The 71,865-nt window shown below is 47.0% G+C and overlaps 3 protein-coding genes across 10 annotated transcripts in view; 2 read left to right on the top strand and 1 right to left on the bottom strand.

Annotated features, from left to right (window-relative positions):
• LOC116948934 (polypeptide N-acetylgalactosaminyltransferase 3-like) overlaps positions 1-22,387 on the bottom strand; it is a 31,282-nt gene extending 8,895 nt beyond the window's left edge. The window contains exons 1-8 of one of the 7 annotated variants that reach the window (XM_032966250.2): positions 20,677-22,387; positions 18,395-19,156; positions 17,471-18,200; positions 13,575-13,831; positions 11,628-11,800; positions 8,423-8,575; positions 2,432-2,666; positions 464-581 (exon numbers count right to left, since the gene is read on the bottom strand). In XM_032966250.2, coding sequence (XP_032822141.1) covers positions 464-581; positions 2,432-2,666; positions 8,423-8,575; positions 11,628-11,800; positions 13,575-13,831; positions 17,471-17,803 — 1,269 coding nt within the window. In that variant the 5' untranslated portion in view covers positions 17,804-18,200; positions 18,395-19,156; positions 20,677-22,387. Of the gene's footprint in view, positions 1-463; positions 582-2,431; positions 2,667-8,422; positions 8,576-11,627; positions 11,801-13,574; positions 13,832-17,470; positions 19,157-20,676 lie in introns of all 7 variants that reach the window. The other 6 variants (XM_032966259.2, XM_032966241.2, XM_032966267.2 and 3 more) reach the window with 6 other exon arrangements.
• A 4,251-nt stretch (positions 22,388-26,638) lies between these two features.
• LOC116948965 (Golgi reassembly-stacking protein 2-like) lies at positions 26,639-36,122 on the top strand. 2 transcript variants are annotated; one of them, XM_032966299.2, is made up of 10 exons: positions 26,639-26,920; positions 28,028-28,108; positions 28,662-28,865; positions 30,540-30,626; positions 31,099-31,229; positions 31,405-31,519; positions 31,756-31,927; positions 32,239-32,292; positions 32,433-32,522; positions 34,086-36,122. In XM_032966299.2, exons 1-10 carry the CDS (start codon positions 26,858-26,860, stop codon positions 34,466-34,468), a joined length of 1,380 nt encoding a protein of 459 aa, XP_032822190.1. In that variant the 5' UTR covers positions 26,639-26,857; the 3' UTR covers positions 34,469-36,122. The 2 variants fall into 2 exon arrangements, with proteins under 2 accessions (XP_032822190.1, XP_032822196.1); XM_032966305.2 differs by lacking the exon at positions 26,639-26,920 and adding an exon at positions 27,058-27,354.
• Positions 36,123-37,720: 1,598 nt separating this feature from the next.
• Positions 37,721-71,599, top strand: LOC116948932 (uncharacterized). The gene is made up of 8 exons (XM_032966223.2): positions 37,721-39,201; positions 49,624-49,753; positions 61,172-61,382; positions 65,180-65,317; positions 66,330-66,531; positions 67,874-67,968; positions 68,737-69,206; positions 69,484-71,599. Exons 1-8 carry the CDS (start codon positions 38,295-38,297, stop codon positions 69,488-69,490), a joined length of 2,160 nt encoding a protein of 719 aa, XP_032822114.1. The 5' UTR covers positions 37,721-38,294; the 3' UTR covers positions 69,491-71,599.
• The last annotated feature ends 266 nt before the right edge of the window (positions 71,600-71,865 follow it).

Raw genomic sequence — 71,865 nt, 5'->3', positions numbered from 1 at the left:
AACTGGAATGTCCAAGGCGGAAATTGTACTCCCCTAAGCAGAGCCATGAACCGGCAATGTTCGATGCTGCATTTGTCAACATTGGCACGCAGTGCGCGTGAACTGTAGCCTTATTTGTGTCGATGTCTTGTGCACTGGTTTCTGTTTGTTGGTTGCTCCTCATCAATGCAGTAAAGACAGGTTTGAAACACTTTGAAGCCGTCTCCCGGCAGTAGCACAGCAGGGCTGATTCACAGCGGTGATGACAATAATGGAGTGAGTACAGTGAGTGGCCGTGCCAATGGGTAGAATTTTCACGAAGGAAATGTCAGTGCGTTCAGGAGTAATTCAGCAAAAGTACACGTGCAGTGCCAGTTATGTCTCTCATTGTTCAAGTAACTTTGGTGATGGTAAAGAAGAAGAAGTAGAAGAAGAAGAAGCTGAAGCTAAAGCTGAAGAAGAATAAGAGACACAGTGGACTCACCCGGAATGACATTTCAATGTTCTCGCCTCCCCAGATTTCCATCTGATTGTCATAGGTGCCCAGGTATTCAAAATACTCTTTGGAGATTGAAAAGAGACCCCCCGCGAAGGTCGGAGTCCTGGCGACACAGGCACAATTCCGGTGAGCGACAATCACTTTGAGCTGCCCGTGCCATGCTTTTAAACGTTTCCCAAAGTCGCGGTGAAAGCACCGACGCACTAGTCTGTCTGTCTGTCCATAAGTAAACTTTACGGTACAATTGTGTCGCGACCAAATTTCTCCAACCGGCCATTGCATCGCCAACTACCGCAAAAAAACTTTGCGGGATCCTCCATAGAAAGAGTTATGAGACTCCGGGGGTTTCTGGGGGATTTTTTTTTATGATAATAATAAACCCAATTCCAAATCGGCCCAAAAATTCGGAGGGACAAACCACAGTCAGAATGTCGATTCGCAAATATGAAAACGCATTTCACAATGACAGCGGCTGCCATAATACCGGTGAAATACCTGCGAGGAGAAATACACATTGGAAAGAATAAGCCATGCATTCTACAAAATCCATGCGTATGCAGGATTTGCCAAACTTGTTCACAATTAAAAGTGCACACTCGTCGTTTTAAAAAAAAAGCAAAATGTAGCATTAACGCGTGAGAATTATCGAGCCACTGCCCCACGCAGTTTACAGGCTAGGGGGTCAATGAAGTAAATACGTCTTAAAGTACTACATTTATTATCTTGGCACGGGGGGTGGGTGACCTGCCTGACATGTTTTGATTAAATGTGTCTAGTGCCAACTACAATTGACCAATTTCAAGATGACTCACGACCTCCATCCACGGCTGCACAAAATCCATGAAAATGTCAATAACCATGGCCTCCCAGCTCTCTCCACCTTGCACCTACAAGCGGTGACTGGAGGCAATCTGACAATTTCCACTGCTGAGTTCGTAAATCTTAATTACCCAGAGTGCTAACCCGCACAAAACAACAAAAAGGCACGCAATCGCTCGAACAGCTGAGCGGGTTCCATTGTCACTGTTCACCAAAACGCAAGGGCTATTATTCGAATCGAAGTGCCTCCTTACATGATTGTTATTATTACAATCACACCATGTCAGTGATAATTTGGTTGGCACTATGGAGAAGCAAAAATCCACTGCGCGGGCTTGCATATGCTATGCCATTCCGTTCCCATAACCTTTTTACTGTCCGTTTCATTTTGTTCTGACAGCCCGAGAGCGTATCTCCCTTGTACCAAGTCCCTGCTGAAGCTTCCCCGCGGGGGGTGGGGGCTTAGACAACTGCTGGGTGTGGGAGGTCGTGGGAGGGTCCCTGACACTGAGGATTTAATTCTCTCACTGAAATATTCTTTTTCCAGGTCGTTGGTTAACCCAAGGTAGGCGGCGTGTCACGAGCACCCGCAGCCATAGGGAGAGGTACAGTCTTTTCTCCTATAACGCGGTAGTAGTTCCTGAAGAATATTGCATTATAATAAATAATACAGGGTGGAGCACAGTCCGCGATAACACGTGCGATGCATGCGCAGGCTGAACAAAGACTGAGGTGCGTGGGTAGCATCCCAGAACATCCAGCAGCATCCCGCCTTGTGTGATGATGTTACCCCGAGGCAGCCGTACAAATGCTTACTCCTACTCGCGCGACGTAGTTCTGTTCACGCAAACGCGTTATATCCAATTCGCATCCGCATTATATATATTTAACAAAAATCATTCATCGCATTATTTCCAATTAGTGCTATGAAAACACGCGTTACAGGAGAACAGACTGTATACCCGAAGTGGTGTGCTGGCTGCGGAAATATTTTTCATCTCACCGATCTGGACAAAGCCGGTTTAAATAAACTGGGCATTATGGCACAGCCCTACGGTACAGCCCGACACACTCCTGAGCGACGCCCACGCCGCCCCCCCCACCACCCCCCGCCAGCGTTCACGAGGCCCTCACTTGATGGGCTCCGTGGCATCCTTCCGCCGCCGGCGCTCGCTCTCAGGGAGGGCCTCCCAGCCGAACGTGAGCGTCCAGTCGAAGTTGCCGCGGCTGGGCTCGTGGCCGCGCGGGGCCGGGCGCGACACCTCGAACGAGTCCAGGTCGATGGTGACAATCTCGGGGCTGACGACGCGTCGTGGGTCCTCGGCCACACGCGCCAGCAGGGCCTCCAGCCAGCCGGAGAAGCACTCGCCTTGCGCCGACACGGACCGAGGAGAAAACAGGAAGCGCCGAATGGAAACCACAGGGCAAGTGGCGGTGCAAAGCTTTCGAGAACGAAGTCAAAGTATAGCCCCACCCCCCACCGCCCCCCAAGTAGATCAATGGGCCCCGAATTCAATATAAAACATGGGGACACCAAATCTAACTCGGATGCTTATCGTGTGAAAAGAAGCTCATTATTCTAATAATATCACGCACAAAGTGCTTGCCACAAATTAACCACAATACCTTTGCCGATCTTGTCAAGGAGCATAAACCATCACCCGAACTCCGGTCATCCTCGCTTGCGGCTGTTGGCTAACCATCGAACACTGCAAAGCGGTTTCAAGAAGCGCTTTTGCGGCCGTCTGCAATTCTCTTCCTTCCGTTAATAGGAAGCCACAGAGCTATGCACTTTTAGATCTCAAATTGAAAACTCATCCCTTTTTGGAACCGCTTTTTGTGGTTAGTTTGTCGTCCTTCGCCCGCACCTCAGATTAACGCCTTTGGCTACATACGATAGGAAAGACTTTCAACATACAGTACGTACATACATGTCTTAAAAATGCCGTTAGTCTATGAATAAATTATGAACAACCAATACTTACGCACGAGATTTGATGCATGTATCATAATCGTAAGGACCGAAAGTAATCGCTGAAGTGATGCAAAATGGAACGGAGGCTATATTCTAGTAATGACCTCATTACAATCACGGGTGGCTCAAAAACATAACATCATCATATTAGCCGGTTACGTTTCATTATTTCATAAACGGGCCACACCCTGACTCAGTGAAATGAAAACTAGCCAGTGTATTGCTTTGGCTAAAACAAACACGGCTGGGATACATTGATCACATCGGAAGGGAACCATTGGTTCAACTGATTTTCATTTCAGCCAGGCAGTGGCGCATAGCTGCGACCCAATGCTCTGGAGGCCAGTGTTGGCGGATCACGCACATTTGTAAAAAAACTTCCCCCCGATTGCCTGCGTGGTGGCCGGGAGATTACAGCACAGTACGTGCATGCATCTGTGTGGAGCTTTGGGTGTAGTCCTCTCACATGCGTGAGTTTTCTCTGGGCGTTCCCATTAACGAGTTACTTGGCACTCATTAATGGAACCTGGCCAAACATGGCAATGCAGACCGCTCGTGATGGATGGTGTTGCTACTTAGGCTTTTTTTTTAATAAAGGGCATTACTGATGCAATATTTAATGTATGTCATTGCACAAACACTCTGCCTGTTAATTGTATGACTAACCACAATTCCCAGCGCCGTACCAATCAACCCCCCCCACCACCCCATCCTCTGACAATTTCATGAATCCTCACAATTCACCGTCGCACTTCGATGCACAAATGGGTTATTTTTGTTACCCCGTAGGGAATGCAGTCACCTCCAGTGGCTCGAGGGGGAGATGTGAACTCTTTACATACAGCGCACAATTCAAGGCATGTATGATGAGCTTAGGAATTGGCATTGAGGGATTGATGCATCGTTACTGCACACCATAAGCCGCATCCACTGCACAAAACTATGGCAGATGCGGATGATACCTGATGCACAAATGGAAATTACAGACTCTCCAGTGTGCGACTGTGGTCATCCAGAACAGACTACACAACGTTCACGACGCAATGCCCGATCCACAAATATGAAGGAGACATCACAGCGATACTCCTGATGCGGTTATCTGGCTTGACCACCTGAACGTGAGATTGTAGTTCGTGCTCTGCATCTACATCAGCCGGACAAAAGAAGAAGGCTGTCCTAGTACTTCACACCGGGTGCGCTTGCTACTTTGAGGCTTTTCACTGCAGAGAGAGGTGGCTCTGTCGCCATCTAGTGGTATTCGCGAGCATGCACAACGTTTTTGTTCGTACATAAATACCCCCCCCCCGCCCGCCCCCTCCGATTCTCCCAATCATTTAGAAAAAATTAAAGCAATTATGGGAAATTATAACCCTGAAATGCATCAATGCACTCATGACAGGTCAGTACAACTTGCCCGTGGATGCGCGCGTGTACGATACGCGCCGTATCTGATTAAAAAACGGACAAAGGGGTCGTACGAATGAATTCTAATTTTCATTCCAGATAGTTTTTTTTTCTGGGTGAGCATGTGTATCATTTGTTGCACGTGTGTGTGTGTGGTTAAGGTTGACTAGTGGGGATCGGAAGTGTGCCGAGTTCGAAACCATGCCCACGGCCAACACCAGTGACGATTATGTGAACTGGTCCTGGGCCTCCCCTTGGTCGACTCAGCCTCGAATGAGTACCTGGTGAGGTGTGTAAACGTCGCCACTGCGGAGACAAAGGCGGCCAGGCGTGGTGCTGGCTACCCACCGACCTCCTCGTTTGCCGTGCCAGCCTCCGTAGGTGCTCCCTAACCACTCTTGCCCCAACAGCCCATGAAGGCTACCATGGAGGATATTTGTCTTTGTGAAAAAAGCAATAAGTGCACCTGAATTAGTATTGTCTTTGTATAATGCTCCAGATAGCCGGAGGCCCTGAGTTTGATGTCTGGCTGAAGCCACGTGAAGTTCGAAATCTTTACACTCCACATAATTACACACAGATGCTTATAGAGAAATGTTTGACTACTTAGAGTACCATTGTTGTCTAACAATTGAAAAAGTCATGTGCTTGAATGCTGGTCGATAAAGTGAGTATCGCTCCCTGGATATCAACAGTGATCCATAGCACCTGAAAGTGTCTCGTGCCGTAAACAAAATATGCAACTGTCACACTTAAACTCCTTTCAGACATCCTGCGACACACAGCTCGATGTGTTTCTACAAGGTAACAATAGTAGTACCAATTAGCGGCCCTTTGTATATCCACTGCTGGATGAAGGCCTCCCCCCCCCCCCCCCCCCACACCGTGTAGGTCATGGTAATTGAGCATACTTCACCATTTGGGAATTGGTTATTCTGGTGGGAAGGGGACAAGATCATATCGCAGCTCTTTTTCAGAAGCAAACCTGACCACAAATGACAGCTCGACGAAGCGGCTTATCGTGTGGGAATTTATGGCGACAAATAATCTCAACGGATGTTCCGAAATGTGGAGGGGAAAACCGGAGGACCCAGAGAAAAAATAATCCACGTGGCGGTGGCGAGATGTTTATTTACGTCGCATGGTATGGAGGAGGTTGTGGGTTCAATCCCAACCCTGACGCCTGTATATTTAGAGTTTGCATGTTCTCCACGTGGTCGTGCGGATGTTTTCTTTGGGGCCACCGGGTTTTCCCTCCACATTTAGAAACATGCGTTTAGATTATATTTCTGCTATCAAATTCCACGCGATAAGCCACCTCGTTGAGCTATCATTTCTGGGCAAGTCGCTTCTGAAAATAAGCTAATTACTCAGTGGGATTTACCTGGTAAGATAAAACATTATTATTTAGTTGTATTCGTATATTTTTAAGCGATTTGTTTACCTTTCCTATACTATACACTTCTATCGTGTTGTTGTACTATTTGTTGTTGTAACATTCTGACCTGCCCCTTCTGTACATCAGTGAAAAAGAGCTTTATAGCTCATCGGATTCCTCCCTTATAAATAAACATTCTCATTCACATTCAAGATGAGCGCTATTTAGTTTATTTTGCCTCGCATCTGCCTGGCCATGCTGGGTCCCGTACAATGTTTGAATGTGGACGAGGGTGGCCTAATTTCTGCAGTCAATTCGATGCATTTATTGAGTAATGCCGCACGGGTCGCACAGCATTAGCGCGCGCTCCCGCGCGCTGCCTGCCAGACAGGCAATTCGGAGCACGGGGCGCACGTGCATCTCGTGTGCCGGATCCCATTAGAAATCTACAGAGATGATGCACAACTAAATACTGATTTGTGACTCCGGTGTTTTCTCTGTCAGGCGCATTACATACTGTCTTGTGGTTGTTGTTGTTTTTTTTTGTAGTAAAGACAACGACTGGACTTGTACGAGTCTGTAGTTGTGTCGAGGTGGAGCGGTTACACGGTGGAACGGGGCCACGTGACTTTGATCATTGTAAATGGCTAACATGACTGGCTAGGGATCTTGTATTTGGACCCCGAGGCACCGACCCACACGTGGATGAAGTGCAGTCAGACGACCCCCGAGACTGATGAAAAGGCTGATAATTACCATTTTAAATATATGCATTTAAAACACATACTCCCAAAATGCATCGCCCTTTGTGAGAAGGAGCTGTTCAGAGCCCCTGCATCATTGTGCACGCGAAGCACTGAGTTTACATTGTGAAAGTTTACATTTTCTTACTGGCCTCTCGCTCTCCTCCTCCCGTCCAAACCATCACCTTCACTCCTCTCTCTCTCTCACCTCTTTCCTCTGCCGTCAACCTAAGGTGTCACCTTCTTTATTTTTGTCTAGCCGCTGAACAAAGACGGTCACCGCATCGAGCGCTTTCAGATGCGCTACTGCGGCCGTCTGGAACGCTCTTCCTTCCGATATTAGGAAGCCACTGTAGGGATGCACTTAAAATCCGCCCTCTCATTTAAATTTCTCCTGTCAAACCCCTGGTTCATTATTTGATCTTCACCCCTCTGCACTACTGCTATTATCTTCTACTCGGTCTACCTGCCTCTGTGATCGCTTCCCTCCAACAAATTCAAAATGCTTCTACACCACTTATTTTCAATCTCCCCTTTAATGATCACACTTCGCCTCTCCTCCCCCTTCAACTCCATTGGCTTCCCATTTACTACATCCCTGTCTTTTCAAATACCTGATGCTATCCTGCAAATTATCTGAATGGCCTTGCCCCACCTCATCTTACCTCTCTCATCTCATTACGATCTCCTCTTCGTTCCAAATCTTCGGCCTGTCTCTTTTTGTCCCTCCTACTCGCTGTGCCAAATCCCATTTTTTCGGCCCTTCTCCCTCCTTGCACCCCTCCACTGGAATAAACTTCACCTGTACATTAAAGCAGTCCCCCTCCTTAACCGCCTCCCATGCCTCTCTTAAAGCCTCACCTCTTCTCTATTGCCCATTTTCTTCCTTCCAGCCGCCCCTCCACACCTTCCCGTCCCTCTCCTGGCCATTCATGATCCCTAAGTACCCCTCGATTGATCTCGCTCATTCCTCAACCATTGTAGCACGCGCCTGTCACCTACATCATTCCGTGCTGTCATCGCCTTGTAAGGTATATGTCGAGCGCCTTGAGTGAAAGTACTCTATATAAATATACAATTACATTAGAAAGGAGTCAACTTGAGAATGCATGTACGTATGTTGAACTTCTTTCGTACTCTACGTAGCCAACCGTGCTAATTGGAAGTGTGGGGGAAGGACAACGAACAAAAAAAACATTAATCGATTCGAAAGAAATTAGCTTTCAATCTAGATTATTTAAAAGAACACATCTTCAGTGGCTCCCTAATATCAGAAGGAAGAGCGTTCCTGGCAGCGACCATCTTTGTTCGATGGCTAGCTAAAATTCGCTGCTGCGAAGATGACCGCAGTTCGCGGATTGGCTTACGGCCCTTGACGATAACAGCAAGGTGTTTTGGTTCGTCTGCGGCAAGCACTTACAAAAAACATTCCTTCAGCGAACGGATGCCAACGCAGCTCGGCGAGCACTGGACGGACACGGTCGGGAGTTGGCATGACCGGCGCACGAGTAAAACGCGCGCAATGATGCTACGCGCCCTGCCCCGTAACTCCCAACGCCGTTGTTGCGTGGCGCGTCGCGACGTGCGCGGCAGAAACAGCGGCGGTGTCGCGGTTGGCGGCTCACAGTGCGCGTCCAGGAAGGTGAGAACGTCCCCGCGAGCCTCGCGTGAGCCCAGCAGCCGCGCGGCAGTTAAGCCGCGGCGTGGCCGCTGACGCAGCACGCGCACCAGGCCGCCCAGGTGAGACACCTGTTCCTCCAGACGCGCGCCCAGGTGCTCTGCCACACGCAGGCAATGAGCACGGACCCACACACGACAGCAGCAGCATGGTGATTAATCACCGTCGTTCACGTTGGATAACCATCGCCCATATCATTGTCATCATCACAAGATGAAATCAATATCAATGTGTTTCCATCACTGTTTGCGATTTAGCATAAACTAAAACTAAACTGCGTGTTTTTTTGTTTTTAACAGGTAAGGCCCACTGAGCTCTATATAGCTCTTTTTTAAGAAGCGACCTGGCCGCGAATTTTAGTTCAACGAAGTGGCTTGTCATCATGTGGAAATGTATAAATGCCAAATACTCTGAACGCGTGTTGATTCTAAATGTGGAGGGAAAAAACAGATTACCAAGAGAAAAATCCACGCGACCACGGGAGAACATGCAAACTCCAAATATACAAGTGTCAGGGTCGGGATCGAACCAACGACCTCCTGTATATCAGGCGAGGTAGTTAACATCTCGCCACCGTGGCTATCTGCATCATCATTGCAATGACTATGCCAGATCAGTAACATCATAATATAAGCAAATTAATAATCAAGTTGATGTTTTTCTTTAATCAACATCAATCGATTCTCACTCTCACTATAAATGCATCGAATTGTGTCTCTGAAAATGTTTTGCAGGCCTTTCTAAATCCACTGCTGGATAAAGGCCTACTCAAGCCAAGCCTGTTATATGGGTTTTTTTACCATACTTCACCAAGCTCGTCAGTGCGGATTGGTGGAGGGGGTGCCAGGACCGGTTCAAAATGTCACTCGCTGCTGATACTCGGTATGCTGGGTTGAAAGCACAGCACGCTAACTAATGTGCCAACACTCCCGTCAGACGATTTATGACTGTAGTACATGACATGCAAATGATATGGTGTCATTACATTTAGGATAACGGAGTGGACAAAATGTTACGAGACGGATTAAATAAAAAACGAACACGTGTGAAATAAGAGAAATATAACATCTACATGATTCTATAAACGAATCGAAACCCAAACAACAATTCATTGAATGACAGGGCGTGGTGAATCTTTACAATCAGGGATTCATTTAATCCGTGCTTGTCTGGATCAGCGACCCAGAAATAATTTCCACCCTCGGCATACCACATCCAAAATACCTCTCGCTATGGCTGCGTTTACTCTCCACGTGCCACCTCCGAGTTTACCGACGACCCATAATGTATTCAGTGAGTAACTAACTATATGAACTATTTTTATTTTATCAGGAAAGGCCCATTGAGCTACAGTGAGGGAAAAAAGTATTTGATCCCCTGCTGATTTTGTACGTTTGCCAAACTGACAAATAAATTATCAGTCTATAATTTTAATGGTAGGTTTATTTGAACAGTGAGAGACAGAATAACAACAAGAAAATCCAGAAAAACGTATGTCATAAATTGATTTGCATTTTAATGAGGGAAATAAGTATTTGACTCCTCTGCAAAACATGACTTAGTACTTGGTGGCAAAACCCTAGTTGGCAATAACAAAGGTCAGACGTTTCTTGTAGTTGGCCACCAGGTTTGCACACATCTCAGGAGGGATTTTGTCCCACTCCACTTTGCAGATCTTCTCCAAGTCATTAAGGTTTCGAGGCTGACGTTTGGCAACTCGAACCTTCAGCTCCGTCCACAGATTTTCTATGGGATAAGGTCTGGAGACTGACTAAGCCACTACAGGACCTTAATGTGCTTCTTCTTGAGCCACTCCATTGTTGCCTTGGCCATGTGTTTTGGGTCATTGTCATGCTGGAATACCCATCCACAACCCATTTTCAATGCCCTGGCTGAGGGAAGGAGGTTCTCACCCAAGATTTGACGGTACATGGCCCCGTCCATCGTCCCTTTGATGCGATGAAGTTGTCCTGTCCCCTTAGCAGAAAAACACTCCCAAAACATAATGTTTCCACCTCCATGTTTGACGGTGGGGATGGTGTTCTTGGGGTCATAGGCAGCATTCCTACTCCGCCAAACACGGCGAGTTGAGTTGATGCCAAAGAGCTCCATTTTGGTCTCATCTGACCACAACACTTTCACCCAGTTGTCCTCTGAATCATTCAGATGTCATTGGCAAACTTCAGACGGGCATGTATATGTGCTTTCTTGAGCAGGGGGACCTTGCAGGCGCTGCAGGATTTCAGTCCTTCACGGCGTAGTGCGTTACCAATTGTTTTCTTGGTGACTATGGTCCCAGCTGCCTTGAAATCATTGACAAGATCCTCCCGTGTAGTTCGGGGCTGATTCCTCACCGTTCTCATGATCATTGCAACTCCACGAGGTGAGATCTTGCATGGAGCCCCAAGCCGAGGTAGATTGACAGTTCTTTTGTGTTTCTTCCATTTGTGAATAATCACACCAACTGTTGTCACCTTCTCACCAAGCTGCTTGGCAATGGTGTTGTAGCCCATTCCAGCCTTGTGTAGGTCTACAATCTTGACCCTGACATCCTTGGAGAGCTATTTGGTCTTGGCCATGGTGGAGAGTTCGGAATCTGATTGATTGATTGCTTCTGTGGACAGGTGTCTTTTATACAGGTAACAAGCTGAGATTAGGAGCACTCCCTTTAAGAGTGTGCTCCTAATCTCAGCTCGTTACCTGTATAAAAGACACCTGGGAGCCAGAAATCTTTCTGATTGAGAGGGGGTCAAATACTTATTTCCCTCATTAAAATGCAAATCAATTTATACCATTTTTGACTTACGTTTTTCTGAATTTTCTTGTTGTTATTCTGTCTCTCACTGTTCAAATAAACCTACCATTAAAATTCTAGACTGATCATTTCTTTGTCAGTGGGCAAACGCACAAAATCAGCAGGGGATAAAATACTTTTTTTCCCTCACTGTATATAACTCTTTTTCACAAGTGCCCTGGCACACAAATGACAGCCCAATGAAGTGGCTTTACTCGCGTGGACATTTATTTTTCCATATCGGCCAAAATTCCTCTCAACGCACGTCGATTCTAAACGTGGAGGGCACAAAAACCCCGGAAGGGACCCGGAGGAAACGAAGCCGCGGTGGCCACCCGGACGCGCCCGACGCTGCCACCTTCCGTGCTGGCATCGTCCACCAGCAGCAGCTCGACGAGCAGCAGGGCGGGCGCCGTGTGGAGCACGCTGTACACGGTCCGCAGTAGCGTGCTCCACGCCTCGTTGTGGAACACCACGATCACGCTCGTCGTGGGAAGCGGCGGCGACCGCGGGAATCTCTGCTGCACGCACCTGGCCATGGAGGGGGCATATAAGGAGGAGGAGGAGGGTAGAGGACTGTGGATTTTGTGGTACCAACTTTGAGCTTGGACTTTTTAATACTGCGCCAGTGGTGAACTGCCCCCACTCATGGGATATGAGGCATGAGCGCAGGGGTCGGCGACCTGCGGCTCCGAAGCCGCATGCGGCCCATTTAAGGGCGGATCTCGAAATTCCCCCCCAAAATGCCGATCTTGTTATGTTGGTTGCCGACCCCTGATCATGGAATTCCAGTTAACCATGGGCAGGGGTCGGCAACCTGCGGCTCTAGAGCTGCATGCGACTCCTTAAGGACTGCTTTGTGAAGTTGTTTATTAAGGACTCGCCTTCTCGTATTCACCACACAGTGCATTGCGGCTCTTGAAATATGTTTTTTGCTGAGTTCAAAAGAATGACTCTTCTTGTTGTTTTTGTTTTCGACCCCTGGACTCGCGAGAAGAAAACAGCAATCGCCAATGTCCGCTCGAGACAAGTGATGTACAGCAGAGGCTGCATGTAAGCACACTTCTTAGGATCAACGCAAAGTGTGTTTATATCTGAAGAAGTGTGCTTGTATCAGAAGTTGCCCTTTGACACCCCCCACCAGTGTAATGTAAGCACGTGTTGCTCGTGTCAGAGACGTGATTTTATGAGGTGTGCTTATATCCAGCGTCTACTGCATGTGTGCCAAATGCCAGAAATATTTGGCAGATTCCATTGTATCATGTGAGGGCGGTACGTGTGTACGGTGAACTTCTTTCGCACCGTAAGTACCCAACCGTGCTAATCGGAGGTGCGGGGAAGGACAAGAAACTAAACATAGAAAGCAGTTCTAAAGAAATTGGTTTTAAATCTACAATTAAAAGTGCATAGCCACGGTGGCTTCCGAATATCGGAAGGAAGAGCGCTCGAGACGGCTGCAGAAGCGTATCTGAAAGCGCACGATGCAGTAATCGTCTTTGTTCGATGGCTAGCCAAAAACCGCTGCGAGGATGACTGGAGTTCGGGGGTGAGATGTTAACTACCTTGCCTGGTATGCAGGAGATCGTGGGTTCGATCCCGACCCTGAAGCCTGCTGTATATTTGGAGTTTTCATGTGTCTCTCCCCGTGGTCGCGTGAATGTGTCTCTGGGTCCTCCGGTTTTTCCCTCCACATTTAGAATCAATATTCGTTTAGAGTATTTGGCCGCTATACATTTCCACATGATAAGCCACTTCGATGAGCTATCATTTGTGGCCAGGTTTCTTCTGAGAAACAGCTATATATATCTCTCTGTGGGCCTTACCTGGTAAAATAAAACAAAGTTGAGTATAAAACTCGTTTTAGTTTACCGATTTCACCAACCATTTGCAAATCACAAAGGCTTGCTGTTTGTGATAAAAACTCATCAGTTTAACACGTAGGCTGTCACCTGATGAGGCTGGTTGTAATTACTAGTGAATCGTCGTACTCGAAATGTACATGTTGTGAGTTTACTCTCCAACACAAAACCGGTGTGCTGAACTAGTAACTAATTGGCACGTTTTGTTTACATGACAAACCTTACTAATTGCCTGTCAGGTGGTGGTGGTCGGTTTAACGACTCACTTTATATGCACGGTGATCTAACCAAATACAATGGAAAACCACCCAAGAGAGCGACTCAAGTAACTCACGGATGGACAAATGAAACGAAACGTGACTTCGTATTTTAGACAGATAATAAAAAGGCAGAGGAAGGCCTTCGAAGCCCCGCGACGCAACCATAAACCCGCCCTGAAGTCTCACTCGGGCGGACGCGTGTCGGGGCCCAGGTCCCTGTGGAGGGAGATGCGGTCACTGACGAACACGTTGAAGCAGTGCTTGGCAAAGCCTCGCTCCTTCTCGTCCAGCTCGTCGGGCGACAGTGCCCCGAGCCGGACCGCGGCCCCGCGGGCGCCGGGCGCCAGCGGGTCCTGCGAGGGCCTCCCCAGGTGGGGCTTCAGCTCGTCGGGGCCGTAGTGGTCAGAGCGGCTGCAGGGCTGAGAGCTCCTCGCTTCGTTCGCCTGCTCGTCGTACGGAGGCAAGAGAGAGACCAGCGCCGGCGATCACGCCGGCGTGTAAAAGGTCACAAAGCCGTACCCATGTGGAGCAGGGCCTCTCCAGTTGCGGAGCATGTCGGGAAAATCGAAACTAATTAAATAATGCTACGCTCAAAGGTAAATGCAGATCTGCATTTGCTCGCTCGCTTGCAGCCCTTTGTCGGATGAATGCCTCCCAATGTTGTGCAGGTCACGCAGGCTTTTTGACCATACTTCACCACGCTGGTCAGTGTATGTTGGTAAATAGGGACTCCAAAACTGGTACAGATGTATGTGTGTTGAACTTCTTTCACACCGTATGTGGCCAATCGTGCTAATCGAAGGTGCGGAGGAAGGACAACAAACTTGACGCAAAAAGCAGTTCGAAAGAAATGTGTTTTTTTAGTCTACATTTTAAAATGCCTAGCTCTAGTGGTTTCCTAATATCGAAAGGAAGAACGTTCCAGACGGCCGCAGAAGTGCATCGGAAAGACTTCACTGGCCACTGTTGTTAGCCGTGGCCGGGAGTTTAACCCAGGCGGCCGGTTTGGTAGAACAGTCCTAACCACTGCACGACCACTGCACCCCACCGGTTCACGTCAATGCGCAAGCTTTACAACCATCTCACTGTATCATGCCAACGTAGGGTACGCGTTCGTCAGGTTATTTCGTGAACACATTCCTGCGGAGGGAGCTGGTAGGAACGTTGGGTTGCTCGATCAATGGCCAGGGTCAACGGCGGCACCACGTGGTGTATTCCACAAATATTCCCGACTGTGAGGGCGGGCACAAGCCGGCGTGAGTAGGTTAAACGTTGAGATTTATAAGGGCACCACGGGGTGACCAGCCCCTCCCCACCGAGCCCCACTCCTCCCACCCCCCACCCAGCCCCACCCTCCTCACCCAGCCCCACCCTCCCCTCCCAGCCCCTCCCCACCCAGCCCCACCCCTCCCACCCCCCACCCAGCCCCACCCTCCCCACCCAGCCCCTCCCTCCCCACCCAGCCCCTCCCCACCCTCCCCTCTCCACCCAGCCCCACCCCTCCAATTTTTGAATGCACGACGGACGGACACAATCCCCTGTGGGCTGGTGGTGTAACCAGGAGGTTCCTACACAGTAAAAACTAAAAGTATGAAAATACACATGGTCAGAGGTGGGTAAAAAATGTCGTGGTGTACGCGCCATGAATAGAATAGCGCCTTTTTTTTAGGACGAGCTACTTTTTACGCAACCAGGTCTACACAAAGACAAATCCTTGGCGCAATTCGGGAGAAAGGCGATTAAAAAAAAACCTAATAAATGAGAATTAACGACAGCAGAAATTACTGTGTCCTCAAAAAGGGATCTGTAGCCAGGGTGAGGCGGCTGCTGCGGCTGTCGGGACCCACGGTCTGAATAAATTACGCGCAGAGCTGCCGGATCTTGCCGAATAATAATGATTATAGAATTTGCCATTAGTGCGCACGGAGTTGTGGACTTCACTCGGCTCTGCGGGGCAATGGGCAATACTGGGATAGTAGGCGGCACGCAACAACAACGCAGTGAAACCCCGACTTGGGGGTGAGCCACCTCCCGCCTCCACGTCGACCACCTACGTCCAAAGGCAACGTACGTTGAACTTCTTTCGCACCGTACGTAGCCAACCGCGCTAATCGGAGGTGAGCGGGATAGCTCTCACCGTCTTCAAGATGCCCCGCAGACTCGCCCCTCCCCACTGCGTACCTCTCCCCTCCCTCCATTCTCCCCTCGCTCTGCTCCGCGCGCTCCCCCTAATTCACCAACCGAGGTTCTCCAGTGAAAACCCTCAAATCAACCTTCACGCGGTGAGGTTCACTCCTTCTCCTGCTGCTGCCAACGTAATCTGGACCCCCCCCTCCTCCTCCTCCTCCGAAGGTTATCCGTGCTTGTATGTCATTACCACGATTGATTCAGTCGATGCGCAAGCCCTTTTTCTCCTCCTCCTTTATGACTGACTGTCTTATTAAACAAGTGCGTGTGTTTAATGGATCCCTGGAATGCGCATCTCCACTCTGCGCACATCATTTTAAGTAAGATACGGTTGCATATATACACACACGCGACCATCGTCATCAACACGATCTATCCGCTGCAGGATAATGGTCAAGCCACGCCATCGCCAGCCGTCATTGTCACCCGATGCCACGTTCGAATCCACAACTTGCACGCGAACTAATCGCGTCGCTTCCCCTTCTGCCGTGGTCATCTTCTTGGGCGCGTCCCCTCCTTCCCTGTGGCTGTCATTCAGTCACCAGCCTGGTCCATCCTCCATCACCCATTATGGTGGTGCGTCCTGCCGAAACCCATTTACAGTTTTTTTTTTCTTTCAGAATCAGAATCTTTATGTAGTCTGCAGGAGGAATCCGATGAGCTATGAAGCTCTTGTTCATAGATGTCCAGTATGGGCGGCTCAGCGCCCATACTGGACATCTATGAACACCACTATAGCGAACCCCGTTTTAAGTGTTTCCAATACAGTACTGTACATCCAAAGTGTACTGTAATTGTGTATGTTGGGCAACAGATAGCAGTGAAGCTAAATCAACCGGTGTACTGGACTCTATATGTCCCCACGTCTTCAGCGCTCTCTTGGCATTTACCGACCAGCACCAGGAAGCGTGGTGACGAATAGATCAAATAACCCCCACTTGACCCGCGTGGCGTTGCTAGCCAGCATTCAGCAAGATGTTAACTACCTCGCCTGGTATGCAGGAGATTGTAGATTCGATCCCGACCATGACGCCTGTATATTTTACTCTTTCCATGTTTCTCTCCCCGTGGTCGCGTGGATTTTTCTCCGGAACCTCCCGTTTTTACCCCTCTACAATTAGAAAGATGCGTTTAGAGGATTTAGGCTGCTCTAATATTTCCACGTGATAAGCCACTTTCGCATGAGCTATAATTTGTGATGGCCGAGCTGCTTCTGAAAAAGAGCTACAGAGTAGCTCGATGGGCCTTACCTGGTAAAATAAAAAAATTGTAAATAGCACATGCACGGCATAGGCTGGGCGTTAATGAACAACGACCATTGCGGATGGAGACCGTATTGAATTAGCGTAGGCGAGTAGTCGTGGCGCGCACGCCTACACATGTACAATACAGCGACCCCTCTCTATCCGCGTTAGTTACGTTCTTTAAAACGCTCGCGGACGTAGCATTCGCGAATGCAGAAACCTTGTTGCAATGGGGAAAATGGGATTACGTTCCAGAGTACGAGTGAACATGGGGGGGGGGGGGGGGCGGGGTGGGGGGTAAATGTCCAATGACTACAATACATCAATAATTCGTTATAAAGAATAACGTGTTGTTTTATTACCTTTGATGATGATGATTTGACGGCGATAAAAGTGGTGGTGATGGTGAGGAATTCGGGAGGACTCCTCGTGAGATGCAGGTGTTTGATAACAACGCCGCACAGTTCTTTTCAATGTAGCACTCTGGGGAGCGCTCGCCGCAACACTTTCCCTGATTACATTCGCCTTCCTTTTTAATGGACCGCACGGTCGACTCGGTGATCTGGCACGACGCACGCTCGCGAATGCTGGAGTCCAGCGGTTCGCGAATAGGGAATCAGAACGCGAATATGCAGGGAGGGTTGACCGTACCTGCTTCTTGGCGGGGGCCCTAATCTGCAGCCGCAGCACGGCTCCCACGCGCGCTGGAGCCCCGGGATTTTCCTCCGCGTCGTCCGCGGCGCCCTCGAGGTCCCCGTTCCCGGGGGGGTCTCCGGGCTGCACCTGGAGCTCGGGCTCTCCGCCCGGCGGCGTGGGGACGGGAAGGGGCAGGAGGAGGCGCGGCGAGCGGCGCGAGACGTCGGCGCGCAGCACGAGCGCGGCGAGCAGAAGCAGAGCGAGGAGACCGGCGGCGCGCCACGCGGTCGCGGGCCGGGCTCGCCTCGCCTGCACCAGGCGGAGCGCCGTCAGGGCCATGCGGTACATGGCCACAGCGAGAGAGAGTGTCGAGGGGGGGGGGGGGGGGGGGTCCGGCCACGGCGGAGCCAGCAGCCACAGGAGATGGCTAGCGAGGGAGAGATGGTTTGGGGTGGGGAGACGGAGGGAGAGAGTGATGGATAAATGGATGGACGTAAATGACGAGAGGGATTAATGGATAGGTGGACGGAGGCGACGGACAGATGGATGGAAGAATGCAGAGGCGGACAGATAGACAGAGGTGATGAATGGATGTAGAGATGGATGGACGTAGGGACGGATACAGGGAGTGATGAAAGGATCTTCGGCTGGCCTCGGGAGGCAAAGAAAGGCGCTGAGTTGCGCTCTCACTGCGGGTCAGTCGGCGTCCTCATCCCACGGCGTGCACCCCGAAACCCGGAGGAGGCTGTCTCACAGAAATACAGCGTGCGATTAATGAACCAAATCCATCACTTAAACGCGCGTCTTCGGTTCGCAATCCTCGCAATCAGCCTGCAAAGATCCCAGCGCTCGCGCTCAAGCTAAAGGCGCGCACGGAACTCCCGTTGAGTGCACAGATCAGGACAAATCACGCGTCAAAGCGGAACAAGTTGAGCTTACCGATTTGCAACAAAGAACACGAAAGTGTGAGCGTATGTCGAGATTAAAATGCAGGCTTGCGTTAACCAACGACGAATGCGTGCGTTTTGAGTGGGGCGCCTCGTGGTCGTTCCGAGCTGTAAGCTAAAACGACACTGACAACGTATCTTCGAAAATCCGAATTAATCCCAGACCGGGCGAGTGTAAGACTCGGGCGCCTCGCGGCGAAGTTTTATTTCTCCGTGGCCACAAACGAGCGACAATGAAGAGGCGAATGGGCAAAAGTGTAGTCGCGACGGGGCTAATGGGGGAAGGGATTAAGTTACGGAGGTGCGAGACAGAACCCCCCACTGAGCAGGTCCCGCAGAGCGAGGCAGGTGTTGTTAGGAGTTCGTGGTGGGGGGGGAGCGGTCCGTGGAGGGAAAGCGGTTGGGGGTGTTTCGGGGTCGCACGGGAAGAGAGCCGGTGGTGCAGACACCTCGACACACTTGAGAGGAAATAACACATTCTCCCCCTCCCTCTCTACGAGGAGGAAGAAGGAAAAACAACACCCAGGAACAGCTGTGAAAAATCGACTTAATTCAAAATGTCCTTACCGCTCTCAGGTCCGTGAATTCTGGAGATTTGTGCGGACAATTTTGCGCGATTTGCGCACATTCCCGTCCGTCATTCCAGGTCGAACACAGCGCGTGGGCGTCTCTCTCTCTCTTTGCTGTGGCGACCTAGCGATGCCGTCTGTCCCATGTAATGGGGACGAGGGCTTTGCTAACGGCGTGCCAATGTCTATCCCGTGAGTTGAGGGGGTTGGGGGTGGGAGTAAGGAGGAGAGGAGACCACACATTCAGGATCTTCGCGCTCCTAGACGGATGTTGACAAAGCTGATCAAACATCTAACACTGCAGTCAAGCGGCGGGTGACTGATGAGCACATAGCGGCGGTGAGTTTTGTCTTGTTTGTGTGTGTGCGTGTTAATTATTGATATCGTGACTTAAAGCTTTCGTGACTGCAGGAATTAATATTCTTGCGTCTGTCGGTAAAGTGACGTGGATAGGTTCAAATAACCTATCCACGTGACTATCTACGTGACTTTACCGATAGACCCAAGAATATTGATATCGTGTTTGCTGAACACACGCAATTTACGAAGTGCACATAGACAATTGATGCGGAGGCCCAACGGGTGGAGAGTTGGGGAGATGGAGAGGTGGGCGAGATTGTGGTGAGCGCATATGGGGGCGCCCGGGGTCAGTAGGAGGTGATTGATCTACGCCTGGTGTTACCATCGACAACTTAACCAGAAGTGTCCATTCGCGAGAACGCGTTTATAATTGTGCTTTTCATATATTTTTTTATCATGCACACAGGACGCTCAAAGTATTCCAGTGTATCTGCCACCCCGTTAATTCTCGCCACAATCTCTCTCGAGAGCTATGACCAATTCGCGGGTCATTAAATTAACATTTTTATCCTCAGAGATTAGCGCACGGACTTGTATGATGGGGCTGTCGAAATGAAGCGGGGTGGGTTTCTCTCTCACAATATCTCTCCGATGCTTCCTTCTCGTAGGCGACGCTTGCAACCCGTTATATAAAGCCTCATTAAGTTCCTTTATGCCACGTAACTATACATGCGGCGCGCTCATCACCATAACAATGGGACATCAATGATACTCAAATCCGTGTTTTTTTATGTTTAACATCAAAATTAGTGGCGCAGTGGTTAGCGCATTGCTGCCATAAACACGGCTCCCTGACGGTCGATTATCGGCCACGGTTAACATCATTAAGTGCCGAATAAAATCTGAGCCGATCGTCCGCCTCTACCACCTTCACCAAACTGCAATGACCAACATGGTGAAGGAGGGTCAAACAACTGCCATGTCCGACACGGCTAGAGATGCTTTCATTCAGCAATTGATTGACAAAAGGGCTATCATTTGTTATTTTACTATTCTAAAGGAAACGTACATGCTCTGCTCCGATTAGCATGGTTGGCTACGCACGGTGCGAAAGAAGTTGAACGGACACGAAGAGGGGCCATTGCCCGAAACGTCGCCGATTATATAGTTTCCCTTCTTGGGATGTGGTATTGACGAATGAGTGGAGATTGTATTATTGTTATTATTGCGCTGGTGCACGCACCAGCGCCAACGCAGCATCTCAATTTTGTTTAATTCCGAATGAAGAAGACCAATCAGTCCCACGGCGTACCGGCGAAAACGCGTACCGGACAACGTAGCGACCCGGGAGTGCATTTGCATGTTACCACTGCAAAGCGACCGCGTGTGTGCGCGCCTCCGTTACCTGCAAAGGGCGGCGCGGATGACCACCGTCTCGGTGTCTTTAAGCTCCCGCCGCCGCCGCTGCTGCTGCTGCTGCTGGGCTACGCCGAGCATGCGTCTCGCTGACGTGAGAAGGGTGGAGTGCTAGGGGACGCACGGACCGCCGCGCGAGGGCTCCCACCCCCGATCTCGCTTTTCTCTCTTCATGTGAGCGGAGGGCTTTTCTCGCAGTCAGCGTTTTCAGAGTGCAGGCGGAGACCGCTGCACTGTAGTAACAATGCAGCTTTGAGCATTCATCCCTTGTGAAGTTTCCAGGAGGGTGGTCTCCTCCTTCCTCTCCCCCTTCTCGTCCGCCTTACTCCTCGGAGAAGCCACTGCGTTTGCGCAGCACGCTTCGTGAAGAGCGATAGTAACAACGACACGAGTAATGTTGTTTCATTACCAAGTGAGGTAGGCAAGCCTCTCGCCTACGACAAAAAAAATAACAACCCCAAGCGCGCCCGATCTCGCGACACCGCGTGAAGCTAAGCTGGGCTCGTCCTGCTTCGTAGTTTATGTGAATGAGAGACCACCTGTGGGTACCAGGTGTTGTAGACGCGGGTCGTCGAGGTGCCAGAGAATGGCAGTGCAACAACGCAATCCATCCGTGCGGAGCTTTTGATTGTTTATCTCATATTCGTGATGGGGATTTTTTTTCTCTTCCGGGCACTCCGGTTATATGTCGTATGAAGCCAAATACTTTTTTTTTATGGAATTGACCAAAACTTCCCAACGCAGGACCCTCCTTTGAAAAGAGGCTTAATGTCAGTGAAGCTTTTCTGTTTGACTAATTGCCATTAATATGACTATTTTCAAGGGAGCGATTGGTTTCGAACAATGCCAACGGCTACAAATACACTGAAACTATACGACGCACAATTTTGCAGCTGAACATGTTCACACATATCCATAATACAGCAGGATTAAAAAAAAGTGCGATATAGAAGGCCAATGATTCATATAAATCACATTCAGATTGTCCGACCAATGAATTCGACCGAAAGTAGAAGACCGATTGTAAGGAAACAGCCGTTTAGTACAAAGGAAGACGCGATATTGTTCCCGATTCGCGAGACAAAGTGAATGAAGGACCATTATCTGAATTCTACGCAGACACACGCTTGCCATCTTTAATCATTGCACACGCTCTTTTGCCCCGACACGTACCTTTGATGCGACAATCTCTGTCGTAAGAGCACTTTTGAATGCTGATGGCGCTTGTCGTTGCTATGATTGTATATAGACTGTGATATGACGCATCACATTCACTTTCAGCCCTTACACAGATTACAACTACACCCTGCGCATGGTATCTGCACCTGATATAATGAAGCTCCGGAAATAGCAACCAATATCTTAAAGGGGCCCCCCACGGCGAGTCTGGACACTACATAATTAATCACTTTTCATTCAACTTCTTCTCGGTCTTGGAAGCGCCTGGCAGGAACGTCCCACACGAACGCGCACGCATAATCCGAATTTTAAAAGCGCCGGTCACCACCAGGAGACAGAGGAACAGATAGAGATAAGCACAGAGAGACAGAGAGAGAGAGGAGCCAGATGCAATCTCGGTGGGTAAGAGTCGACACTCCGATGGTCGTTGTGCTGTCGAGATTGTGCCGGGGGACGCCGCCGGAGCGAGGAGGCCTCGCCGCTGGCACGACTTGAAGTGACAAGAGCCGTGAGCTCCTCACGCCCACAAAGGGGAATGTTTTCGAGACAAAAGACCCGAAGGTCGCTCCGCAGGGACCGCTTTGTGCGTCGCTATGGGAACTTCGCGAGCGAGGACCGCGAACAAAGCCGGGCATTGAAGGGATTTTTTTTGTGAATAAAGAAAGCGTCAAGATGTGCTGCCTGGCTGCCCGGATGGCTGAGTGGTACACTCCGAGTGACTAGCTGGTTGGTACGCATAGGCTGGCTGGCTGGTATGTATGTATAGGCTGGCTGGTACGCATAGGCTGCTCAATGGTATGTGTAGGCTGGGTGGGTGGTACAGTGAGGGAAAAAAGTATTTGATCCCCTGCTGATTTTGCACGTTTGCCCACTGACAAAGAAATGATCAGTCTATAATTGTAATGGTGGGTTTATTTGAACAGTGAGAGACAATATAACGCATGTCAAAAATGTTATAAATTGATTTGCATTTAAATGAGGGAAATAAGTATTTGACCCCTCTGCAAAACATGACTTAGTACTGCTGGCAAAACCCTTGTTGGCAATCACAGAGGTCAGACGTTTCTTGTAGTTGGCCACCAGGTTTGCACACATCTCAGGAGGGATTTTGTCCCACTCCTCTTTGCAGATCTTCTCCAAGTCATTAAGGTTTCGAGGCTTGAGTTTGGCAACTCGAACCTTCAGCTCTCTCCACAGATTTTCTATGAGATTAAGGTCTGGAGACTGGCTAGGCCACTCCAGGACCTTAATGTGCTTCTTCTTGAGCCACTCCTTTGTTACCTTGGCCGTGTGTGTTGGGTCATTGTCATGCTGGAATACCCATCCACGACCCATTTTCAATGCCCTGGCTGAGGGAAGGAGGTTCTCACCCAAGATTTGACGGTACATGGCCCCGTCCATCGTCCCTTTGATGCGGTGAAGTTGTCCTGTCCCCTTAGCAGAAAAACACCCCCAAAGCATGATGTTTCCACCTCCATGTTTGACGGTGGGGATGGTGTTCTTGGGGTCATAGGCAGCATTCCTCCTCCAAACACGGCAAGTTGAGTTGATGCCAAAGAGCTCCATTTTGGTCTCATCTGACCACAACACTTTCACCCAGTTGTCCTCTGAATCATTCAGATGTTCATTGGCAAACTTCAGACGGGCATGTATATGTGCTTTCTTGAGCAAGGGGACCTTGCGGGCGATGCAGGATTTCAGTCCTTCACAGCATAGTGTGTTACGAATTGTTTTCTTGGTGACTATGGTCCCAGCTGCCTTGATATCATTGACAAGATCCTCCCTTGTAGTTCTGGGCTGATTCCTCACCGTTCTCATGATCATTGCCACTCCACGAGGTGAGATCTTGCATGGAGCCCCAGGCCGAGGGAGATTGACAGTTCTTTTGTGTTTCTTCCATTTGCGAATAATCGCACCAACTCTTGTCACCTTCTCACCAAGCTGCTTGGCAATGGTCTTGTAGCCCATTCCAGCCTTGTGTAGGTTTACAATCTTGTCCCTGACATCCTTGGAGAGCTCTTTGGTCTTGGCCATGGTGGAGAGTTTGGAATCTGATTGATTGATTGATTGCTTCTGTGGACAGATGTCTTTTATACAGGTAACAAGCTGAGATTAGGAGCACTCCCTTTAAGAGTGTGCTCCTAATCTCAGCTCGTTACCTGTATAAAAAACACCTGGGAGCCATACATCTTTCTGATTGAGAGGGGGTCAAATACTTATTTCCCTCATAAAAATGCAAATCAATTTATAACATTTTTGATATGCGTTTTTCCGGATTTTTTTCGTTGTTATTCTGTCTCTGACTGTTCAAATAAACCTACCATTAAAATTATCGACTGATCATTTCTTTGTCAGTGGGCAAACGTACAAAATCAGCAGGGGATCAAAGACGTTTTTTCCCTCACTGTATGTATAGGCCTTCCGTCATCAGTGAGGATTTGTCCCATGCTTGGCACACTGGTGTTGCTGCCTGGTGCATACATATACAATAGTTAATGAATGGCTGGTACACGCAGTATGTATGGTTTCTGGATGGCTGATACAAGTGGTTTAGTGCAATGCGATAACAACTGATAAACATCATCTATATGCTTTGTGAATGCCTTAATGTACTGAGCAATCCGTGAACACATTGACATCGTGCAGTAGCCTATATGGAATTAAGACTATGCTGTGCATATGGTGGTGGAGCGGCGGCACTTGTGTTCAGCGGACAGCGCCAACAACTAGAGACATGAGTTCAATTCCTGGCGACGACTAATAAGAGTGCTGAATAATGTGAAACAGTCACGCCCCAAACCGCCCACCCCCCCGGAACCAATCTGCACTAACCAGCATGGTAAAGTATGGTCAAACAGCCCTATAACTACACATCATGGGGAGGCTTTTACTCAGCAATGGATTGACAAAGGGCTGGACTGTCATGTATGTTTATTAATGTATTCAGTCGATATATCGACAATTTAATCAAGCATTCGTAAAATAAAACAGTGGAATTGATGGATGCTTTATTGGTATATTGGTAATACACAATTAATATATTGAATACCTATTGAATATTCAACTCATAAAATTAATTATTTACTACTACTACTATTTTTATATTATTGGTTCACGTAAATATAAAAATAAAATAATAAAAATCCACGACGTTTCGATCGCCTGAAGAAGACCGCTTGTGTTGCGATCGAAACGTCGTGGGTTTTTGCTTTTGTTTTTTTATTTTAAATTTACGTGACTTTACCGAAAGAACCAAGAATATGAATTCCTGCAGTCACGGAAGTTTTAAGTCTAAATACTACTATTTTATTTAATTTTACCAGGTAAGGACCACTCTAGTTCAGAAGCGACCAGGTCACAAATAAACGCGTGTTGATTCTAAATGTGGAGGGAAAAATCGGAGTTAAAATAATTGTTTATATACGAAACATGAATTCTACAAACACACAAGCCGATCATAAACTTAAAATGTGAGAATTTTATTGCGTTATTTTATTTGATCAATTTAATATTTTATTCTCATTCTACGTGACTTTACCGAAAGAACCAAAGAAGGTTAAAATGTTGGCATTCCATAGCGGATAAATCAATAAACTAATAAATGCCCAATCACTATAGCAACCAGCTTGATCCAGTGGTGACACTTCGTCCGCAACTTGGTTCAAAGGCGTTTCATGTAGCTGCTGCTGCAGAGTTTTGGAACCAACTGGGGTCTTCTCTGGGGATCATCACTCTGCTATCACTGGACTCTTTTAGACAGACATTATTGAGGTCGAAAATAATGTGCGTAATTGTTTTGTACCATCATTTGGTTTATTTTACATTTCTAATATTTTATATCTTGCTTATTAACTGTTGCTGCTTGGCCTAGTCACCCTTGACAAAGAGCTGTATAGCTCAATAGGTAATTAACTCGGATAATAGAGTTCTGACCTCCAGTGGTCAACATCTGTGATAAAGAGCTTCACAGCTCATCGGAATTCCTCCTGAAAAAATAAATATTGATTCTGACGTGCCGCCCATAATCACGCCCCCTTCACCCCAACACCGCCCCTCACCCTTCACTCCAACTCCCTAACCCCTCCCCTTTCCCCCACCCCCCGCCCGTTACCCTTCACTCCAACCCCCTAACCCCTCCCCTTTCCCCCCACCCCCCGCCCCTCACCCTTCACTCCAACCCCGCCCCTTCCCCCACCTCCCGCCCCTCACCCTTCACTCCAACCCCCTAACCCCGCCCCTTTCCCCCCACCCCCGCCCCTCACCCTTCACTCCAACCCCCTAACCCCTCCCCTTTCCCCCCACCCCCCGCCCCTCACCCTTCACTCCAACCCCGCCCCTTCCCCCACCTGCCGCCCCTCACCCTTCACTCCAACCCCCTAACCCCGCCCCTTTCCCCCCACCCCCGCCCCTCACCCTTCACTCCAACCCCCTAACCCCGCCCCTTTCCCCCCACCCCCGCCCCTCACCCTTCACTCCAACCCCGCCCCTCACCCTTCACTCCAACTCCCTAACCCCTCCCCTTCCCCCCACCTCCCGCCCCTCACCCTTCACTCCAACCCCCTAACCCCGCCCCTTTCCCCCCACCCCCCGCCCCTCACCCTTCACTCCAACCCCCTAACCCCGCCCCCTTCCCCACATTCCCGTCCATCAGCATTCACTCCAACCCCCTAACCCCGCCCCTTCCCCCCCACCCCCCGCCCCACTCCCTTCACTCTAACCCCCCCCCTAACCCCACCCCCTTCCCTCCCCACCCCTCTCCTCCCCCTGCTCGGAATTCTCCACCAACTCCCCAACCCTCCCACGTAGCCAGCGCGAATCAGCCCGCGTCGTGTGAGCGCTGGTCCGCGTGGGCGCCGCCTCCTCCGCCGCAAGCCGCCACGTCAGTCGTCGCCGCGCCGCGTCGCCGACGTTCCGAGCCTCCCCGTGCGCCTTCTGCGAGAAGGCCCCGCCGAGAGCGGACTAGAGAGCTGCGCTATCCGCACCGCACCACCATGGGCGGCTCGCAGAGCGTCGCTGTGCCCGGCGGGGGCAGCGAAGGCTACCACGTCCTCAGGGTGAGGGGGACACACGCGCCGCGCGCCTTTTAAGACGCCTTCCCGGATCGCCGAGGACGCCCGCGGAGCCTACCCCAACCACCCCCTCCCCGCCGGGGAAAGCACGCGAGGCACGGCCGCTCCGGGCCAGGCCAGGTCGAGGCTTCGCCGCTAGGCCTCGCATCTGTTTTTTTTATTTTTTGTAGTGATTTTAACGCATTTTAAAATGCTTTGGCGCTCATAGATGGCCAAGTGTATCGATTTAACCTCGATTAAAAGCCGCTTTACTTCGAAACACGCATCAGACGCGCGACGCCGCCTTCGTGATGCCTCCGCCGCCTTGACAGCTGCGTGTTTACTCGAGCAAGCCGCGGCCCTCCTTCAGTGCGTGCAAATGTTTTAAAACTTCGCACAATGCTTGAATGATGGGCCCCCGACTTCATCTCGCCCCATAGGTTTGTTCACCCCAGTGTGTTAAAGGTGTTGTCAGTTTATGAATAAAGGTGTTGTTTTAGTGCTTTAGATCCACCTCGTTCTCTTAGCCGCCGCCACCGCCATGGCAAATGTGACAGGGAGTGGCTTTGCGGTGGACGTAATATAAATGCTTTTACGTTGACGCGAGGCCATAATTCGCGTTAAGGACTCTCCATCTGGTTACGAGAGAGCTCTGTGTTTTGCTGCAATGCCCACGTCTCGCGAAATTTACCCAACTATATATTGACACGCGAAATGTAACATTTGCACAATTATTGATGGTGCGGGTTATGGCAACGATAGTAGTAGTAGTATGGCCAACTTCTTTCACACCGCTCGTAGTCAACCGTGCTAATCGGGGGTGCGGCCAACATACATGATTGATGCATGCTCACCAGGACTTACCGACCCAACCGTGGTCACTACCTACCTAATGCCGATGACTGTCTGATGTAAACAGCGTGGTTGTCCTCTTGAAGTGCTAAACAATAATGAGCTGCGCATGCTTGCATAGCGTGTGCCTCTGGTTGTTTTCCAGAGGAAAACACGCTGTGTGTCGTGTTTAACCACCATTCCATTCAAGATGTATCTGTATGGATTTTGAACTTCGTTCGCACCGTACGTAGCCAACCGTGCCAATCTGTGTGTTTACAGGTACAGGAAAATTCTCCGGGACATCGAGCAGGTCTGGAGCCCTTCTTTGATTTCATTGTATCAATTGGAAACACGAGGCTGGTGAGCTGATATTATTTGAACGAATATCAATGTCACGAGCAACTGAATCAGCGTTTGAACGTTAAAACGTTTTCGTTCACAGTACATGTCAAAACATTATCTGTATTCGCGAATAACATAACGTTGATAGATCAGCTAAGTTTGGAATAACGCCAGAAATTAACGTATCAAAGTGAACCAAGGTTGTTAGGTTCGAAATGTTTTGTTTTGAAAAGGTTTTTTTAATAACTGAGATGTGTACAGTAAGCTTCATTCTATGGGGTACATGGGGAAGTGATGGTTACAGTTAAAACAAAGACAAGTGAAAAAACAAAAGTAGAATTGGGGTTAAGACGTAGAATGTGTGGTCTGTTTTTGTTCTTAAAAGTAGCATTTAACGGGTGAGAAGCAGCTAATAATAAAATGTGCAAATAAAAGGCATTAATGAGTGTAGAATACCATTCCTCCATTTCTTTCTCCCTTTTTCGTAAACAGTTTTATCTGCATCCTCCGTAATCTGCACAGGAATAATGATCTGAACCGCACTCATATTTGCGAATTGATGTGTTGCCAGGACAGGGACAACGAGACACTGAAGGACCTGCTGAAGGCCAACGTGGAGAAGCCGGTACGGATGTCCGTGTTCAGTAGCAAGACGTTGAAGGTGCGAGATGTTTCCATCACTCCCAGCAACCTGTGGGGTGGCCAGGGCTTGCTCGGCGTCAGTATCCGCTTCTGCAGCTTTGAGGGTGCCAACGAGAACGTCTGGCACGTCCTGGTGAGCATGCATTGCCCCCCACACACTTGCATGCGACAGTATGGTCCACATCGCGCACAGAGCAGACATTTGAATCTCTGGATTAGTGGGATTATGTGGACGAAGTATATGAACTACTGGCAGTATTTACGTGGCTTGTGTGTCAAATGGGACACATTGTGAGTAGCTTAGCCACATGTGGCTTTACAGAGTTTAAGCCTCTCAAACATGCGAATAGTGGGAACTTGTGATTTCTCGAATAACATGATATCTATTTAAGAATCGAATCTGTCCTTCAGTTAGTCAGTTCTTGAGCATTTTTTGTCAAACAAAATTGAGTGAAGGCTCAATATTTTGGAAGTAACCATAAATGTATATTGATGGTTATAACTGATGACCTTTGTGTTTGGTAAAATAAAAGGTGATTGACAATGTTCACCATGCTAATCACTTGGGGAAGCCTTCATCCAGCAGTAGATAGATCATGGTTGATGATGAATGAGTGATTTCCTACCTCACAGGCAAAGCAGTCTTGCAAGTCATGTAAAAAGTGACCAGGTATTTGGAGCACCAAACCAATCAGTCTTAGATGAATCATGCATTTTTATCTACTATTTTAGAATTACCTACTGTAATCACCCAGAAATGTCTGTCCGTCCCGCACGTGACGTCACTCCACATGAAGCCCACCCCCCCTCATTAATTTTCATGAGTGGGTGGATTTTTACACTAACACAGAGGAAGGTCGAGCTAAATTAAATAATTAATTACGTTAAATCGCTTCAAATATGACGTTTCTTTACAGAAAGTGATGGTAAAAAAATTAATCTACGCAGCACAGTGCTACATCCGTGCATGACGTCACTGCTAAAGAGCCCCCCCCCCCCTTAATTAATATTCATGCCCGCGCGGAAATTTACACGAACGCACAAGAAGTTCGCGCACTCTACATGCCACACCCCTCCCCTCATTAATAATCATGAGCGGGTGACGTCACTCCACATGCCGCACCCCTCCACAATAACCATGAGGGGATGACGTCACTCCACATGGGCCAACTCCCCCCTCATTAATAATCATGAGATGAACAATTTTTCTATTGAATATTTCAGATTTACTGCAATGTACACCCGTCCTTGGATGGGCAAAAAAGCTTGTAGAAATAGAATCATCCCATTCGTAACATGGGCTCATAGCAGTTTGTCTTTTATTACAACTATAATTAGCCAAGTAGGTCTGTTTGTGTGTAACGTCACTCCACATGCCGCACCCCCCCCTCCCGTCGTTAATATTCATGAGCAGGTGGATTTTTACACTCACGCAGAAAAAGGTCGAGCGGAAATATCTTTTTTTTTGCAAATTCGCTTTAAGTTTGACGTTTCTTTATTGAAAGTGAATCTAATAAATAATTCAACGCAGCAACAAAGTGGATTTGGTGTCTATTTATTTCTTCAGCACTTGAGGCAAAAGGTAAGTCTAATTTATGCTTCTACGTTATGGTAAGATAGACATTTCTCGGTGATTTTCCAGATATTGTATCGAATTCCAATTTAGTTCAACCCCAGCGACCGAAATCAGAAGAGAATAAAGTATCAGAGCCCGTGAATTTGAACAAATTGAAGGTCAGTTATATACAGTGCTACGGTGACATGAAGTGGGGTGTTTTATGACGTAGTTTTGTACCAATGTGTTTAGGACTTGGAGCCACACTCACCAGCTGCTCTGGCAGGACTGCGTCCTTTCTCAGACTACATCATTGGAGCCGATGCCGTGTTAAATGAGGTAATTGTCTTGACCTTTACTGCCACTATCACGCTTTGTTGATTCATCTTAATATTAGTGATAACCTTTGGTGAATATAAAGAGCAAAATAGGAATAAATATAATAACCTGCATTGCTAAAGTACAGGAGCATCACAGTGGCAAGATGTTAACTTCCTATGCAGAAGATCGTTGGTTCGATCCCATCCCTGACATTTGCTGTATATTTGGACTTTGTATGTCTATCCCCGTGGTCGTGTGAATTTTTCACTGGATCCTCCGATTTTTCCCACCACATTTAGAATCAACATGTGTTTAGAGTATTTGGCTGCTGTAAAATTCCACGTGATAAGCCACTTGTTTGAGCTATCATTTGTGGCCAGGTATTTTCTGAAAATGGGTTTCATACCTCAAGTGGGCCTCACCTGGTAAAATAAAAAATATAGTTTTAGTTTACATTGACATGTGGATCCATTATTTTCATCTTTTTCAGTCCGAGGATCTGTACACTATGATCGAATCCCATGAGGGAAAGCCTCTCAAGCTTTACGTGTACAACAGTGACATTGACAGCTGCCGAGAGGTGGTAATCACACCCAATGGGGCCTGGGGTGGTGAGGGCAGGTGAGTTTATGCATTTGAAAGCTATGTTTCAAGTATTGAAATTAAACAATGTATGGAGATAAATTCGAAAGGAGAGAAGTACGAAATGATGCAGAGTGATATATTTTATTTCATTGTTATATTGTAGATCATAGTGCTGTACATTGTGATTATGGTGTTATACTTACCACTACAGTCTAGGTTGTGGGATCGGCTACGGATATCTGCATCGGATTCCTACACGGCCTTTCACCGAGGGCAAGCTCATCAGCCCTTCAACCACAACCAGTGCAAAGGATGGCTTCACTGAGGTGTGGTCAAGCTTCCACACTGTTTTATTTGCACTTAATTTTCCTGAATATTGGTACCAATAAAACCCATTAAATAACGTGTACATAGAGCTGATTAATAACTGGAATATTTTTCTGAATTTTTATTTAATAACCCTGCATCAACAATACATTGAAATGTACTGTAAATGGAGATCATATAAACCAGTGTAATGAAAACAAAGCTTAATGTCCCTTTGCCTGTGGATCTTTTGCAGGTGTCCCTCTCAGCTGCCAACTCACTGCTGAGCTCCCCAACTCCAGTAAACGTTTCTTCTACCCCGACCATGCTTATCACCATGTCCGGTTTGGAGCCAGGAGTGGCCAGCCTGCCGCTCAGCACCACGGCTTCCTCCACGCCCCCGTCTGTCACCAGTGCACTGAATGATGGTAAATAGCAGGCATGCACATTTTAACAGTTTTGTAATATAAAAAAAAAATCTGACGTATCCATGCTTTCTGTTACACAATGGGCCCAATGTTCATGGCGGTTAATGACATTTTATCGCTGATTTCTTGGCTGAAAAGTGGTATCTGCTAAAAGGGGTGTTTTGCCAAAAATGAAAAAGGTGTTTTCCCGTGATAGAAATTTGAACTGGCGATGTGTTGAAAAACCAAAACACGCTTAATATTCATGCAAACAAGTTGGCAGTGAACTTAACCTTTTCTAAAATGATGCTGTCTTGAATGTCATCCTGCAGGTGTACTGACAATGCCAGTCATACCAAGCCATACGAATGCCTCCCTACCTCCTGGTAATTTTTATATATATACACAATTCTGCTAAAAAAAAGTGCGCACCATAACGTAGAATTACCAAAAAATCTCAAAATAAAAATGATATTCGTTGTAGTCATCGACGATATACCGTTAAATGTGTAAATCTTTTTTGCAGGTGTCATGCCTGGCACAATACCAGACTTTCCTTTTACACCATTAAACCTTCCCATCAGCCAGCTTGGAATTGCTGATCCAAATGCAGCAGGTAAGAGGTACACGCTGTTATTCTCCGCTGGAGGATGAGCTGTATACAACATGCAGTCCGGGATCACATTAAAGTATCTTTGCCAATATCAGATTAATACCTGTTAGCTGTCGCCTGATGAAGCTAGTTGTAATTACTGGCGAAACGTCGTTCTCAGATTGTAAATGTTGTGGCTTGGCTCTCCAACACAACGGTTAGTGCTGTACACTTTAACACATCGGCTCTCACGACCAATATTATTCATAGTGAAGGTTTTTGGGTTAGATTGTGTAAGTAACAATGTGTCGAAAGCCTCCACATCCCCGACACGGGCCAATCGGTAAGGAATTTGTCACGTAAACAAAACGCCGGATAGTTACTTCTTCAGCACCACCGGTGTGTTTGAAGAGTGTACCCACAACATTTACAATTGGAGTACGACGTTTCGCTGGTAATTACATCCAGCATCATCGGGCGATTTGCCAGAATAGTGAAGCCATCCACCTGCTTCCGGTCTTAAATAGTGCAGGACGACGTCATAATTGAACCCAATCAAGTGTATAGATCAGAGGGGGGGGGGGTCGTGTAATTATATAATAGATTAGTAATCAGTTAATTAGTATGTGATTCCTCTACTAGGAATTGCAATATGTATTATGTATTACTTAATAACTAAGCCTGTAGCTGCTATCAGAGCGGTTAAAATTATTAGTATTTCTCTGAGTGACAACCCTTACTAATTGGCTGTTGGGTGGTGGCGGGTTTAACCACACATATATTTACGCGATCTAACCAAAAAAAATCTGTATTATGAATATTGGTCGCGAAAGCCTTCGTGTTAAAGTGAGGAGGTAGTCACTGGATTTTCAATTGAGGCGCTGAGCCAGTAACCACCAAGATCTCGTGATTGTATCTATATCGCCACTCATGATTAAACTGGTTTCTGAACTATATCGGGGTTTATGGCCTTAGCCATCAACCAGCATATTCGATTTTTCAGTTAATTTGCCGAAATTTTCAGATTGGGGAATTAAAAAAAACTTATTTTTCCTGCCATGATATTAACATCTTAATAGAAGGATGCATGGGAAAGTGCAGCACCCCCTATTTGTGGATAAGAGATCACTGAAAAGGACCTGAGAAGTGGATCGATTTTGTCATCTTACGACGGGAAATTCTCTATACAGGGTGATGCACTGCTATGAGAGCGTTCTAATGGACATTGCTCATGACATGACAACACAAATAGAATAAAATTGGGATAAAGGCAAACAAATATAAATTCCACAACATTGTATAAAGCTGCGAAGATTATAGTAATTCAGCCAACGTGTGCTTTATTGATTCCAAGACTTCACTATTGAGGTGCCATACAGAATCAAGATTATCAGTATTTCACAAATTCCAAATGAGTGCAGTGGTGTTATATGCAACGTTTGACCTTTGTTTTTAAAATTGTCTCCATCCCATTGCACAATGTTTGTAAGTACTGTATCAAATTATACATCGACAATTTAGGTGTCTAGAATATAAAAAAACAGCATTATATTTCATTGAATAACAATACTGCATTATGCCTTTCAGGCCTCCCTGCCCTGCACTCATATCCGCCAGTGGTGCCCATCTCCTTCCCAGGCGGCCTGCCCGCATCACTCTCTGCAGTAATACCTGCTGCAGTAATACCTGCTGCAGTAATACCTGCATTCCCGACAAGCCTGCCCGATGTGCCGTCAGCAGAGGAAGCCTCGTCAACCTCACTGCCACCCCCACCACTGTACACAGCAGCCCCAGGCCTGTCCTCCACGCCACCGCCAGATTCGGCTAACACGGACATCCTCCTGCCTTATGCGCAGGGCCCGTCATCGCCACCACTTGATGTGGAAGAAACACCCGCAGCTACACTTCCAGCCTCTGAGATGAGCGGAACAGCCGCCGAGAACCAATTACCAACGGAGGATTCGGGGTAATGGCAGGGCATCGTGCTAGGCTTGTTAGTGTGTGTGGTATGCTTTTGGTGTAGAGGGTTGTCGCTGTATACATTATATATTTCTACTGTTTGCTGCATTTGAAGGAACGCTGTGTGTGCAGAGCCGCATCTTTACAGGGGTACGGTGTGAAGATCAATATGTCATTGTGAGAATGAAGTACAAATGTTGCTCTGCTGATACGTTATAATAACTGGCATGTTTTTAATCAAAGATAATGTAGCCTTGCATTAAAATACAATCACTTATTTTGGTAATATTGAAAGCCCAACATGCCTGTCTTTACAAACATACACCGTTTTAACAGTTCTGTCAAGTGTTATTTTATTGCATTCTGAGCGGTGTACTTTTTATCACGCAAACTTTTAACTTGCTGTACATGAGACCGTTGAATATCGCGGCAGTTACGTTCTTGTAAAGTTCCGCGAAAGCCAAAACCGCGATGTTCAATACTTAAGCCTTACCTAAATAATGGGGTTAGGTATACGACAACCAAAAATAGACACCTCACAATTGAAATACTGTACTGTATGCCAAATCGACTAAAAACGAAATCCTTGAAATACACATGTAAACCCTATACAAATATTAAACAAAAAAATACTATAAATACTGAATACTGCACTTACCGATTATCTAAAGCAGGCGTGTGTTCGCAAGTGGGGAGCAGTAGCGCAAAAGTTGGCGCGCTGCGCTCGGAACCCGTCCACCCCAGTTTGATTCCTGCTCACGCCCAACACCGGTGACAGTTATCTTAATCGGTCCTGGGCATCCCATAGGCCGACTCGGCCTCAAATGAGTGCCTGCCTGGTGCGATGTGTAAGCATCGCCACTGGGGAGACGAAGGCGGCCGGGCGTGGCGCTGGCCACACCCCCCCCCCCCCCCCACCCTCTGTGTGTGCCGTGCCGGCCTTCATAGATGCTCACGAATACTGACCCCAACAGTCTGTTAAGGCTATACGGGGGGAGGTGGGGCGGGGGTCTTTGTCCGCGAGATGCTTGCACGGCTAAAGGTTGAGGTGTCACTGACTGCCTTGCGTCCCTCGCCCACCCAGCACCACGATATCAGCCAATGATACAGTACTTAAAAGTACAGTCGACCCGCGAAAGTCCAAAGCTAACCCCCACGATAGCTCAATTGGTATACAAAGAGGTTGCATGCGATAGGTCGAAGCTGCGAACGATATGCCCGCGATATTCAGTGGTCTTCTGTAGTAACATCCATTGAAAGCTAGAGATTGATCTGTAAACTGTGTTAGAATTGGTTAAATTAAATCCCCTCATTGTAAGCAGCCTTAAATACATTACAGTTGCAAAGCTTGTATTGTATATAGATAACTTGAAGATTTTTATAATGGTGTACAGCAATAAATATGCTGCTTTATGATGTGGTATGAAATAAGAATACATTATGAATGTGCTTTGGTGATGCCTATTCCATTGACAGCTCGTTGTACTTCATACATCTAAGGCATCAGATCATCTGCAAAAAAAACACGTAGCCTGCACTACCTGATCAAAACAAGTCGGCAATTGTTTTTCTACTGTGGAGGCAGAAAATTGTTCTTTCGTTCTCGGTTGGGATTGGTTTAATTTGTTGCTGTTGGGGAAAAAAATAAAGCTATTTATATCTTGATTTGTCTCGTCTTATTCCTGCGTTGGTGTTAACGATAGTGACGGAATAGAAGGGTGCAGTGGACCAGGAACGCTAGCGTGGCTGTATACGACGTCTAGCTGAAACTGATACTGCCACAGCTGTTTTGAATGCTGTACATAGCAAATTCACTATTTGATCTGCTGTGGACATTTGAACATCATATACAATGGCAAATGAATATGATTTTTATACACTGCAAAATAAGCAGTCAAAAGCAAAATTGTTACTCTTGCAAGGGCACAATTCATCGCACGTTATACCGATCAATCTGAACTTGGAAATGCTGCCATGGTCAACCAACTGCTTGATGAAGAAGGCCTTCCCAAGCAACTGCCATTTTCTGTGATCCAGCGAAGTAGAAATCCGCCCAGGGCTTGTGCACGAGGTGAACTCACCGTGCCATCGGGGTTAACCCAAGGGACGCGTTCCATTCTTTGGCTACCACTCCGTCACGATTCTCGAGCATCAAGTTGTGCTTTCCAGAATAATTCCAACCTGCTGGCGTCTGCCTCTCATTAAACTGGTTTAATATTCGTACAACCTACTTGTACGTTAATACTTTTGTGCTGTAACGATAAGGGTGACAACGCGCCGATGTGGCGAGACGTTAACTCCTGGTATGCAGGAGGTCATCGGTTTGATCCCGACCCTGATGCCTGTATATTTGGAGTCTGCATGTCTCTCTCCCCGTGGTCTTGTGGATTTTTCTCCGTATCCTCCGGCTTCCCCCCCCCCCCCTCCAAATTTAGAAACATGCCTTTAGAGTTTTTGGCTTCTAAAAATCCCAACAATCATAAGCCATTGTGTTGAGCTTTAATTTGCGGGCAGGTCGCTTCTGAAAAAGAGCGATATAGATCAGTGGGCCTTACCTGGCAAAACAAATGTATAGTTCATGATAAATTGCAAACAATGATGGGAATACATTAATATTGATTTACCTTGGCCTTACCTGGTTAATGTTTTAGTTTAAACGTGCCCAAGTACAAATAACATTTCATCATACCACCACTAGAGGTCACCTTTGGGGGCTATATTGTACCGCTTATTACATTTGTGTCGCCCTCTCTCCTCCCACTGCTAAACGACTCGATATATTGCCTCGTGTTCATTGTAGGGGGTGCCCGAGGGGTGGTTGCCGCCATGCTTCACCACGCTGCTCAGTACGCGTTGGTGAAATGGAGTGGCAAAGGAATCGGTTCAGATATCGCTCGCACGCCGAATAACATAAATCTACACTTGAAATTGTACGTGCAAAAGTGATACAATATTAGAGGGGGAAAAAACCACTTTCGAATGCCCAAAGACAGCTAGGTTATGAAACTGAATCAGCCTCTTAAAGATGAGATGTCTACAAAAGAGGCAAGTTGTGTTAATAATCAAGCCCCATAAACGTAGAAAGTGATTGGCTGCGTACGGTGCGAAAGAAGTTCAACATACAGTACATGCAATTGGGGTCAACTATGCCCCCCAATTTAAAACGCTTTCCAACTCGGGAGTTGAAATAAATAACAACGCAGTAGCTGCGCGTGCCTTCCTGTCTGTCTGCAACAGTTGGTGCACAAAGACTCCCGTAAAGATAATGAATCAATCCAACGTGAACGAAACTTCAGCCTAAACTCGTTTGAAACACGATTCAAACAAGAGGAGTGCCATCAGCCAAACGAATGTTTTGAGAATAGCCGCCGCTGTGGTCTATCACACCAATGTGCGCACGGGCTGGATCGGGCCGGGAGACACCGGCTAACGCCACGTGAATAGCTGAACTCCGATCCACCCACTCCCCTCCCCCTGTCATCCTGTCGGCGCCTGTCTACAGGTGCACTCGCTCGGCCGTCCAGGTATGAGCGCACTTCAAGTATCCTTTTACCGGCGTAAAGCACACAGCTCCGTCCGTCAAAACAATCCGGGGCCGCGTCCACCGCTCACTCGTCCACCGCAACTTGCGAACGTCTCAATGACGGCGAAAGACCTCGGGCACAACACTCGCGATCGACACCCGGCCACGGTTAAGGCGCGGCGCGCAGTCATCATCGTCACCGCCATCTCATCATACCGGGCAGGAAGGGGAATTGGAGGGATGCCCAACACGTACTCAATGGTGACCACGGTGCGCGTGTTTTAGGCTGCAGCCCGAGGCTCGATTGAAGAGCGATGGACATGGGAGCGAGACGGGAGCGCGCCCGCCACGAGGACGCGCGCGCCTCTTGCAGCGGTTCCGACAGCGCGCGCAGCCAGGCGAGCTCCGGCTCCCGGCACCGTAACGTGGAAGGGTCCAGCACAGGCTCTAGCAGACGCGCCAGCGCGGAGGGAGGCTGCAGTACAGGGTGCCGACATCCCCACGGCGCGAAGGGGTTCGGGTTATCTTCTGGATGTCACAACGTGGAAGGCGCTTGCCTGGGGTCGCATCAACACAGCCGGGGAGGGGAGTCTGGCTTTGGCTCTCGCTACCCCAAGGAGGACGGCGGCGTTAGCTGGGGCTCACGGCAGCCGAGCGCGGAGAGCTCCAGCCGACGCTCTCGCCTCTCCTGCGAGGAGGACTCCAAGCTGCGATGCCGACACCGCCACCACAACCACCAGGGCGGCGGCGGTGAACGCGACCGCGGCGCCAGAGGGGAACGAGGCGAATCCATCTCGGGGTCCGGAGGCACGTCTTACAGAAGCGACGATGACGACGAAGACGACGACGAGGAGGAAGATAACGATGTCGGCGGCTGTAGACGCGTCCCGATCGCCTCCTGTGCACCCTGCGACCACACGGACCTGTCCGCAATGAGCAGCAGCAGCAGCCACCACAGCGACTGCTGTTGCTGCCGGTGCTCGAGCGAGTGCAGCACGGAGCGCACTGGCTCCAGCGCCACCCCGTGCTGCTGCTGCTCCTGCTGCGCGTGCGGGGAGCAGCAGGGTCAGCTGCAGGGTCACAGCAGCGACTGCAGCAGCGAGCGCGCGTCGTGGCACACGCAGGGACCGGGGACTCCGACTCGGCAGGAGCGCGGTCACCGGCTGAAGGACGTCGGCGCGGGCGGAGGGGTGGACGGCAAGGACCACAAGGCTAAACGAGGTCTGGTGGTGTTGGTTGGTGGTGGGGCTGTGGTGACACTGTCGATGTGGAAAGCCTTAGGGTGGCATAGACATTGATACATTCGTGGCGAGCCGTCCACCGTGGCCCCCCTCAATGTGGCAATTTTTTGGGAACGAATGATATAGACTTTTTTAAAGTTTTAACTGTAGGAACTGCGCATTATGGATGAACGCATACTTTTCTACGGTTGCAATTAAATGCGTAAAAATGATCAATTAATTTCATTAGTTCATTAATTTCATTCCGAACGGCATCACTCTGTGGAGCGACGCCGTTAGCCCCATCCACTCCGCACGATACGAGGGAATTATCCAGGTCGGTGCCTCCTCTTTGCTGTGAACTACGGTCACCGCTGCTGATGAAACGTCTCGCCGAGTGGTCGTGAGTCGTTTCTATGTACAGTGAGTACGTTCAACATCATAACGCACAGTACGTAGGCAAGCGTGCTAATCGGAGGTAGCCGCTGCCTTTCTGACATAATGGTTTATCCTACACGTTGAACAGCTCTTTGTCAATCCGCTGCTGTATGAAGGCCTCCCGGCTCCATATTGTGCGTAGAGGTTGCCTTGACGATATTTCGCCAAGCTGGTAAGTGCTGGGTGGTGAACATGGGACATCAGTTCAATATTACTCACCACTGATGTTAACTCTGCCCGGGATTATAAATTAGTCTGTTGGGTTCATTGCACAGCGTGCTAACCACTCGGGCACTGTTACAATCCTGCTGAACGTTGTGATCATCGCTAACTATGATATAGTGACTTCTTTTTTCTTCATAACGGAGGAGATGACCCACGCCCGTTAATAATAATAATTATTTGTTTAATAATGAATGGGCCTTCCACAACAATGTTTCTCATGAACATTTGTATACACCAGGTGAACCTTCCAACCGATCCTCTTCCTCTGAGTCTCAGCAGCATGTCCATCGATTGTGCAGCACTGCCCTTCAAGCGCTGTCCAGGCATCGTGCGCATTCCGAGTGATATCCTCTTGTCCCTGGGGTATGCGTAACCCGGTGTGTTTTTCACCTCCAACAAAGTGGACTTGTTTTTCCTTGGTTGTACTCGTAATAATGTTGAACCCGACTATGTGGCCCTGTTTATTAACAATCATTCGATCGTGTCACGGATTTAATTGTTTGCTTGATGACGATGTCATGGACACATCTGTGATGGTTAATTATTTATCCGTTTATCTTTACGCCTTAATTTGTTCCATGCGCCTTGTGGCAAAACGTCCTCTAATGATGGTGAAATTAATAGGCAAGCGAGAGCAGGTTGAAATACTTTTGGAACATTGACCTTGATAATGAAAAAAAACACATACGTGTCTAAAGAGTAAGGTTATCACTTGGTGGTACATTACCTACTATTACATCTGGGTGAGCAACATGGACACTGAACATTTTGGAGAGAAAAAATGCTGAAATATTGTGGAAAGTAGGACAAAGAGGTGCGTGCTAGGAATTACACCGATAGACCGAAAGAGGAACACATAAATAAAGAAGCAATGCGAGGAAGATAATAATGACCTAATACAGTTTAGAGGGCTTGGGTAGGACAAGTCTCTAGAAGGACCGATGGCCGATGTTAGAGACTATTGATGAAGTGGTGTTTTGGGGGTTACATCACGTACATATATAAATGTGTCGTTAAACCCGCCAACACCAAACACAGCCAATTAGTAAGGTTTGTCACGTAAACAGAGCATGCCAATTCGTTACTGGTACAGCACAACCGGCGTACGAGTACAACGTTTCGCCGGTTCGGATAACTTCAGGCTTAGTGCTGCTTTGAAGCGAATCATCAAATAATACATTGTTTAAATGCATGCCTAAGAGGTCACCAAACATACATGGGAATTACCTGTACGCAGACAGTAACAGGTACTGCAGTTTTATTGCACGCAAACGACAGGAGGTACAAGAACAACGTGCGTGCATAATGTACGTTGATTGCCATATGAATAACCCAAGCGGCAATGGATGTTAATTGTAATTTATATGCATTCATTAACCCCCCCCCCCCTCGCACGTGAAGGGCTCACAAGTGACGTCATCACATCTATCTCTCTATTTAAGGAATTAATTTGGAGGATTTCTCCACAAATATGGCTGTCGCCTGATGAAGCTAGTTGTAATTACTGGCGAAACGTCGTTGCTCTCCAACACACCGGTGTGCTGTAATAGTGACAAATTGGCATGTTCTGTTTACGTGACAAAGCTTATTAATTGGCTGTGTCGGGTGGTGGCAGGTTAACGACACATTTATATTTACGCGATCTAACCCACCCCAAAAAAACCTATATTATGGATGATATTGGTCGCGAAAGCTTACGACGTGTTAAACTGATGGAGTCGCAGCTAAAGGGGGTTGTTGCATATCTTGTGATACGTTCATCGTGACGGTGGAGCGATGAGGTCAGCTCAATAGGAAGAGCTGGATAGATTGTTGCATCACGAGAACGTGATGGGATGGCGACAACAGTGGATATATATCATGGATGATGATGATATGTAATTGGGCGGAATGGCTACGCAGTGCTTAGGGCACTGCTGCTTATGAAGGCGGCGCTGAGTTAAATGCCTGGCCAAACAGAGCAGCACGGTGAAGGATGGTCAAACAACCTGCATGGCTGGACGGCGTGTGGAGGCCTTCACAAAGGGCTGCAAATTAATCGATTGTGAACATTTAAGTAGGTCATGCATGTCTTCTTACGAAATAGAACGTTAATAACAATGGGCTCTCACACCTGGTTAAATAGCCGATCAAATATAGCCATGTCCCTTGCCTCGTGGTGTTCATAAGCATTCCGTACTTACCTAATTCCCCCTTAACTCTTAAGCTTCACAAACCTTGTACGAGCATTACAAACACAAGACACTCTCACGCAAACTCTGAGGCAACTTATCCTCCTCCCAATGACGGTGACGATATGGTTTCAGTTTCAGTTTATTTATTTTGGTATAGCCCTGTGAGCCATTCGGCTCTTGAATCGGGTGCAACCACAACAAACAAAAACAACTAAAACACGAACAAGAAAAACATCTTAAAGTGACTATGTGACTGTGCAAACAGAAAATCCATGAAAAAACCAGCAAAATATTCCTGAAAAAAGCACCGTACACCAACGCTGTGTGCAAAAAATCCCAGTGGGATGCAAGTCAAACAACAACAACCACACGAAAACTTAGATTAAGGCCATCAGTCTAATTCCGTACTACAATAAAACAAACATGTCCAAACCAAAAAAACGTTTTCGAAATCACGAAAAAATAAAGCCATAATTGCAACGTAACAGTGATCATAGGGACTGTGACCGAATTTTTACAATAAACTACATAAATAACATGTAACACCAAATCCTAGAGCCATAGCTGGCTGCATGAGTTAATCCACAACAACAGAAGCATCAGTCGGAGTATCAAGTTTTTCAATGCACCTTTAAGATCAGCACGCTAAATCAAAATACAGATAATACTTTGCAGCGTCATCCGGAGCGAAACATTTTATTTTATGTTACGCCACTGAATAGCAGTGGCAGCTTGGGGTGTACAACTCCTCTAGAGCAGTTTTGAGTGAAGATCTCATTGGTACCGATTCAAGTTGCAGTTTACTGGCAATAGCATTCCAGACCCTGGGGGCATCAATAGCAAAGGCCCTTCCTCCAGTTGTACGGCCATAGGGAATGTGAAGCTGGTAAATGAGCGAAGACCTGAGGTCAAATTTGTTTTTTTAAACAGAGAGGAGATCCAGCAGGTAGTCTGCGGATTTTTTTGTAAGTACATCGTGAATAAATACGATCTGGTGCACAAGCTGTCGAACATTAAGAGATGTTAAGTTTGACCCAATGTAGAGATCACAGTGGTGAGTTCTATATGGGCAGTTCAATGTAAATCTTAAGGCCGAGTGATAGATGGAATCAAGCTTCTTCAGTACAGTACTTGGGGCTGATTTATATACACAGTAGTCAAGTAGAGGCAGTATGGTAGCTTTTATCAATTCCATACGGAACATTGGGGGGAAGCATTGCTTGTGTCGATACAGAAAACCAATTTTTACTTTTGTCTTTTTACCAATATAACCAATGTGATTTGAATCCAGGATGACCCCAAGATACTTATAGATCTTGGCTTGCTCTATTTGATAATTATTTAAGGAATGTAATTGGGGAAAAATTACTTCCTGCTTTAGTCCTGGTGACAAGCATAGCACCTTGGTTTTGGAGGTATTCAGGACTAGTTTAAGAGCAACTAGCTGAAGTTGTAGTTTGTTGAAATCACCCTGTAGCTTAACAATCACGTCATCCGGAGAGCGACCAGCAGTAATCAGTATCGTGTCATCTGCAAAAAGATTTACCCTGGAATGATCCAGGTCAGTGCCCAAGTCATTGACATAACGAGAGAACAAAAGGGGGCCGAAGGTGGAACCCTGTGGAATCCCTTTTGTTATCTTCACACTGTTTGACCTCCAATCATCTGTGAATAAAGTTTGGGTGCGAGAAAAGAAGCAATTTTGTAACCATTTTACTACGTTTTCGGAAAAACCGAGGCAACTTAGTTTACTAAGCAGGGTGTTGTGGTCTTCTGTATCAAGAGCTTTGGACAGGTCTTGAAAAAGACATCCTGCTTATTATCAATGCTACTGTAAATGTGATTCAGAGAGTCTAATGCAGCAGATGTGGTGCTGTATTTTTTTTGGAACCCAGATTGTTTTAGATGCAGTAGATTGTTGGTGGACAGGAAACTGTTCATTTGGTAGGTCAATCATTTTTCAAAATTTTTCATCAACGGGGACAAAATTGAGATAGGTCAGTAGTTATTTGGATCATCTTTATGGCCCCCTTTGTGAAGTGGACGGACATAGGAATGTTTCCATTCTAGAGGAACTGATGCTTCTTTGATGGACAGGTTGAAAATATGGGCTATAGGTTTGTATATTAGGTGACCAACAGTTTAGTAGAGCAAAGACGGGAATACTATCTGCTCCGGTAGAGGAGGACCCTTTGAGGTAGGACAGTTGTTTCAGAACATTACTTTCGTGGATTGGCTGGAAACTAAATTCGTTTAATGTTTGGACAGGGGTGTAGGAATTTGCATGAGCAGGGGTGACTCCCAATACATTATCAAAAAGATTACCAGCTTCAGAAAAATGAAGGTTAAAATTGTCAACTATTTTTTGGGGATCTGAAAAATATTCCCCATTTCGGTTAAGCTCAACGGGTAGATTGTCTGTTTTGGATGCCTTTTCGATACATTTGATTGTTTTCCAGAAAATCCTGGCATTTCCATGTGATTCCAGGAGAGTGGAGGAAAAGTAGGCATTTTTTGCATGCCGTATTTTTTTGACGCATCTATTCCTTAAAATCCTGTATTCTAGCCAGTCATTGACCAAATTACTTTTCTGAGCACATGCCCAAGCCTTGTCCCTAGTTTTCATGAGCTTTGTAATCAAAGGATCAGACCATGGTGGGCGGTTGCCTTTAGTTTTAAATCTAACCAACGGAGCATGTTTGTTAAGAATTTGGAGAAACGTGTACCTGAAGGTCTCCCAAGCCGTAGTCAGGTTGGGGATATCACAGACCTTGTCAATATCCGAGTGAAGCACATCATTAGTAAATGCCTAAGTGCTGAAGTGTCTCATAGAGTGCTTCGCAACCAATTTAGGGGGGGCTTTGGGTCTGGCTGATGATCTCACCCCAAAAATGAAGGAGTGATCACTAAGGTTATTACCCAGAACACCAGTCAGTGCGAAATTGTGAGGGGCATTTGTCAATAGGACGTCAAGCAGAGATGACTGTCCCGGATTTTTTAGGTTGGGTCTTGTGGGGACATTCATTGATTGAAACAGATTAATGGTGTCTTAACACCATTCTTCACAGTCACTTCCGATTACACTGCAATCGCATACTTTGTTGTGTTTTGCATTTAGGTACAACATAGCCCTCGGCCCCTTGCGGCGACTTTCAGAAAGCGACGTGCATCAATGCGTGCGCAATTTGTAAGGCCGCGGTGACACAGAGTTATTTCATTGTAAGGTTATAATCCCTTGTTCATCATGGTGTCCTTTTTGCTTTAACGTCTCAACAGCGTTACGGAGATCGCGTGATGTGAAGGTTCTGCCTTTGTAGTGAGGGTTGTAAGTTGATGCTGAGGAGGGGGGAGGAGGCGCCTCGCCCCCCCCCCCCCCCCCCATGTGGAGTGACGTCACCCGCTAATTAATCATTTTAATGGTGGGGGTGTCCATTTGGAAGACGTCACCTCTTCATGATTATTAATGTGGGGGGGATGTTCGATGTGGAGTGACGTCACCTGCTCATGATTATTAATGAGGGGGGGTGCTACATGTGGAGTGACGTCACCCTCTCATGATTATTAATGAGGAGGGGGGTGTTTGGAGGACGTCACCTGTTCATGATTATTAATGAGGGGGGCTGGCCGACGTGGAGTGACGTCACGCGAGGGACACACAGACACTCTTGGCTCATTATATTGTGATATAACAATGGGGTAGAGTTTTGGTAAGATGTGGCCTAGTTAAAAGAGAAAATGCCTTCTGGAAGATAAATATTTTGAGGCAGAAGGACTTGAAGATCCCAACTGAACCGGACTCCGTGACTGCCTTCGGCAGAGGGTGCCACAGTCCGGGTGCCACCGAAGCCACGGCCCAGAGATCACCCATGGACTTGAGTTTTGTCCTGGGGATGCAGAGGAGATCCAAGTCCACCGACCCCAGTGTTCTTGTTGGAAAGTAGGGGCTCAGTAGCAACTCCCGGAGGTGCGAGATCATCCAGGGCCTCGAATGTGAGGAGTTGGAGACCTTGAACTCGATACGGAATTTAACCAGCAACCAGTGAAGTGATGAAAGCAGAGGGGTGATATGTTCTGAACGATGAGATCGGCCCAGATCACTGGCTCGATCTTCTTGGTGTCACAGTGGAAACGATGGCCAAGTTTCTCAACTCCTCCCGTCTCTATTTGCACAGATACATAAATTGGTAGCCCACAATTAGTTAATCGGCAGGTCGCGTGTGGTGGGGTCAAGTGTGGGTACTGCCAACTCTTCCACGAGAGGTCTGGTCAATGTGGAAGAGTAGACCAAACGTACCCTCGAGAGTATCTCACTGGAGCTCCCGATCATTGGAGGCACTTCTATTAGCAGTGGTGTGTGCAATTGCAGGGCTGCACCCTAATCTTTTTTTGCAATCTTACTTCAGTGAGTAGAAATATACAACCAGGTGGAATTTAAAAGACTCCTTTTCAGGGGAGACCTGGCTGGGTCACGAAAACAAGTAGGCCAACACTGAATAAGAAATACACAACACGTGCAATAAACGTCAAGCACACATAATACACAGGTATGGACACTTGCCAGAATAAAAACAAAACGCTGTGAGATTAAACTTGACATAAGAACTTCACACAGAATGCTCAGGAAGCAGTCAGCACCAGGCTAATTTTCCCTGGTGGGGAGACAGGTTTCCACCAATACATTTGTAACGACTCGACGACAGTTATATGAAGAGTCACATTTATTTGAAGACTTCCACAAAAAGGGACCCTAGGCTTCGTGCTTGTCTTCCCGCTTGTATCTTCCTCCCCACGTCCCCACTCCTCGTGCTCTCCCCTGATATCTCCCTGAGCCCCCTTTCTCGAAACTTCCTCTCCTTGTTTTTACCTCTAGCCGATCTCTATCCTTTCTCTTTAACGGATCCTTTTTGTTTTCCCGTTCCACCCTAATTCTCCAAACCCTTTAAAGTCTGCCTCCCGACCAATCACTGTGGAGGCCTCTTTCTTCCAATCGGAGACTTTTGGTTATTTTTAAATAGCCGTTAGGCTGCATATGGCTTGGGATTATTTTTCGGCCATTACACATTTTTGCATGCTTCTCCAAAACCTCGGTAGCCCGAGCCTTCATGAATCCTAGCAGGGTGCGGCGACATACAATTGTAAATCCACAGGCTTATAATGTGGTCGGAAGGCCGGTGAGATCCAATGTACGCGAGACATCCCATGCAGACCGCTGACTTATTTGTAAGGACACGCACGTCCTGTTATGCACTCTTTTCTCTGCGCATTCCGCGCTACTCCTATGGTCAACAAATAATTGGTCAAAATACCGTACACCCAACGGACGTCTTTAAACTTTCTGGGATAGACATCGTTACTGCATTCCAAAATGCAATTATGTCAGTGCACAATCCTTTGTCAAAGCCACTACTGGATGAAGGCCTCCCCACACCGTGTCTGAACATACTTCGCCATCTCGGTCAGTGAAGGTTAATGAAGGGAGTGCCACGGGACGGTTCAGGTATCACTAGCCACTGGTGTTAAGCATGGCAAGGCATCTGAAGTCACCTGGCTCATTGCGCAATGCGCTGATCACGGTACCACTGCCTCCAGCATACTGACTATTATATTCGATAATATATAATTCATCATTAAATATAATATGCGATAATCAGTTCTGTATCTGACACATTTTTTCACAGGCGTGGGAGGAGTTAAACTGACCTCTGGCAAGCTGGTTGGTGTGAATGTGTGTAGTTAGTTCAGAGGAATTGCCTTATAAAGGCATGGCAGTGGCTGAGTTGGAAATGATGCCCATGTGCCCAGATGCGCAATCTACATGTACAATGATAGTTATTTTTTGGTTCTTTCGGTAAAGTCACGTAGAAAGAAAAGAAAATAAATAATAGAATACGACGTTTCGATTGCAGCACAAGCAACCGTCATCAGGTGTGAATGAATGCAAGCTCGGAGAGAGACACATATACAGAGAGAGACAAACACAGACACGGAGAGAGACACACACAGAGAGAGAGAGACACACATGGGGGAGAGCCACTTAGAGAGACACAGAGAGAGAGAGACACACATGGGGGAGAGCCACATAGAGAGACACACACGCAGAGAGAGACACACAGAGACACACAGAGAGACAACGCCTCTGTGACGAGGCATTATATATAGAGAGGGGGGGGGGGGGAGCAGAGAAATTAGCATGTCAATGAGAGCGGTATGGGGAGAAAAATTGGAAGTTGACAAATCTAGTAACATTTAGAGAGCGGCAGGGGGAGAGAAATTGGAAGTTTGAGAAAACAAATCTAGTAAACTTAGAAATGTAATGCAATGCAACACAGAGAGTCGGCTAACACAACAGTTAACACTTTACCTGGTTGATTACGTTCTTCCAAAGATTGCTAAATTTGAAGTTTAAGTATGAGTGGTGTGGAAATCCTCCCCGTAGAGGTGGTTCATAGTAGTTCGTAGTTCACGCCACTACTGGCATAAGGTCTCCACTCATGAAAGCTCTGTTGGGTATTTTGGCCTGAGCTTCCACGCTGATCAGGCGTCTTGGAAGTACCCACACTTTATCCTACCACACACCACCTGCCGGTCGACTAACTGTGGTTAACACCGTTTATACTGCTGCGTGGACGGAGGCTGAGAGATTTAAGATACTTCCCGTAGTATAAATTTGTCCCAGCGGCGACCCCTGGATTATGATGATGTCGATGATGATATCTCCGAAAATGAACAATCGTGAAAATAGCTAGATTGCAAGATCCCACCGGTGTCCGTCTGGTACTCGCCGAGATGCAATGGCTCCTGGTTGCCGAGCGAATACATTATAAGGTCGCACTCATTACACCCACAAGGTGCTTGCCACGTATGGACCACAATACCTTGCTGATCCCATCACGGGAACTCCGGGCATGCTCGCAGTAGCGTTTGGCCGACCATCGAACAAAGACGGCCACTGCATCGCGCTTTCAGATGTGCTTCTGCGGCCGTCTGGAACGCTCTTCATTTCGATCTAGGAAGCCAATTGGAGCGATGCACTTTTGAATCTAGATTGAAAACTCGTTTCTTTAGAACCGCTTTTTTGTGTTTAGTTTGTTGTCCTTCTCCCCGCACCTCCAATTATCATGGTTGGCTACATATGGTGCGAAAGAAGTGCAGCACGCATATATACAAAAATAAACAAGTTAACTCCTTTCCAATATAATTTGATATGTATATAGAGCGCCTTCACTCAAAGCAATTACCATAGCTTACAAAACGATGACAGAACGGAATAATCTCGTTGACAGGGGCGTGCTACAAAGGTCGAGGAATGAGTGACAGCGCTCGAGGGGTACTTAGGGATCACGAAAGGGCAGGGGAGAGACAGGAAGGAGTGGAGGGGCAAGGGGAGGGAAGAGGTAGAGAATGGGCAGTAGAGAAAAGGTGAGGCTTTAAGAGAATCAGAATATTTATTAACACTGGAGGAACCCGATGAGCTATGAACTCGTTTTCACAGATGTCCAGCATTTTCACAGATCACCACTCGGAATGGAAGGAGGTTCACATACGCGCACCTGATGTGCATGTGTGTGTGTGTGCATGATGCGTAGGAAGCGTGAGCAGCTCCCAGGACGACCAAGAGGCGGCTGGACGCGCAGTGGCGTTGGTCATCAATGGGGCACGCCGCGGCTTCGTGCCGCTGTGCGTCGACGTAGCCGGCCTCCTCCGTTCGCAGCGCAGGTACCAGCGCCAGCGGCACGCCGGGGCAGACCCATTGCTCTCACTTTGGTGAGCAGAGCAATCCTTCGCGATCCATGGGGCAGATAGCCCGTAGTAGGTGTCCACTCCACATTTCGTCATTTTTTTTCCCACTTTCCTCTGTCTTGTGCATATATTGCTCAAGTAAGTGGAGGCATCTTTCTGGCATGAATCCCTTATGTGTCGTCGTTGTCAGGCCATTCTCTGTGAGGTATTCCTCTCTTTCCGGTTTGTCTTCCATTTTTTTTCCATTCAGCACAACATATATGTCCAAATAGTGCCAGTTTCCCTCTGAAAATGCCGGGGGTTAGCGAGTCCACAGTTGGCTAGGGATTGCGGTACGTTCCTGTTCACGAGTACTCTGCGTTAATGCTTCCGGATTTACTGGGAGGCTGCACCGGTATTTTCCCCCTTGCCTCGGTCAGCCCCACCTGCTCGTGCATAGCCGCATTGACCAGCGTGATGAAGTACGGTCAAACAACACCCCTCGACCAATACGTGTAGGGGAGACCTTCATCCAATGGAAGATGGACAATGGAGTGTGTGTTATTATAATTCTTAATAAAAACAAACACTATAATATTAAAGTCATTAATCATTATGGCATACTATTGAATGGTTGCATACTAATATTCATGGTGAGATTGACATGATTATTTTAAATATTCATGGCATATGACCCAGTTGATAAAGCAGAAGGACTCTTGATCATGAAATACCTAATGATTTACCATAGCACGCTGTCTCTACATAGACACGTGCATATACTTTGCATATACACTCGGGTCCCTACGTATCTGCTTGGCAAATACATATGTACATTATTCCATCTTTGTATTTTTTTAGCACATGACACACTTGTGCCAACTTGCTGCTTCCAGCATGCATCTCGGTTTTGGCACGCATTTCACACCTCCGATAACCACGTTTGGCTACGTACGGTGCGAAAGAAGTTCAACATACATACATACATATGGTACGGTGCAATGGGCACTCGAGTATTTAGCCTGAAAGACTTTGCAGAGATTTCTATCAGCATACCCCCTTTCCAAAGCATTGCATGGCATGAGAAGCATCTCATCGCAAGCGGCGGGCTAAATAGACCTTTCACATACCCATGGTGGCTGAAACATTGCTTTGCATTTCTGCCTCTTAAGATTTTAAAGAAGCAAAGTATAAACACGGTTTGCGAAAGAAACTAAAACGAAATGGGAACAAGAGGGCAGAAGTTTTGGCATGTCATTGTGTCTAAGCGCCATTGTGAAGACTGACGTCTCAGTTACTAAAGAAGGTCAACATGACATGCGGGAAGTATTTTAAGTTGTTACTTTAGTTCTGGGGGTTACCGCCGCTGTGGTGCAAAGGTTCGCACACCGGACTTGCAATCCAGGTCGTCACCGGAGTTCGATCTTCCGGTGGGTGCAACAGTTGAAACAATTAGACAACTTTCTTAAATCCCCCCTCCCCCCCTCCTGCCACAGTTCTGTTTCGTCAATGCAAGTCATTCATTCGCGTTCAACCTGACGCAAGGCAGCAACTTGTTTTTTTTGTTGCCTCTCGTTAAAATAACACAAAACGGACCAGACCCATTTGTACGATGTAAAACGCCAACAAAATCAAGTGCCAGACGAATGGCACACCGCGCATCGGGGACAGGGTAGGCCGTATAAACCCATGCCAATGGTGCCATTTCCTCTGCCGCTTGAACCGCCTGCGTCTCGTATGGGCCGCGTGTTACCTTCACCGTGGGGCCCCTTTTGCTGTGTCATGGGGAGATGCTGGTCCAGGCATTAACCGAGGAAGCCAAGGAATGCAAATTACCCAGGGCCATCTCTCATCTGGTGGCGTTGAAGCCAGCGTGGGCACCTGCACGTTCATTCGCTCTCTAACAACCCAAGCAGAATATAAGTTCGTTGTTGTTGAGCGTCGGCATTTGGAGAGAGAGAGAGAGAAAAAAATCATTGGAGTTTTCTTCAGCATAAAATCAGCAGGCTTTGTCATACAGACGTTACACCTACAGTGTATGCGTAGGGTGGGTGGTGGCAGTGGAGCTTTGCACACAGCAATTTGAACCAGACGACCCAAGTTCGATTACAAGGCTACGCCTAACATTGCGTGGTGTCTGAACCAGTCATGCCTCTCACCCGCTTCACTAACCCGCACTGACCAATGTGAGGAAGTATGGTAAAACAAAAATTCCCATGTCCTACATGGTGTGTGAGGAGGCCTTCATCAAGCAGTGGATTGACAAAAGGGGTGTAAATTATTGTTCTGATATGTAGGAAAGGCCTGCATTTAATTGCTTTTATAAACTAATATTTAAATCATAATACAAGTTTTTTTGGGGGGTTAGGTCGCGATCTAACCCAAAAAGCCTGTATTTTGGATATTGGTCGTGAAATCCTACGTATTAAACTGAATATTTAAGTCAATTGGCCAATGGGCCTTTTGAACCAGACGTGGATATTATTAAATTCTGGTGATGAAACAGACACCGTCACAGTTCATGAATGCATTCATAGGCTTCATTCTACTCTTCGGTTCTTTCGGTAAAGTCACGTAGGTAGAGAAAAATAAAATAAAAAATAATATATCGGGACGTTTCGATCGCAACACAAGCGGTCGTCCTCAGGCGGAAAAAGTCTTCACCCTGCTTGTACATACGGTGCGAAAGAAGTTCAACACATGTACATATATAGGGGGTCTCTCACACACCCATTCTTCTGGTTTTGCTCGTCCCTCTCTTAGCTCTCAACAGGGCCATTCTTTAAGATTCCATTCTTGGCAATGACCGTTCTGGGGTCTATCTCCTCTAACTTGGATAATGTCATCTTCAGCTTTCAAAATTGGCCATAATTCCTGCGCTGATGACACTCAGCACCGCACTTCCATTGGCTCCTGTGACCCAACCCGGGTGTGTTACTGTCCCCGTCCTATCTTGATGCAGCCTCAGCTTGAAAATTGGACTCCCTCCTGGTATGTTGAGTTCTCACGTCAGACGTGGTGCGAAACATCGGGAATCATGGCAACCCAAAAGCACATCGGATAGTCATCCTGATGTGTGGTAACACGCAGATGCTTCGTATATACAACTTGCGTGGCAAATGTGTGTGTTTTAACCCGCAGGTGATAACCCATTGAGATGAATCCTGTTTTGCAAGATAAAACTTGCAAAACAGACGTACCTTGCAATTACACATATTTTGTGTTATCACAACCATCTTTACATCATCTTGTAAGTGAGGACATTGTAAAACGTTCCCTGCTTCCTTCAATGAAGGCTGATTTGATTGACTGTCCTGAAAGAACAAAACGCAACTCGAGGCAAGTTATTTGAACAACTAAATATTGGCTGACTTGGCTGGCGTTGCTCGTGGCTGCAAGAACATAATTGCAGACAGTGATGGACCTATCCCGACTCACAAGGCCTGACACATGCTCCTAAAGAACACTATAATCTTATTATTTGGGTCTTTCGGTCAAGTCACGTAGATAGGTAAACAAAAAGAAAAAAAGAAAAAACTATGACGTTTCGATCGCAACACAAGCGGTCGTCATCAAGAAATTGTGTCTGTATATATGGATGGTTTCATGAACGAATCTTTGTTGATAGCCAGTGGGTTTGCAAAGCACCTTCGTCATAGAGAAATCAATTTCGTGTGAGCACACCGCATTAAAACAATGATCAGCCACGGCCGAGGTATTGGTCCTACCGTGTTTCAGATCTGCCTTGTGTTCACGAACACGGTCCGAGACATATCGCTTAGTTTCCCCACTGTAACTACTGCCGCAGACACAGCTTAGTTTGTAGACGCCGGGGTAATGCATGTCAGGGATCACATCCTTCACAGATGGGATCAGATCACAAATTTTATATACTGTATTAAATCGAACCTGGATCTTGTGTTTGCTCATGATTTTGGAAATATTTTTGGTGACCCCTGCTACAGATGGTTATTTCCCAACGGTTTGGATCGCTTAAGGATTGTGTAGTCTGAATATCCATTCATCTTGAGAGCTTGATGTACGTGTTCCAGTTCACTGGCTAGGTGATAATGGCCGGAAATACATAGAACTGTATGGTGTAGAGTTTTGATGAGGGAATCATGGGATGGATGGTGTTGGGAGTCAGGTTTTAGGTAGGCATCCGTATGGGTGGCTTTCCTGTAGACAGTGTCCCATTGAGCCATCTAGTCTCTTTTCGATTAAAACATCCATCTTAGTGTACGTTCCCAAAATGCGACTGCATCTCAGGGATGCACTACATATATTTTCTAAAGTTAAGTGAGAAATTAGGGGCAGCAGTTTCATTGGTATGTATGTTGAACTTTTTTCGCACTGAACGTAGCCAACCATGCTAACTGGAGGTGCGGGTGAAGGGCAGTGATAGCCCCAGACTAAATCACTTGGAATGTGCCTGGTCTCATGCAGACCTTGGAAAGTGAACAGTGTTGAGTCTTGATAGTGATTAACGGGTGTCCACCATGCACCGTACATAATAGGTGTTGTAGGCTGACAGGATAAGTTGTGGATAGCAGAATGTCGTGCAGCAATATCCACTGCTGTATTGTACGTCTATGATGCTTCCCACCTTCACCAAGCTGCATTAACCAGTGTTGACAAATATGGTCAAATAACCGCCATGACCCACATGGTGAAAGGAGGCCCTCATCCAGCAGTGGATTGACAATGAGCTGTGCATACCCATGGTGATCAAATCATTTGGACAGATTCAGATTTAGATTTGGACAAATAGAAATGGTAAGCCATAGGTCGAGGAGAAGAATGTATGTATGTTGGACTTCTTTCGCACCATACGTAGCCAACCATGCGAATCGGACGCGCGAATATCTTAAGTGGAACATCTTAAGCCTGGACTTTAAATGACAGATGTACCAGTCAGCAGGTGGAGAGCAAGAGGGAGTCCCAGGCAGCATTATTATCAGCAAAAGAATGAGGAGTGACCTCCCATTGAGTGGAGGTTGACTGAGGTTTTCACTAGGATTGACGTAAGAAGAGGTGCTGTAACTTATAGTTCACTTTCATTGGTCAACAATGAGGTGGGGTGATATCGAGGCGGTTAATCCACTGTGCTATGGACCTAGCAACACGAATTGGGAATCCCAGCCATGAGGATCATATTTGGGACCAATCCTGCCGGTCACTTTCCTGAACCAACCCACACTGACCAGCATGGTGAGGTATGGCCAGACAACCCCCATGACTGTCACAGCACGGGGAAGCTTTCATCCAGGCAGTGACTTGAAAAAAGGGCTGTAAATATCAATAGGTTAACGAAAGCACAGACATTTGGGATATAGGAGATGTGTCACTGGTCTGCGCTGGAGATTCCAAAAAGTTTAATAATGCACTTATATCAGCTGTGAATTCCAAAAGCTCTCACAATTCTTGATTGTTCTCATAACATAGATAGGTCGTTATTTATTTATTTACTAGAAATGTTACCATATGCATGCCTTTGTAAGCTACTTTTTAATATTATTAAAGTCATAATCAGCCACGGAACTAATCTGTTACAAAGCATTGTTGCACTCGCAGTCAAAGCTGCATTCTTGAGAGAACCAACGCTGATTGAGAGGTGAAGGGAGGTGCTCGCACTGGCATGTGTTTGCATGTTTCGCATGTGTGCATGTACCCGTGCACACATGCGGTAGCGTAGCGGTCAGCCTGCTGCGCAACGACCCAGGTTCGATTCTTGCCCACGGCCAACACCACTTACAATTATCTGAACCAGTCCTGGACCTTCCCTGGGTCGACTCAGCATCAAATTAGTACCTGGTGCGGTGTGTAAACATTGCCACTTGGGAGACAAAGGCGACCGGGCGTGGTGCTGGTCACCCACCCCCTCGTGTGCCGTTCCGGCCTTCATAGGTGCTCGCTAACAGCACTTGCCCTAACATTCTGTTAAGGCGCTATAAGGGATCTTTGCATTTGCTTGTGCACCACACATATTGGCGACCCAAGTTCGATTCTTGGCTACGTACAACATTGGCAGTTGGCACTTGAAGCCGACTGGGCTTTTCCTAGGTTAGGTCAACCTGAAATGGGTAGCTTTTGTGACGTATCAATTTCAGTAATGGGGAGATGAAGGTAACTGTGCATATATTCTAGGCAATTAACAATTCACCTTCTTATATTCAGGGTCGGAGCCAGGGGGGGTGACAGGGGGGTGACATTCTGCGTATAAGTGTACGACACTCGGTCTGGCGGACTCCGTACAACTGCTTTGTCAGAGTGTGTCGCCAACCGATGGCGTCTGGTTCAACAGCCTGACTCTCTAATCATTCTTGAAATTAAAATTTGTTGAATGTCACCCAGGCCTGAAATCCTGGCTCCGTTTCCTGCTTATATTGATCAATTGTTACGATTCAGGGACCATGATTCAGTTGAAGAATCGATGTTTTTTTTTAGTTGTACTGACCACACTACCCCTTTGTGTGCCTTGCCATACCTCAATAGGTGTTCACTAACTGCATTATTACCCCCCCCCACATCTACATCAGCTATGGGGTCTTTGTCTTGTTACAGTACGTTCATGTGGTTAAACTGTGGCAAGAGCAATGCCCAGTGTCACGACTCTGCGCCTGGCCAATCACCAAATGTCAGTGAAGTTAAAACACACCGAAAGCAGGTTCCGCATTGAGATTGGGGGGGGGGGGAGAGAAATAAAGGTACGGGAGGATCTGATAAGCGTCCTACCTGCATTGAAATCAACGTGTATGCATTGTGGTTGTGGTTTGGTCCTTGTGCTGTGTGCAAATGCTGTAATTTTTTTCCGAACGGACGCTTCTTTTTTTTTAAGGATTCCTGCGCCGTGTGTGCATGCCTATGTGTGTACGTCATGTATAGCAACATACAGTGGATAAAAGTTGTAGATATGACTGAACAATATTCTCTCTCTTTACACGTGGGCACAAATTATAAATTGTGGCGTTCCTCCAAAGCATTTTTGCACAGCGCACTTTTATTTACTGCAATGAATGAAATGTCAGGCACAACTTGCCATGTTATAGAACAGAACAGTTGATTGAGAATTGCCCTGTGAGCTAAGAAGCTCTTGAATCGGGTTTCATCAACAAAACACTTAAAATTAAAAACACGTTTGCAACAGGTCGCATAAAAATTATAAATACAATAAATACAGCAATGAAAAGTCAACAAATGATTATTTTTTTACAATATATTACTTAATTATAAATTAAATATTTAACTAAAATGAACATTAAGATTAGAGAAACATATTACAAAATAGTGCATCTAGAGTGAGGAATAAGATTCGATAAAATATTGCAAAACAAGGAATAGAAACGCCTTTGGTAAAATAATTTTCCTGTGCAAACAACAAATGTTATTTTAACACTTAGGCTTTCGTGACCAATATTATTCATAATAATAGTTTTTGGGTTAGATCGCATTATTTATAAATGTGTCGTAATCCTCCACCACCCGACACGGCCAAACAGTAAAAAAAATGTGTCACGTTCACAAAAGACAAATAGTTCACTACTTTAGCCCACCGGTGTGTTGAAGAGTGAATCAACATCATTTACAATTTTGAGTACGACGTTTCGCTGGTAATTACATCCAGCATCATCGGGCAACTCGCCAGAATGGTGAAGCCCTCCACCTGCTCCCGGTCTTAAATAGAGCAGCACGGTGACGTCATCATATAACCCAATCTGGTGCAGTGATTTGAGGCGGAGAGGGGGAGGGTATTGTAATTAATTGACCCCTAAAATGTCTTTCGCGTGCATATTCATTTATGTTTTAAATAAAGCTTATTTAAAAAAATATATGAAGTTTCAGAGAATTAAAAGGGGGTCACAAGACATCTGGACCACCCTGCATTACCCACGCAGCTGCAGGAGGTCTCGGAGATGCCCTCTCGAGGGTGATTTTGGCCTGCTTTTCCACGCTGACCAAACATCATAGAAGATGTGGCAATACCCACGCTTGACTCCATCACATGCGACCTGGCGATAGACAAATTGTAGTGTACCAATATATGTGTCTGCATAAATAGAGGCGGGAGATGAACCCCAGTGACCTATGACCATTACACTGCGGCAGCATCTATAAGGCCTCGATAAAAAAAAAAAATATATAACACTTTTATCGACATTGATATATTATTATTGAACAATAAATAATATTTAACGTCAGAAATAAACATCTCATACTGGACCCTACCATTGAACCTCCCCGGTTTGAACCTTCCACGTTTTCCAGTGGTCGACCATCAACCGAATCGGGACCGGGCCACGTGGCCGATGGGGCCACCTGATGCCACAAGTGGCGCCAATAAAAAGATTCGGCGGCCTGCGAGTGCGGCCACGAATCCCAAAACATCGACCCACATCGTAAAAACTCCGTCGCTGTTTTCACTCCCTTAAAGGAGGAATGGACGAGATCCACTCTGCGTCTGAAAAGACAATTGATTGGATGACAAATCTAAAATCACATCTTTATTCTGCTGCTATTAATCCATACGAAAGAAGGATAAGTATTATTTAAACAAATATCAGCGCCTTGCTGAAGCTTAATGTTTTAAGGTGTGTGCTCGTTGAGTCACCAGATTGTGTCATCGTCATTGTGCAGTTTGACCGGTTCTCTGGGGCGGCTCACGTGACAGATGGGTCTGTCGAAACAGTAATTGTTACTTTTATACCCAAGGGCCCAAGGCTGATGTTGTAACGCAGCACGTGCCAGAAGTACGTGTCCATGTTAGAAGTTCAACATACGGCCATACATACGTATTATACACTTTTAAATCTAGATTGAAAACTAAAATTATTTTTAAAGCTTTTTGTGTGTAGCTTGTTGTCCTGAGACAAATTGTTGTGTACCCGATTAGCACGGTGGGCGACATACGGTGCGAAATAAGTTCAACATACATAATACATTCTGATGGCAGTCTTGTTCATATCCTGATTAAATCTGCTGCTAATAGAGGACCTCCCTATGCCTTGCGGACTGTGAGAGCTATATGACGATACTTCAACACGCTGGTCAGTATGCGTTGATGAAGGTGGGCGAAGTTCAGAAAAATGTTTTTTTGCTGCACTGCCCACACTGTCGATTGCAGCCTTTTTTATAGATGGTGGTCGCCCATCCAAGCACTATCCAAGCTCAATCAACTGCTTAGCTTCTGAAATCTGATTAAATGAGGCATATTCCAGATTGAACTTTGTTTGCACCGCACGCAGCCACCCGTGCCATTCGGAGATGCGGAAGAAGGAAAACAAACTAAACACAAAAAAATCTGTTCTAAATAAATGAGTTTTCTATCTAGATGATTTTAAAGTGCGTAGCTCCCAGTCGCTTCCTAATATCGGAAGGGCGTTCCAGATATAAAAAAACAGGGGCGGAGCCAGGGGGGTGACAGGGTAGACAATTGTCACCACCGAAAAAAAATAAAAAATCGAAAATCTGAAACATTCTGCGTATAAGTGTACGACACTCGGTCTGGCGGACTCCGTGTCGCCAACCGATGGCGTCTAGTTCAACAGCCTGACTCTCTAATCATTCTTGAATTTAAAATTTGTTGAATGTCACCCCGGGCTGAAAATCCTGGCCCCGCCCCTGAAAGAAACAAATGCCTGATATTAAAACAAAAATGCAAGGGAATTGACGTGTCAGCCAAGTGGTTTTCTTAAGAAAGCTCGGATGTGAACCGTACCTTTAGTATACTGGAGAGATTTCGTGTTGTGCTTCACACAACACTACTTATTAGGTAATGTAACATTACTCTTTTAAATATAGTTTGTAAAAAAATACCATCAAGGTTGTTGTCTCTATTTGGACTGTTGTTCATCGTTTAGCCCAAACGTAACGTGAGCACATCACCTGCATACAATTTGCATGAACACATTAAAGAAAGACATTTTCACAGACACAATGTGATGCGTGCATCGCGAGAATAAGAATCCATTTGTAATCGATGGATCAATGAAATGCATCGCTACATTGTGTTGATGTTGGTATCCTTCTGAGGGTCATTTGTATTTGCTAATAGTTTAAGGACTACAATTTGCCAGTCCTTGTTTCATAATGTATACTCCAAGCAAAAGTAAGGATCCCTCATATTCTTGGTTCTTTCGGTAAAGTCACGTAGAAGGGAAACAATAAAATAATAATAAAATACGTGACTTTACCGAAAGAACCAAGAATATGAATCCCTGCAGTCACGAAAGCTTTAAATCAAAAAGTAAAGATCCCTCGTGTAGCCTTAACAGACTGTTGGGGCAAGTACTGCTAGCGAGCACCTTTGCAGGCTAGCACAGCACACGAGGGGGTTGGGTGGCTAACACCACGCCCGGCCGCCTTTGTCTTCCGAGTGGCAATGTTTACACACCGCACCAGGCACTCATTTGAGGCTGAGTCGACCTAGGGAAGGGCCCACGACCGGTTCAACCCGGGGCGCCAGGTTCATAATGCAGCGCACTAACCGCTACACTACCTCTTCTCACCGTAAACACACACACACACCAGTCTGTCCATATTTATTTTTTAAAAACCCATCGCAAAGTAAGTTGAATGGCCATACAGTAGCAACCCTTGACATTTTCCATCCTCGTACAGTCAACGATTACTACCAAACCTGTTGGGCAGGCTGTCTGGTGCAATTGTACCCAGGGCTGTGGATGCACGCGATTGAGTGGGCCAGGCGGCGGATGTAGATTTCAGCGGGCAGGGCAGGCCGGAGGGGCCCAGCGCTGGACTACAAAGAGAGAGGGGCGATGGTTGGGGCGGGTGACGAAATTGGACAGGGGGCCTCATTGAATTCCTTACACGAGGGCCCCTTGATGCACGTATGTACCTTGAACTTCCTTTCGCACCGTACGTAGCCATCCGTGCTAATCGGAGGTGCGGGGGGGAGGGACAGCAAACTAAACACAAAAACGAAGTTCTGAAGTAGTATGTAGTTTTGCATCTAGGTGATCTAAAAGTGCATAGTTCCAGTGGCTTCCTAATATCGGAAAGAAGAGCGTTCCAGACAGCCGTAAAAGCTCATCTGGAAAGTGCGCGAAGCAGTGACCGTCTTTGTTCGATGGTTAGCCCAAAGCCGCTGTTGCGAGGATGACCAGAGTTTGTGCGGTGGTTTATGCTAGTGTTCTTCATTGCAAGGCCCGCGGGCTACTGGCGGCCTCCGTGGTGGCCTTTCGTGTGGCCCACTGACATGCGGTCCCCCGACAATACGCACACGTGAAAAAAAATCCCTTGCAGGCGGTGTGGCGGCACTCACACTGATGATGGCTTATCGGTGAAAGTGCCCCCCCTCCTCCCCCACCCCCCGAAAATTAGCGAAGAACGCTGGCTCCCACTATTCGACGAGACCAGCTAGGTGCCAACGACGCGCCGTGCTTTCTGCGCGCCCAGGCTACGGAGAATGGTGGAGTCGCAGGCGCTGGAAATCGAGCGGCTCAGGCGGCGACTTGGCCACGTGGGCCCTGCCGAGCTCTCGCCCGGAGGCTCCTGTGGGTCGTCGGCCAAGCACCGCTGCACAGCGAGCATTGTGGGACAGCAGCAGCAGCATCATCATCATCATCGCAACGGCCTTCCGCCTGGCACAGCAGCTGTACCCAAACAGGTGAACTTGCAGCCGCAGCACGGCGACACAGAACACATTGCTTAGGACTTTAGTTCATTTCACGTCGCCGTTAGAAAGTTAATTTCACCAATGTCCTTCAAAGTGCCTCCCCCCCCCGCTCCCCCACGCGTATCGTGGTCTTTTTTAAATCAATTCGTGGAAGTTGTTCTCGGAGATGAATTTTTCATGCATAACAAAAAAATTGCAATGCACCCGTCCTAATGTTTGGAAAAATATTGCAAAGGTATTTGCGATGTGTAGCATAAACCTCGATTTAGCAAGAGGCTTGGCAAGAAGTGTGGAAAAAAAGAAATATGTAATCGTGGGGGGGGGGGGGGGGTGGGGATATCTCATAAACAAGGAAATGTTTAATCTGATTTTAAAATTAGGATGCAGAATACATTTTTGTCATCTGTGTAGTTGGTTAACCGCATGTATTCACATATCCTACATGTTTATCCCTCAAACGTCTAAGGCTGGCCAACAAATATTCGTTGCCCTTTAACCTTCCGGTCACAGCAAGGACACATCAGTATTCAAACATGAACGTACACGCAAAAGAGGCTTCCTCAAGCACAAACGCATCCTTCACACACCCACACTGATATGTATACTGCATTGCTTTTTGAAACGTGAATCAACTGTACCTCTGGCATACGCCTTTTGGCGTTCTCTGGTTTAACACCGTTTGAGCCGAGGCTCAAAAGAAAGCTGTCTCTGGTGTGGACCAATCAGTTTCAAGGACAATGCACGTATTATCAGAGTATGTTTTTTGTTTGCATTCTGACCACAAGTATTGTGGTTAATGCAGACATGATTCCTTGTAAAAGGTTTCAGTTTGGTGTTTTGTTGCCAGCAAAAAGGGGAAAAAACCTATTATCAACTGCACCACGCATGAAAGAAATAAATGTTGAACCCCCCCCCCTCCTCCCCCACAAATTACACTGGAATGCAAGCTCATCTCCGTGTCTGTGACGGGAAGGGAGTTGCAGACCTCGGCCAAGTCATTATGAACCATCAGTTCCGAGTGGCAGAGATAGGGGATGGGGGGTGGAAAAAAACACACACACAAAGCGGGAGAAGATGAAGTTTCAGGTTTTTATGTTGAACAGGCAGCTTGTTGTGTGCCGTGGGTGCACAACGTTTCTGCACCGTTTACGAAGAGGAAAACCACAGCCAGTAAAGGGGAATCGGAGAGAAGAGCCGTAGCAGATAACGGCACGTGCACTCTGCTCCGTACCACGCTCGCCGCTTTTCCGTAGGTGTTGTTTAAATCCGGTGGGGGGTGGTTTGCATTATCGGTTACCGAATAAAATAAAATAAAGTTTAACAAAAACGGTTACCCACAGCTATATAGAAATCTTTTGACTTAAAAACCAAGGTGAAATGCTGCAGTGGTGAAACGCTACTGGGGCGGCAGTCCACCTAGCACAGGGGTCGACAGACCAAAAATAACAACTAGAGCCGCAATGCACTGTGTGGTGAATGCGAGCCGGTGGTGATCCTTGATAAATAACGTCAAGAAGCAGTCCTCGAAGAGCAGCATGCGGCTCCGGAGCCACAGTCGGATGGAAAGTCACGTGTCGTGGAGTAAAGTGAGGGTAGGCCTAATTCTTGTAAGGGGTCTGACCGGCGTGGGAAGAAGGGGCCAAATACAGCACAGTCTGTTCTATCACGCGGCAGTTCCGTTCTTAAAGAACATCGCGTTATGAAAAAAATCGCGTTATAACAAATAACATAGGGTAAAGTGCGGTCCGCGATAACACGCAAAATGCATACGCAGGCTGAACAATGACTTGAGGCGTGTGGTTGGTAGCGTCAAGAAGCATCCAGCAGCATCCCGCCTTGTGTGACGCTACACCGAGGCAGCCGCACGGCCGCTTATTCCCTACTCGCGCGACGTAGTTCCGTTCACTCAATCGTGTTATATCCAATTCGAATCCGCGTTGTAATTATGTGTTCCGTAATACATTAATCGTGTTATATCCAATTCGCGTTATCAAAACACGTGATTTGAAGCTTTCATGACTGCAGGAATCCATACTCTTTGATTCTTTCGGCAAAGTCACGTAGGTAGAAAAATAATAGATCACGACGTTTCAATCGCAACACAAGCAATCGTCATCAGGTGGGACAACCACAGCAAGAAAAAAACTGCTGAAGTAGGCGGGAGAGATCTGCTGTGGCACGAGGTTATATAGGCCTCGCAGTAGGGTGGGGGGGGGATGGAGGCGGGGCAGAAAGTGGACCCCGCGGCAGCACCTGGGTCACTGGAGAGAGACCGGAGAGAGATGCACAGAGAGAAAGAGAGAAAGAGACACACAGAGTCGGAAATAACAGCTGACATAGGCAGGTAGGATGGAAACAGTCAGTGAAGACTTTACCTGGTTAATAACGTCCTTCCAATGATTGCTCAGTTTGTACCAATCTTCTCGGTTGAGGTTGTGTCTGTGTTTATATATCCGGATGGCTTCATAAACAAATCTCTGATTCTAGATTTGAAGCTTTCGTGACTGCAAGGATTCATACTCTTTGGTTTTAATCAGTAAAGTCACGTAGATAATTGTTTTCTTTTATTTTGTTTTTTTTATTTTATCTACGTGACTTTACCGAATAGAACCAAAGAGTACACATCTCTGATAATAGCCGGTGGGTTTGCAGAGTACCTTCGTCTTGGAAAAGTAAATTTCGTGTGAGCCCACTGTGTTGAAACAATGATCAGCAACGGCAGAGGTATTGGTCCTACCGTGTTTAAGATCTGCTTTGTGTTCGCGAACGCGGTCCGAGACATGTCGTTTCGTTTCCCCAATGTAACTGCTGCAGCAGCCACAACTCAATTTGTAGACACCCGGGTATTGCATATAAGGAATCACATCCTTTACAGATGGGATCAAATCACGGAGTTTGTGTACTGTGTTGAAACGAACCTGGATCTTGTGTTTGTTTAAGATTTTGTAAATCGTTTTGGTAACCCCTGCTATGTATGGCAAAGTGATGGTATTGGTTGGATCCCCAGATGGCTGTCTCCCCATGGCTGGGGAGACAGCTTTGCGGATTGTACGGTCAGAATATCCGTTCATCCTGAGGGCTTGGTGTATGTGCTCCAGCTAGATTGGCCATGTACGGTGCGAAAGAAGTTGAACATACATACATACATACTAGATTTTCAGATTTCTAGATTTTAGAGGAAATGCTGATGGGAAAGCATCTATTAATGCCAGTGTGGAATAGTATTTTGACCCCGATTAACTTCTGACCCTGGGGTCAGAATATGGTACATTATTTGTAACACTCCTCCCCCCATGGTAGCGTAATCCCCCAGCCAGTTTCGGCCATTCTTCTGGGAGTTAGCCGTAACTCTAACGCACAGGAGGAGTCATCGCTATCATAGAATATATATATATCCTGGGGTTCAAACGCGATGAGGTCAAAATAGTATCTCACCCCAGCACAGCACCGGTGGCAGTAACGCCATGACTACGTGTGTGTGATCTAGTGACCCACTCTTCACAAGCTACACAATGCATTTATTTAAGGCTGAGCCACCCTAGGAGGGCTCCGGGCTAGTTTCAGAAAGTGATCACCACTGATAATGTGCACAGGCAGGATTCAAGCTTGGGTTATGAGGGGGGGGGGGCGCTGGTAGCACAGCACGTGATCAACCACAACGATGCCCTTCGTGTCGGCTATGCACACCTTTGCACAGGTATGAAAAATAATAAACAAACAGTAAGTCATGCTTTCGGTAAAAAAATATATATATACTGCACTCATTTTGTCTGCCTCATTTTTTGCAGTGCCCACATTGTGCTCTACAGAGCGACATAGACTGGGAGGACGAAAATGGCACCGAATGTGACATCAATGGAACAAACCCCAATTCATGCTTCCTTCCTCCCATGCCCGGTGTAACTGAGAATGTGCTGCATTGTGCGGTAAGGGTCCCTTCACTTAGCCTAGCCAGCAGGGGATGAGAACACTTTGTCTCGCGCTCACGCCAGCCCTGCCTCTATTGTGGAAGCGCCTTCAATGCAAGTGGGCTAACTGGGGGTCACGTGTTACACCAGATGCCGACACCTCAGCGGCGTGTGTGTTAATCTGGCTCAGCAAGCACAGCGCCACTGGAATGCCTCGTAAGTTATTTCAAGAGCTCTCGTTTGTAAAATGACTTTTAATATTCAGCCACCAAATATGAACAATCGCTTTAAATTATTACAGTAATCCCAAGTGCTCAATTGTAAATGTTGTGGGTTTGCTCTCTTAATACACCGGTGTGCTGAAGTAATAACAGATTGGCACGTTTTATTTGCATGACAAACCTTACTAATTGGCTGTGTTGGATGGAGGTAGGTGAACGACACATTTATACTATGTAATCCAAATTATAATAATGTACAACCCTGTGACAATCCACTGCTTTTGTCAATCATGGAGGTTCTCTGACTAAACTTCACAATGGTGGTCGGTGCAGATGGTCCAGGACCGGTTTACATATTACGCGCGGCTGATGTGGGGGATTTGGGCAGAACCACTGCCGGTCACAATTTGTATCTACGGTGCTTGTTTTATCGTACCATACCAGATACTCATTCTGAGTCGACCTTGGGGAGAAACACACTAGGTTTTCGTTACCACTTGCCATGGATATTAGCCATCGCCAGGAATCGGAACTACTGCACCACCACATCCTTACACTCGCATCCACAAACACCCACATGTACACACTCAACCCTTTTGTCAATCCACTGCTGGATAAGGGTCTCCCAACGCCCTGCAGTTATTTTACCGTCCTCCACCATACTTCACAAACCTGCACTGATGCCCCGCAGTGAAGGTTGGTGAAGTATTAATGTGTCTGGGGGGGGGGACATGGTTCAGTACAACAATGGAGTTTGATGCGCTGCCTTTGCACTGTCCACAACTGCCTTCTGCCGTTTCGCCGGGCAGCGCCTGAGCGAGGCCCTCTCAGCCGGGGAGACGCACAGGGCCCATGTGCACTCAGCTGCCGAACAGGTGGCGGCCCACCTGGGCTCCCGGGCCCTCCGCAGGAGGTCTCGCGACTCAGCGACGGGTCGCCAAGTGGAGGAATCGAGCAGCGGGTCGGCTTGCTCCAGCACCTGCGCTTTCAGCGTCGACGCGGACAGAAGAGGTTTATACATGGCTCTCAATGGGGTTTAATATATATTTTTTTACCATTTTAACGTATCGGTGGTACACCGGTGCGCGGGGGGAAAAAAAAAGCCACAATTTTTGCAAGAATATTTTTGTATTCCCGCGCGCTCCGCAACCCCGGTCAGAAAATCTAGGCGGAGTGGTTAGTACGTCAAAATCAGTTCTCGTGATGTCGAAGCAGTCGGAAGACGAATGTCAATTCAAATTTAGATTTCAGATGGTTTTATGAGGACCCGGCGTGTTATGCTACACCGGTGCACCCGCCAATATGTCCATTTTCCAAATTAGATTGAAAGTGACTAATGGGGGGGGGGGGGGGGACACGTGATTAACTCTCGAAAATATGAACCAACTGTATTATACAGTTATGTTAACCATGAGGGATTTGCCCGATTAAACGCCAGCAAAATCAAAGGGTTGTCCATATGTTGAGGCGCAATCTAACGCAACAAGAGAACTCTGGTGTCAACGTGTTTTAACTTGACTACTACTTTTTCTACTTGCAAATCTGATAGTTGCACAGACAACAGTGCATTGGATCTATGAGCACGAATGGCTTTCTCATAACGTGTCTGTACATGGTGGTAAATCTTCATAACAAGGTGAGAAGCCTTTGAGAATAATATTACCTTTGTTTCAAGCGAGGCCTCTATAGCACAGACAATAAATACAGTTATACAGAACAGCACCATATAAATGGTATGAAGAGACACGTCATTGCTATGAGTGAGAACCTCAGTTTAAATATAACACCAATAAACGAGTCATTTTGCAGTCTATATAAACGTGTAAGACAATGTCCTGCTTGTAAAAGCACCAGCTCCTGTGGAGATTATGTCGAACGGTGAGTCACATGGTTTTATTGGAACCAGGTTGACCTTCAGAAGGTTACAGGTCAATGGAAATGTTTGGCCTAAGGACTTTTACAAATATAAATGCTCGTATGAATTGCAAGAAAATTAAATTAAATGTTCACGTTAGTGTTTTTTTTTTATATTGGCAAATACTGTACATTGATGTAAAAAAATAAGCATTTGTGCATAATTATAACAGGCAAGAGGGCAATAATGAATCTTAGATGACAGACATGAGAGACAAATAAAACACGAGGAAACACTTTTTACCAATCAACGCTCCGCCAATTCAAGCAAGCCACAATTTAATCCCGCTCGCTTTTCGCCGACCAACATGAAGCACCGAAGAAGTTTTTTTTATTTTTTACCAATACAGGTTGTAATCGTTTCTGTTTCCTCATTAAAAGAGAATATTCACCAGCATTCCAAATTTTGCCTACCCCCCCCCCCCATCCTGAACTGTAGGTCAGAGTTCAGTGAGCTGGGACAAAGACCGTGTGTGTGATCTGCCAGGGACATATGGAGGGATTTTCACATCGCTGGATGGTGCACGAGGAGAGGTGAGTCTCTGGCGTCAACAACACATTCCTCTCCGTCGCGTCATCGAAGGTGACATTCACGTCAGCGCTAATCCCTTGCGGGAGGTGCCCTGATAAATGCTTATTGTTAATAACTGCGGTTTGCACGGGCTTCGTCTGCCCGCGGGACAACGGCGTGGCAACAAGGCTGGGGGACGAATGATGGGTGGGAGGCGGTAGCTAATTCTCATTGTAAAGGAAGCCTCCATCAGTGAGTCACGTGCACTTATTGTGCACCGATTCTTCATTTGCATACAATTACTTTTGTGGTGGTTGCATCTGGTATGCTTTGTTGTCAGCATCAGGTTTAGTCTCTTTTTGCGGAGAATGTTTTTGCAGGCGCGATTTTTTTTTTGTACAGCGGTGCAACTGCACTGAGGCCCGCAGGCCACGGGGGCTTAAGGGCCAGGCTATGAAGAGGGGACATTGGACAGGGCTCCCTATTTCATGGAGTTGGACAAATCATACCACGTGGGATCGCTGAGCTTCAGGCAATTGTTGGCACCAATTTCGCTTGCTTTTCCCATGCTCCTATACAAAACCTGTGCACGGTACACATTCTAAATTGTTTTGAGATTGCAATATGCATGAATGATGCAATGTGAAAATAACACATATACTTTATTATTTTATGACGTGCACCATATCCCGTGCCAACGATGCTACGATACTGCTCTGAGCCACCTCAAGCGGTAAACTGAGATTTGGATTGTGCGACCACATTCCCCGGTGTCTGCATTGCGTGCGCAGTCCTGCTGCAGCGCGGGACGTCGACCCAGCGGCCTCTCCCTGGACTCCAGCCGGCCCAGCGATGGTAGCATCAGCGAGGACGAACCGCTGAGCAGCACCGGGCGCCGCAGACCCCGGCGTCCCGACCTCTGGGCGGAATCTCAGAATCCGGGACCCTTGGCGCTCCTTCCTCACGGGGCCGAGCGCGGGGGCCGGGACGCGGACGCGGTCGTCGCGGTCGCGGACGGAGTCAAGGAGGCCGCGGTGGAGCCGGGCCTGGCGACGGCGCGCCGTCTCTCCGAGGAGGGACCCTCGGCTGCCGAGATGGGCATCACGCACTCTTTCGACCCGGGGGGCCGGGCACAGCCTGGGGCCCGGCGGCCGTTGGCCCGCAAGAGTGGCCAGGCGGAGCCGTCCCCGGCGCCGCAGGCCAACTGTGCGCTCAGGCGGCTGAAGAGATTTCAACTGAGCCAGCTCACCTGCAAACTGAGGTGACTCGCCCAAATGGGGGGGCATGCGGGGGTGCACTCGTTGATGTATTCGTGTGTACACTCAGAATACGTGCGGTCGAGCCGTGCGTGCAAGAGTGTTGATGATTTGCTGCAAGCCGTGTGCAAATAATATTACGTTTTGACTTGATTGGGTTTATAAAAATGTAAAAATTCTACGAAAATTTGGGAAAGAATACTGATGAAATGACTTCGCATCATGACGCTTGATAGAATTTCCGCTATGTTTGATACAACCCCACGTTCATTTTCTCTGCAGGAGGTGACGAATCCCAGAAGCTGCGAGCGAACATTCAAGGACCACCAGACACACAAAGGCAAAGCTTCCATGTATAGCCGTATCGACTGATGGAAGTGTCGTTCACGAGTACCTATGCAGACGGCACAAGGCACGAGGGGGTGATGTGGCCAGAACCGAGCCCGGCCGTATGTGGCCGACCACTTCCCAAGTTAACACACTGTACTACGTACTCATTTGAGGCTGAGTCGAGATTGGGGAGGCCCAGGATCCATTATTATATCACTCGCCATGTTAGCTGTGACAAGGTATTGAACCATGGTGGTTGAACTTGAAATGCAGTGCGCCAACTACTCTGCCACCTTCAAGCAGGATATCACAGACAGAATTCAAAAAGAACGAATAAAACACAATAGTGAGACCTCAATGTTCTATGCAAACCCAGGAAACTTCCTAAAGACCAGATGTGTTCATTGTACAACTCAAGCGTGGGGCTGTCAAGCGCGAGACAGTTTTGCACGAGGAAGTGAGTTTGTTGCTCTCGTTTGCGAGCCACCGTTGTCGTGGGCCACAGCAAACGAGAACGGAGTGCTGGGGAGAGAAAAGATCTCATAAAATGTAACCACTCAAAGTGGGTTCGCCCAGAAGGGCCTTGATGCGGACACCAGTATCCAGATGGTGACGAACTCACAAAAAACCCACGGTGTGTTTCTACGGGAATGTAGTTTATATGACTCATTAAAAACTAAAAAGATATATTAGTATTTTGCCAGGTGAGGCCCACTGAGGTATACAGCTCTTTTTCAGAAACGACCTGGCTACAAACGATAGCTCAGCGAAGTGGCTTATCACGTGGGCATTTATATCAGCAGCCACATACAGTACTTTAAATGCATGTTGATTCTAAACGTGGAGGGAAAAACCGGAAGACGCACAGAAAAATCCATGCGACCATAGGGAGAACATACAAACTCCAAATATACAGGCGCTGGGGTCGGGATCGAACCCACATTCATCCTGCATACCAGGCGAGGTAGTTAACGTCTCGCCACTGTGGCTGATAGTATGTCTCTCCTTACACACATGCACTCCCACCACTTCCCCATAACCCACCCACCAGCCCACATTCACAGCTGGTGCCTACTCACGATTTGATCGGAGGAGAAGGAGAAGTGTGAGCGAGGAAAATGTTTGATCTAAAGTCATCGTGCCACTATTGATTAATTTCAAGATGTGTATCTGTCAATCCACTTATAACGCAAGAAACAAATATTGCCCAAAGATGAATTCAACAAAATCTGCAAACAAGGAAATCCCTGTTTCTAATGGTGCGAGCAGAGCTGGAGAGAAAGTAAAAACATTTAAAAGAGAAGGCTAACAGCTCGCCAGCCACCTCCTCACTGCCATCTGCGAGTCGCACAACAATAGATTTTGAGTGAATACCAATTAGCGCACAGCAGTGCTTGTTTGCACAAAGTTAAATGAGAGAGTAGGGATTGCAAGCCACTCATTCATTCATTGCCACGTACGGATGACAACTGCAGACACAGCAGTGGTTTTAAGATGGCCCTCGACGTGCCAACGAAACTCTCCACGGTGCGGGGCTGTGTTGTATGATTCCTATAACATGGGAGGTTTTTTGCAGAATCATAAAAAAAGCGAAGTACGGAAAAATGTAGCATAATTTTTTTATTGTTAACATTCAGTATCTTCAGTCCTGTTAAACAAACCGTTACACGTGGTTGACAACCACTCTCTTAGTTCAGATGCTTAAGGTTAAACATAGCGGCTGTGTTGAGCGTTGTTTAACACGTAGGCTTTCGCGACCAATATCATCCATAATACAGGTGGTTTTTTTTGGGTTACATCGCGTAAATATATAAATGTGTCGTTAAATCCGCCACCACCCGACACAGCCAATTAGTAAAATTTGTCACGTAAACAGAACATGCCAATTCGTTACCAGTACAGCACAACCGGTGTGTTGGAGAGTAAATCCACAACATTTACAATCTGAGTACGACGTTTCGCCAGTAATTACAACCAACATCATTAGGCGACAACCGCATTCATATTTACGAGATCTCATCCAAAAAACCCATGTTGAGCTTTGTTAATAAAAAATTATTCTGCACAACTGACATGTTACAGAGTCTGAGTTTTTCTGCTGAGTCTCAATACAATAATAACAAACGTGTTTTTAAATAATTGGTACAAAAACATAGTTTTAAAATATACTAAGAACATTCTTATTACTAAGAACATATTCTTATAATTAGAACACCACAAAATGCTGAGGGTGTAATTAAAGACATGCTTAACAAAGTGTCAAGTCCGTTTTTCACAACTCTAAATGGTACATAATGTAGGTGTAATAATGCGCTGATTCATGAATATATTAAA

The sequence above is a fragment of the Petromyzon marinus genome, chromosome 2 (genome assembly GCF_048934315.1).
Source record: "Petromyzon marinus isolate PM22_M1 ecotype Great Lakes invasive population chromosome 2, UKy_Petmar_22M1.pri1.0, whole genome shotgun sequence".
Taxonomy (NCBI): domain Eukaryota; kingdom Metazoa; phylum Chordata; class Hyperoartia; order Petromyzontiformes; family Petromyzontidae; genus Petromyzon; species Petromyzon marinus.
The sequence above is the reverse complement of the archived record's forward strand: the minus strand, read 5'-3'. Positions and strand labels throughout refer to the sequence as shown.

Excerpts from the sequence above, each read along its gene's own strand:
- LOC116948965 (XM_032966299.2), top strand. The coding sequence starts at position 26,858 with ATGGGCGGCTCGCAGAGCGTCGCTGTGCCCGGCGGGGGCAGCGAAGGC. Across the intron at positions 28,109-28,661 it reads CAATTGGAAACACGAGGCTG|GACAGGGACAACGAGACACT; the intron begins GTGAGCTGATAT and ends ATGTGTTGCCAG. Across the intron at positions 31,230-31,404 it reads GCCTGGGGTGGTGAGGGCAG|TCTAGGTTGTGGGATCGGCT; the intron begins GTGAGTTTATGC and ends TTACCACTACAG.
- LOC116948932 (XM_032966223.2), top strand. The coding sequence starts at position 38,295 with ATGGACATGGGAGCGAGACGGGAGCGCGCCCGCCACGAGGACGCGCGC. Across the intron at positions 66,532-67,873 it reads CGTCGACGCGGACAGAAGAG|GTCAGAGTTCAGTGAGCTGG; the intron begins GTTTATACATGG and ends CCTGAACTGTAG. Across the intron at positions 67,969-68,736 it reads TGGATGGTGCACGAGGAGAG|TCCTGCTGCAGCGCGGGACG; the intron begins GTGAGTCTCTGG and ends TTGCGTGCGCAG.